Source organism: Mus caroli, unplaced genomic scaffold (assembly GCF_978045245.1).
Source record: "Mus caroli unplaced genomic scaffold, Mus_caroli_1 scaffold_2, whole genome shotgun sequence".
NCBI lineage: Eukaryota > Metazoa > Chordata > Mammalia > Rodentia > Muridae > Mus > Mus caroli.
Window position 1 is genome coordinate 137845039 of NW_028227257.1, and position 72089 is coordinate 137917127.

The following is a 72089-nucleotide window of genomic DNA, read 5'->3' on the forward strand; positions in this document are numbered from 1 at the left end:
CCAATAACCCAGTCTAATTGCCAGCTCTGTAGTATACCTGCTAAGGTTTCCTCTCTCAGTGTTTTGTTTCCATTTTCAGGAGACTAAATAAGCAGATAGTGTTGAAACATTCTGCCTGGAACACTTTCCTCCAGCCTGTGAACTTCCTTAGGCCTCTAGCCTATCCTTATTCCTAACTATCAGTTTGCAATACACAAAAGCACATTTACCTGTAACCCCCATTGGACAAAACTATCAGGTGCACAGAATATTTTCTATGAAGTAAAACTCATCCATCACACTATGCTAAGAACCAGAGAGGAAATAAAAACCAAGAAACAAAATACCCACATAACAATGACAAAAACCAAATAACAGCACCATGAGCTATAATCTTTCCAACCCCAAAAGCTTAAATCGGGTGTAAAAATACTCAATAACAGCAAGAACAAGATGTCTCCCCAGAATCCAGAAACCCTACCATATCAGTCCTTGAAATTCCAACAAGAAATTACAAGATCAAGAAAAAGATCATGAGACAGCCTATGTGAGTATGATAAAGGTCATTGTCTTAGTTAGGATTAATTACTGCTGTGAACAAACACCATGATCAAGGCAACTCATGTTAGGAGAACATTTAATTGGGGCTGCCTTACACATTCATCAAGGTGGGAGCTTGACAGTGTCCTGGCAGGATTGGTGCAGGAGGAGTTGAGAGTTCTACATCTTTATCTGAAGGTCCCTAGAAAAGGACTGACTTCTAGGCTGCTAGGACAAGGGTCTTAAAGCCCACACCCTACAAGGGGGTCAGAGCTACTCAAGCAAGACCACCCCTCATAATAGTGCCACTCCTTGGGCCAAGCATATTCAAACTACCACAGTCTTTAAAGAGGAAATTAATGAATTCCTTTCAAAATACAGAAAAACACAAAGACTAGAAGAAACTATATAAAATTGTTCAAGACTTGAAAAGGAAAATAGAATCAATAAAGAAAACCCAAATAGAGGAAATTATGGAAATTAAGTAAACATAAGAATGCAAGTGGGAGGCTGATAATGACTGGACTGTAAAAAAGATTAATAATAATAATAATAATAATAATAAATGCAAACAGGAACTACAGAGGCAATGTTCACCAACAGACTATAAGAGAGGGAAAAGAGACTCTCAGGTATTGAAGGTACTATAAAGAAATGGATGCATCAGTCAGTTGAAATATTAAAACTAAAATACTCCTGGTACAAAACACTCAAAAAAAAAAAACTGGGATTCTATGAAAAGTCCAAGTCTAAAAATAATAGGAATGGAGGGAGGAGAAGAAACACAGATCAAGGCACAGAACATATTTTACAGAAAATGATAAGAGAAATTTTCCCTAACCTAAGCAAGGAGAGGCCTATAAGGTCAAAGAAGCATGCAGAAGAGCAAATAGTTTGGACTAGAACAGAAGTTCTCCACACATAGTAATCAAATCATTAACATACCAAAAATAAGAAAGACTATTAGAAGATCCAAGGGGGAAAACAAAAGAACATATAATGCCTATTAGAATTATACCTGACTTTTCAAGGGAGTCTCTAAAAGCCAGAAGATCATGGTCAGAAAAACTGCAGATCCTATACCATTCCAAACTTCTATAATTAGAAAAACTTTCAATCACCATAAAAGGAAAATAAGATTTTCCATGATGAAGCCAAATGTACATACATACTATCCATCTACAAACTTATCCTTACTGAGGGTACTAGAAGGAAAACTCCAACCTAAAGAAGATACATAAAACAAAAACAACAACAACAACAAACACATAGGGAACAAGTGATCTCAGATGAAAAGAGTCAAAAGAATCAAAGTACACATACACACATACATTACCACTACCTTCTCCACCACCACCACCACCAATAACAAAATACCAGGAATAAATAAACTTGGTAATCAATATCTTTCAATATAAATTTTCACAATTTCTCAATTTAAAAAAATGGATCTTCACCTATCCTAAATCAGATAAGGGACTAATATCCAATATATTTAAAGAACTCAAGAAGGTGGACTCCAGAAAGTCAAATAACCCCATTAAAAAATGGGGCTCAGAACTGAACAAAGAATTCTCACCTGAGGAATACCGAATGGCAGAGAAGCACCTGAAAAAATGTTCAACATCCTTAATAATCAGGGAAATGCAAATCAAAACAACCCTGAGATTCCACCTCACACCAGTCAGAATGGCTAAGATCAAAAATTCAGGTGACAGCAGATGCTGGCGAGGATGTGGAGAAAGAGGAACACTCCTCCATTGTTGGTGGGATTGCAAGCTTGTACAACCACTCTGGAAATCAGTCTGGCAGTTCCTCAGCAATACCTCTCCTGGGCATATATCCAGAAGATGTCCCAACCGGTAAAAAGGACACATGCTCCACTATGTTCATAGCAGCCCTATTTATAATAGCCAGAAGCTGGAAAGAACCCAGATGTCCCTCAACAGAGGAATGGATACAGAAATTATGGTACATTTACACAATGGAGTACTACTCAGCTATTAAAAAGAATGAATTTATGAAATTCCTAGCCAAATGGATGGACCTGGAGGGCATCATCTTGAGTGAAGTAACACAATCACAAAAGAACTCACACATTATGTATTCACTGATAAGTGGATATTAGCCCAAAACTTAGGATACCCAAGATATAAGATACAACTTACTAAACGCATGAAACTCAAGAAGAATGAAGACCAAAGTGTGGACACTGTGCCCCTTCTTAGAATTGGGAACAAAACACCCAGGGAAGGAGTTACAGAGACAAAGTTCGTAGCTGTGATGAAAGGATGGACCATTTAGAGACTGCCGTATCCAGGGATCCATCCCATAAGCAGCTTCTAAACACTGACACCATTGCATACACTAGCAAGATTTTGCTGAAAGGACCCAAATATAGCTGTCTCTTGTGAGATGATTCCGGGGCCTAGCAAACACAGGAGTGGATGTTCACAGTCAGCTATTGGATGTATCACAGGGCTCCCAATGGAGAAGCTAGAGAAAGTACCCAAGGAGCTAAAGGGATCTGCAACCCTATTGTTGGAACAACATGATGTACTAACCAGAACCCCGGAGCTCTTGTCTCTAGCTGCATATGTATCGAAAGATGGCCTAGTCGGCCATCACTGGAAAGAGAGGCCCATTGGATTTGCAAACTTTATATGCCCCAATATAGGGGAATGCCAGGGCCAAAAGAATGGGAATGGGTGGGTAGGGAAGTGGGGGGCGCTATGGGGGACTTTTGAGATAGCATTGGAAATGTAACTGAGGAAAATACGCAATAAAAATATTAAAAATTAAAAAAAAAACAAAAACAAACAAACAAACAAAAAAATGGATGAGAGAACTGGATCTATCCTTCTTTTGTATCCAAGAAAAACACTTCACACACTGATAGTGGGAGAATTCAGTAGCACAATCTTATCAATACACATGGCATCCAAACAAAAACTAGAGAGTTATTCTAGTAGCAACAGATGTTATAACCAAATTGATTTACTAGATATTTACAGAACATTTCACACAAACATAAAGCAATATACCTTCTTCTCTGAACCTCATGGAACATTCTCCAAAATTGGCCATATTCTTGGACCCAAAACAGTCTTAAGAGAAACAAAAAAGTTGAAACAGCTCCCTGAATCCTAACAAATCACCATAGTTTAAAGCTAGATATAAACAATACTAGAAACAACAGAGAGTTTAAAAACTCTAATGAATAAAAAACTGCTCAAGACAGTAATTTAGAAAGAAATTAAAGACTTTCTAGATTTTAAAGAAAATGAATACATAACACAGGGAAACTTGTAGGACACAATGAAAGCAGTTCTAAGAGACAAGCTCATAGCACTAAGTAGCTATATTAAAACAAACTAATAGATCCCATGCTAGCAACTTAACAACACACTGAAAACTATAGACCATAAAAGAAGAAATCGTAACTAAATGAAATACACAGCAATAAGTTATCAAAATCGTGGATCAAATCAATAAAAAAACTAACAAGAATATTATAAAGAATCAATGAAGCAAAGAATTGGTTCCATGAAAAAATTAGGAAGATTAGCAAACCTTAGAGTATATCATAAAAAATAGTCAAACTGTGGACAGAATTCAATAAGGTAGAAATAAAGAGAGCAATAAAAAGGATGAAATAAAGTATTGAGGATTTTTTTTTCAGAAAATCAATAAGATAAACAATTCTTTATCTAAATTAACTAAACGGCAGAGAGAGAATAACTAATTAGCAAAATCAGAAATGAAAAGGTGAACATTACGATAGACACTAAGGAAATACAAAGAAAAATAAGGACATAATTTTCAGAAAAACCATATACGTCACCAAATTAAAAATGTCCAAAGGAAATAGATATTTTTTTAAATATCTACTACTTAGCAAAATTAAGTCAATATCAGATAAGCAATAGAAACAGACTTATAACCCTTAGTAAGAGAGAAGCAGTCATTAAAATTTCCCAAAGAGAAACAACAACAACAAAGATAACAAGGCGGGATGATTGCAGTGCATAATTTTATCTGATGTACTAAGAAGAGTTAATGCTAATATTTCTCAAATTATTACACAAAATAGAAAGAGAAGGAACACTGCCTATTCATTTTATGAGTCCATAGTTTCCCTGATAAAGAAAGCACATAAAGACCCATCAAAGAAAGAATTGTAGACCAATTTCCTTTATAAACATAGATGAACTAAAATCTCTATAAAATATTTACAAACTGAATCTAAAAAGACATCAAAAAGATCATCCATCATGAGCTAGTAGTCTTTCATCCAAAGATGTAGGGAGAGTCCGACATATAAATCTGAAAATGTATTCTACCATATAAGCAAACCGAAAGAGAAAGAAAAAAAAAAAAACACAATCATCCTAGCAGATACACAAAATGCCTAAGATAATGTCTAGCATACCTTAATGATAAGTCCTGGGGAGACCAGGCATACAAGGTACACACTTTAACATGATAAAGGCAATTTCACCAAGCTCATAGCCAGCATGAAATTAAATGGAAACTCCGTGCCATTTCTTTAAAATTAGGGAAGGACCAGTAGGTCTATTCCTGCCATACCTATTCACTGTAGTACATGAAGTCTTAGCTAGAAAATAACACAGCTAAAGGAGATCACGCATATACAAATTACAAGGAAAAAATCCAAATATATTTATTTGAAAGTAATATGATAGCATATAAAAGTAACCCAGAAGAATCCTACCATGATAATCCTACAACTCATAAATACTTTACATAAAGTAGCTGGATACAAAACTAAATCACAAAAGTCAGTAACCTTTCTATATACAAATTACAGATGAACCAAGAAAGACATCCAGACAATATACCTTTCACAATACTATTTTTTTTAAAAAAATTAAAATATCTTGGGATTTCTACTCAAGCAAGTAAAAGACTTGAAAAAAGCTTCATGACACTGAAGAAATAAATTGAAGAAGGTATCAGAATATGGAAAGATGTCCCATGCTCATTTTCAGTAGGATTAGCACAGTAAAAATGGCCAGACTGTCAAAAGCAATCTACTGATTCATTGAAACACCTATCAAAATTCCAACATAGTTATTCATCAATCTTGAAAGACAATTTTTAGCTTTATATTGAAACACACACACACACACGATGCCCATGCCAACACATACACAGACACACACACACACACAAAGACAGACAGAGAGAAAGAGACAGAGAGAGACAGGCGGGGGGGGGGAGGGATACGGAGAGGGAGAGGGAGGGAGAGGGAGGAAGAAAGAGAGAAAGAGAGAGAGAGAGAGGGAGAGAGAGAGAAAGAGAGAGAATATAAAACAAGTGTACATAATAAAAGAACTGTTGGAGGTATCACTATGTTCAGTTTCAAGTTGTACTATGTAATTATAGAAATAAAAACATGGCATTAGTGTAAAAACAGACACATTATTCAATGGAGTTGAATTGAAAGCTCCAACATAAATCAATTCTCTTAAAAACCCTATTTATTTATTTATTTATTACAATACAGAAGCCAGAAATCCACACTGAAATAAAAGAACACTCCTTACAAATGGTGCTGAATAAACTGCAGGGCTGCATGTACAAGGAAAGCAAAGAGATCCTTAGTGACCCTGGGCAAAACCTAGTCCCAGATGGATCACAGACTTCTAAATAAAACCAGATATACTGAACCTGAGAAGAGAGACAGTGGAGAGATAATTTTTATCTCATTGGCACATGAGAATACTTTGTGAACAACACACCATTAGCACAGACACTGAGCTCAGACATTAGTATGTGAACCTCATGAAAGAGACAAGATTCTGCATAGGAAAGGACAAAGCTGCAGCATACAAAATGACAAAATATTTTTACCAGTTCCACATCACATAGAGAGCTAATATCTAAATTATATAAAGAACTCTAGAAACTATATCATTCAAAATCCCAAATAATTCAATTTAAAGTGGAGTAGAGATCTAAAGAGAGAATTCTCAATAAACGAAATTCAAATGCCTGAGAAACATGTAAAACAATGTGAAACTTCTTTATTTATCACAGGAATGCAAATCAAAACTACTTTGAGAATTCACCTTATGCCTGTAAGAATGACTAAGACCAGTAAGACAAGTCAAAGGTCATAATGGTGAGCATGTCAAATCATAAAACTCCTGCGTTGCTGGTGGGAGTGAAAACTTATACAGCCATTATGAAATCACTGTGGCCATACACCTGGTAGATGAGAGTCAGTTTTCCTTAAGATCTAGCTATACTACTCCTGGGCACATACCCCAAGGATGCTTTATCCTATCACAAAACACTTGTTGAAACATGTTCATTGCTATTGTATTCACGATAGGCTGAAACTGGTGACGACCCAGATGTTGCTTAACAGAAGAATGGATAAAGAAAATGTACTTTTCCAAAATTAAGGTTTATTCACCTGTTTAAAAAAACTGATTCCATGAATTCCTCACCCTAGTATTTTTTAGTATTAAACAAGAAAAATATCATCCTGAGTGAGGTAATCCTCATCCACCTAATAAAGAAAAGAGATACCTACACTGGGAATTATAATGTTCCTGATCCTAGATGCCTAGAAAAAGCATAAAACGCAATTAGTAACAGTCAGAACAATGTATCACCTGTAGAACCCAGCAATCCCACAACAGCAGGCCCTGAATATTCCAATACATTTCAAGCACAAGTAAAAGATCTTGGTACATAATAATCAAGACACTTAACACATAAAAAAAAAAAAAAAGGATAATAGCAAAAGGTTCAAGGGAAAAGAGCAAGTATACAAAGAACTGTTAGTATTACACCTGACTTTTCCATGGAGAGTCTAAAAGCCATAAGGGCCCTGCACTAATGTGCCACAGACTTTAAGAAACCACATATGCCATTCCAGATTAGTATAACCAGCAAATGTTTCAATCACCATAAATGAAGAAAATAAGACATTCCATGATAAAATAAAAGTTTAAGTGATCCAGTCTTACAGTTCTAGACGGAAAACTCCAACCAAGAAGTTAACTACAGATAAGAGAATTCAGGGAACAAATAAATTCAGACCAACAAAGTCAAAAGGAGGAAAGCTTTCCCTCTATAACTCAGAGATACAGGCACACATATCACCACCACCACCACCACCACCACCAACAACAACAACAACAACAAACTAACAGGAGTCAAAAAGCATTTGTTACTGATATCTCTCAGCATTAATGGTCTCAGTTGCTCAATACAAAGACACAGCCTAACAAAATGGATGTGAAAGCATGATCCAGTTTCTGCATCCAAGAAGCACATCTCAACATCAAGGTAGACATTACTTTAGAAAAAAGGTATAGAAAACATGATTCTAAGAAAGTCAGCAAGCTGGTATAGACATTGTAATATGTAACAAAATAAATTTCAAACCACCCCTAATAAGAAACAATATAGAAAGGCACTGCATACTCATAAAAGTTAATATCCACCAAAAAGACATTTTAATTCTTAACATATAATCCCAAAACACAAGGACAACCAAAGCATTCAAATATGCAAACAAACAAACCCAGTAGAAAACAAAACAAGAAGTACTAGGAATAGAATTGTCCAGGGTCTTTACAAAGTCAGTGAAGGCACTTATGAATTTCTTACCTGGAAAATTCTCCTTAAACTTCTTAAACTATAAGGAAGAATCTTCTAAAAGAAGATCCTGTCCTCCTGCCTAACAAGCTCTACACCCTTGCAAGATCGCAGGGGATGCCTGCTGTGATGCCCAGGTCCAGCTTGGGTCTCCTGAAGCCTGTGCAGGACTCCTTTCCACAAACCCTCTGACCTTTACTCTCAATTCTCAACAATCAAATTCCACCTTCCATATTAGTGCGTTCTTTATTTTCCTTTCTTTTTATTCTTATATAATTCTGATCCATTCATAATCCATACCATCTATAGTCCAGGACCTGCTTTATAATATCAAACATTGAGTTAATGAATTAGAGGTCCAAGCTTCTGGAATCTGGTTCAGAAAGAAAATATTTAGTCCAAACTGAAGCTTCCTTTCAGAATTTCTTTCTTTCACATGAACCTCAATTCTTGTAATTTCTCCTATGTGAGTAGAGAAGCGACAATAATTTATATGGAACATAAGTGAAACCTGTTTCATTGTGCCACCCAGCTTCGCGATGCAGGTCACTGCATTTTGAGTTTGACTCAGTCTTCCTGAACCTGCAGCAATTCATCCTTCTCTATTGCACACAGGGCAAAGATGACTCTTTGTTTGATCATAATCCTAAGGAAATCAGTGTGCATATGAATGATTTGTGTAATCACAGCAGTTGGTAATTAGTGTAAATAGAGATCATGTCACAACTAAAAAGGATAATTAAATCTCATAAGACTAGAAACAGGTACTGTTTTGTTTGATTATTTGTGGGTTCCTTTTTATTCTTCAAAATTGAATTAGATAAATTACAAAATTGTATTTTGGAATAACTTTTACATGAAAACATGCTGTGCTTTATCACTTGATAAAAACAAAATCTTATCTCTGTGTAAAAAAAATGGAAAAAAAACAATGCAATGTTTCTTAGAATTATTTTGAATAGGGAATTTTAGCAATTTTAAACCAAGAAAATTAAATGCTAAGATGTAAATAACTTCTGCTTTCTATGTGGTTTATCTGCAAAGAAAAATAAAGAAGACATATCAGAATGACTAAGGGTTCTATATCCAGCATAGCTTCATTGAAAGAGTTCATTTTGGTTTTAGGATTAAAGGGTTTCAATCTTTCAAATACCTTAATGGAAGTGGTTTAATGAATTGGTTTTTGGTCTGTGTGTTAGTTTCTGTGTGTCTGTAGGTCTATGTGTTTGTGTGTCTGCATGTTTCATGTCTGAATGTGTGGTTTACTATTTTTAATATTTTAATGGCAGGTACATCTAAGTAAATACTGAAATAAAAGCCTTATGCTTTTTTTGTATTTGTCTTGGAGCCACATATGTAATGATTTACAAATAATTCATAGTTTGCCTTCAATGATGTTTAAATGTCAGTGTAATGTTCAAAGTAGTAGCATTAACTTTAATTTATCTCAACAGATAACTTATCTCAATGCATGAGATGCTAAATTTCAGAGTTTATAAAATGTGCCCTTCACAGTAGCTCCCTTGGTTCTGACAAGAACTGCATGAAGCAATTATTTTCCTAGATGAGGGCATCACTTCAAAATGTCGGAGTCTAATTTGCAGCAAAAGCATGTTATTTGGAATTCAACTGGTAGAACCACAGATTAAATTCAGAGTCTTCAGCTTTTGAATACCTAAATATCCAAATCCATTTAATGGCAAGGTGACCATATGTTCTCAAATGGCATAAAATTACAGTTATGCAAAAGCAGTGAACACAAATATTCTTTTTGTTTCCTTGGATCCTGAGACAGTCTTTCTATGTCACTTTGGCTGACCTTGAACTCCTGATATTTTCTTTGGCATCCATTTCTATGACTGTCTGACACTTATTTAGAGTAACAATATGCTTTTGAAATATATACATATTTAATTCCCATTAGCCATGCTAATTATGTTTTATAAAATCATTTTACACTGAAGTAGCAAATCTTGAATTGCTGCTCCTGAGTATGGTAGATTCCTGCAAGTCCTAGCCACAGCATTTTCCTTAGCTGATCCACATAACACTTTGTTTAATATGCATTTTCTCTACAAAGATGTCCTAGTTGATAGGCATATTTTGGATTCGTTAATATTAAGACCTCAGCCAACAACACTATAAGTCATGTCTCAGCATAGCTTATGGATCATTTGCCTAATTCTGTAAGGCTCATGACAACTTTATTGCACCTAGAGACATTAGACAAGAATTCAGCACTCTGAGTAGGAGACATTTAACATAGAACACACACACACAAACACACACACACACTAAAACCAAACCAACCCCCCCCAAAAAATACACCCCCTAAAATCGAGAATTGTAAAAGTAGAGCATAAATGGTTACAAAAGGAAACATAGAGCTCTGGTTTGAAAGCCGCAGTAAGTAGGCTAACCATCTTCTAGGTTTTGGTTCTAGAGAAGAGAGTGTTGAGTTGCACACATATTCTACCTCTGTATACACATGCTTGTCTTCCCATTAACATGAAGTCACTGTGAATAATGATGCAGGAATTGCACATAAGCTGAGTTCAGAAGCAAATCCGCCAAAACAAAAACTTCACAACTAATGAGTATTAACTGTATTACATCTTAAATGCAAAATACTGTGGTATGTATTGAAAATAAGGTGACTAATACATTATTTCTCATTTGATTAAATCAAAGTCTATCCAGGAAGACAATATTCACAGATAACCTGGCTCAGGAAAATAAGAAATCATTATTAGTTTCCTTGCCTTACAGTATTACACACCAAGAATTTCATGGTCCATATCTTCCCCAATTTTGACCATTAGTAGTTTTCAGAAGAATTCCTTGGTGGTGCGAAAGAAACCATAGATTTCTATTGATCTTGCTAATACTCTTCAGTGAACATATACTGACAAACATAGAAAACTGAAACATTTCTCCTATATTAGTATTATATTCACTGCTATTACAGTTGATGTTAAATTAGTAGGTTTATAAACTTTACCAGGTATACTGGCTTGTTTTGTGTCAAAATGACCCAGCTGGAGTTATCACAGAGAAAGGAGCTTCAGTTGAGGAAATGCCTCCATGAGATCCAACTGTAAGGCATTTTCTCAATTAGTGATCAAGGGGGAAAGACCCCTTGTGGGTGGTGCCATCTCTGGACTGGTAGTCTTGGGTTCTATAAGAGAGCAGGCTGAGCAAGTCAGGGGAAGCAAGCCAGTAAAGAACATCCCTCCATGGCCTCTGCATCAGGTCCTGCTTCCTGACCTGCTTGAGTTCCAGTCCTGACTTCTTTCAATGATGAACAGCAATGTGGAAATATAAGATGAATAAACCCTTTCCTCCCCAACTGCTTCTTGGTCATGATGTTTGTGCAGGAATAGAAACCCTGACTAAGACACCAGGTAAAATCCGTCACTAATACCTTTCTGCAAGGAGGCAGCCAGACAACATCATGTCAGTATATCTCTATCAGTCCTCTAGGTTCTGAGTCATGAGCAGGTACTTTCTGTCTCGCTAAAGTATACCATTCTCTATCAACTTCAACTTCCCATTTATGTCTGGCAATCTAAATCCCTAATCATGTTTCTCAGTTTTCTTACATGGAGATAAACCCTGAAAATTATGAACAATTAAACTCATCACTTTAAGATCTCACAGTTCTATTTCTCCGAAAAGAAGGGTTGTTTATTTCTAATCTGCTTCCTTTTATGAACAGCCATCTTATCAAAATACTGCCATTGACACTCTTTATTGAAAACAGTCTTTGTTATCTTCAGGAGAGATGTGTCTTCAAACAGGCACTTTATGGTTTTGTCGCCATGTGTAGGGAATAAATACAGCTTCAATTCACAGTGGAAGTTAATTCCTTAAACATTGATTTGTTTCTTTATGTGGTCAATTTCCTAGAAATTTAGTTTAAATTCCTTAGTCAACTATAAGTCCTTTCCATCTCTTAGACTATTTACCGTCTTTTCACTGTTTGTATGACACAGGGTGTCAATATAGGGACTAGTTACACCTAGAACTTGCACGCATTAAACTAGAGCTAGAACTTTGTACAAGTTTGGGATTCAGGTATCGCACACTCTGCTGTGCCTATTTATTTTAATTTTTATTTATTATTTTGTTATGAATTTATGTTCATGATTCTTTTATCTTTTCCCAGCAGTGGTTCTTTATTTTTCTTTCATAGTTTTTCCTCATCTGTATTTGTCCTTTGAGAATATTTTGTAATGTATTTTGGTCATTTTCATTCCCTCAGCTTCTCCCAGTTTTTTGCCCCATCCCTAAACAACTCAATTTTTCATGCAATTCTCTCTTCTTTCCCTTCAACTAACCCTCTTCTTCTGGCTCATGAAAGTTTCACTCATGCAAAAGTAACAGAATCTCAGTTGAACTGCATAGCACCTGTGTGGGTTAATCTCAGGATCCATACGTTCAGCAACCAGAAAATCTGTAGCAAACATTCATTTCAGACTTTCTGTACCTTTATAAACATGCGTTACAAAAACGGCATTTTTTTTTTGAGGGTGCAGGTGTGTGGCTTGTCCTAATAAAACCAACTGGTTTCTTGTCAACACCCTAGGAAAACCCACATTGCTTCTCTAAGATGACATCTTTCAATTACTGCCTGCCTCTTCAGACTTTTGTGTCTTCTTGGTCTGAGAGATTTCACAGGTACTCTTAAAATGAATGAACTCAAATGGGGAAAAATTTGTTTCATTACCTGTTGATTTTCTATATAAAGTACATAATGATCTATTTTCATTGACCACACCCAGCTCTCTCACACAAAGAACGGCTCCACTGTAAATTGGCCCTGATGAATTATAGTATAAATTTCCTATCTTTACCAAATATACAGCTGTTTCCATTTTCATTAAAATTAGCTCTTTATTCTCAGTACACTAATATAAACTCCCTGGCTTTATGTCCTCTCAACAGAATTAATTTTAGGTATTTTAAGAAAAATTTACATGAGCTGGGCATGTATATTTCACTTCTACCCTGGAATATTGGCTCCAGAGACAAACTGGCCACCTTAGCCCTAGCTGTCAACCATCACATGTCAAATGCTCTTTTCCTTACCCACCTAAGGACACTGCTCTTTCTATCCTCTTGTGGAAATGAACTAAATGTTCATTTACATTTATGTTTACATATATTTTTGATTCAATGTGATCTCTCACAATTACTATTGTGCCTCAGAAAATGCCTGGAGTGTCAGTTTCCTGTAAAGTCCCACAGTATATTTATCAGTAATCATGTGTTTCAAACCTGCAAATTGTTCTGGGACATGTGAGTTGTAAAATAGGTCAATATTTTATGGTTATGTGTCATTAGATGGAATGGAGGTCTTTGAAATATCATCTTGTTAATCAGTTGATCTTCCTCCTTAATAATTAGATCTTTAAATGTACTTCTAAAATTACTGGTACTGGCATTTTCAGATGATATAAAATAAAAATCATTTAATGAAAAAAATGACATTTGAAAATAATAGATTTTTTCTGTATTGAATTTAATTCTCTCTTCATTTTTTTTCTGTCTAATTCATTGCTTAGTACCATTTGAATTTTGATCTTCTAATTTTTACTGGTTTAAAATTGAGATAATTTTAAAGTACATGGTAATGACTAATTAGAGTATGAGCAGCACTGTGCCTGAAGCACAAATAATAAGTGGGAAATTTGTTTAATTTTTTTAATGGTTGAAATTATATCGGTATTTGAAAAATGCAATTATCATTGTCAATTGCAATTTTGTGCATATAAAGACATTTTAGAGCAGAATTGTAACTTCTATATCCTAAATTATTTGAAAAATTAAAAAAATACTCATCGTGTCCTTTTAGATTATTACTACATTAAATTAACTATATGCGTATATATAAATAGTATATATTATGTATAACAAGTTTGGGCTGAGATTTCATCTATAAAATAGAAAATTTAGGGTTATGTTAAAACATGTATCTTATCTACTTTCTAAAGTCTGTTAGGCAGCTGCCTAGTTCACACTGGGCTAGTTGGCCTTTGGAGAGCATCTGAATGAGCCTTCTCAAAGATGGGTAACTAAATTTACATTCTGACTTTTCACTTACTCTGTCACCAGATGACTGTGTCTCAAAGACTTGGTTATAGCAATCACCACAAACATTTCTGTAGATGAATATTTTTGACAAATTCTAATACTAAAATATGGTCAATTTTAAATGTAGATACACTTGTATTAATAAGGATAGTATGAAAATCATGGGTAAGTTATGATTATTGCTTTTCTAACTATCTCTTCACACACATCTCAACACATTGTTAATTAGGCTATTTTAGTTTCTCCTTTTCTTTGAAAAAAAAAAAAGTTCTTATTCCAAGCTGGCTTGACCAGTTGTCCTGACTGTTTATTTGCCAGAAAAATAGGGTTATCACGTGCTTGTCCGGCATGCTGGCTAAGGAAGGCTTCTACTATCTTTGGATACTAAGACCTAACATTTCAGAAACAGCACTATACACTATGTGTGCTGTCTCTGTCTTTCTAATTCCAGTCAAATCATTATGCACAGCTGGAAATAGTTTTGTTCTGGAAGAAGCTGAGACTCCAAATGCCATTACACACAAAAATAGATTTTATCAAAACCAATAGTTAGATTTTTGCAATAAACCAAGAGAACATGTATTTGCTTTTAATGAAAGAAAAAGGCACATGAATACACACACATACGCATATATATATATACATATATATATATATATATATATATATATATAATCATATAGGAATTGCTGCTTTCTGATTTGAACCATTCTAAGAGTTATGACAAGTTTCACTGGGGGAGGGGTGTACTGCAGATTATACTAACATATACATTGGGTTCATATAAAGTTCCTTCTGAGTCACAAAAAATTGACATAATCATATTTAGTAATAAATGAGAGCATCCAAATCAAATGTAACTTGTATGTCACAGCTGTTTCATCCAGCCTCAGTATTGTGATAAACAAAGGAAATTAGATTGATGACCTAAATATCCTCTTGCCCAGAAAAAAAAGTGAATAAATGATATAGGGTAAATAAAAAAATAAATAAATAAAGGCAGTGCTGGGAAAAGATAAGGGGCCAGTGGAAAAGAAAAGATGGTATTCCCATCAATAGGATTTCAGAATAAACTTAAATAGTTCAAAGAAAGAATGTAAGTGTTCTGTATTAAAGAACAAAGTTAAAATGTTATTAAAATAACCACAGAAAAGATCTTCTAGATTTACTACAAAATACATATTAGTCCCAAAATTATGTGGTTGATACTCAAACACTTTGAAAAAACAGATAACGTTCATGTTCTGTGATAATTTAAAATCAAAGCACAATGTGGATGAATATACTCACACTGTCTTTAAATTAAAATAGCCATTGCTTAACATTGTACTCATTTATCACTTTTTTTTAAAAAAAGATTTATTTATTTCGTGTATGTGAGTACACTTGTCTTCAGACTCACCAGAAGAGGGCATCAGATCTCATTACAGATGGTTGTGAGCCACCACGTGGTTGCTGGGAATTGAACTCAGGGCCGCTGGAAGAGCAACTGATGCCCTTACCCACTGAGCCATCTCTCCAGCCCTCATTTATCACTTTTAAAGGATAAAAATTATATTGTTTTTGTATTTAAATTTGTATTTCTAAGTTTACTAGGCATATTTAGCAGGTTTTCAGGTTTACTAGTTATTACTTTTGTAAACATGGGTAAATTTTTCAAATAATGGTGAATATGACTTGAAGATCTATTTACTGTTATTTGATGAGAACAAAAAACAAACAGCAGTATTATTTGTATTGTATTGTAGTATTCTTTAAATATTATATTGTGTTATTTTGTGTTAGGATTCTGTTACTATCAAATGTAAAAGCAAAAGGGTTTATTTGGACTCACAGTTAGGGGTTGCAGGATATTTCACGTGGACCACCCTGCTTTCAGTGCTGGGTAGGGGACACAGTTGGCAGTGACTGGACTGTGTGCTTAAGAGTTCATCTGTTTATCTGTTCTGTTCATCTGAGGCTGGAGAAACAATATATAGTTTACAGAAATGAGCCACCTTCTCACCATCCCCCTCAAGTGAGTACCTAAATAATCTAAATCTCTCATTTGTCCTTGTCTTGAAAGGTTCCATGCACTCCAATATTACCATTCAAGGATGAAGCGTTCAATACAAGGTCCTTTGACAAACCCTATCATGCATCGTAATTACATCTCAAATCACAAACTCTAGTATGAGATTTAGCTAAAACTTATTAAATTTGTTAATTTCCCCCTCAAATTGACGAAACCAGGAAATTCATCATCTCATTAATTTTGAAATAGGGCAGGAGTTTGGTATAAACTATAGAATGTGGGTGGAAGTGAAGTTATTCAACCTTATGAGAAACCATGTGTTTCTATTCACTGCTCTGGTAGCTTCCATTTTCTCTATGAGAAGTCAATTTTCCAAGTGTCTCCTGCCATTTTCTGTTGCAAACTTCATACAAGAATGAGAGTCCAATATTAGCTGCAGCCTTTAGCAGAGCTCAGCCCAGCATTTCTTAGATGAATGAGTAAAAAAATAATTTCCTGCAAATGTTTCTAGAAGTAAATGGAAAAAATGAGCAATATCAAACAGCATATCACAGAATGAAAAAAAAATAATTAACTGCCACAAATTATTTAAATTTGTTGGGAATATAAAGAAAACATAAAATAAATTATAAGTAAATAGTATATGAAGGATCATTTTTCTTTTGCCAGATTATTTGGTCAAAAATAGTATCAATGAAGTTATACACATCTGCATATAAGTTTATTTAAAATGCTAAACTAATAACACTTTGATAACAGAAGTTTCAGAATCTATACACACAAATATATAAATCTTAGAGAGCTTTAGAATTTCCACTTGCTAATTATTTTTTGAGCCTCTTGAATTAAGCTGATGGTTTCTTTTCTAACCATCATACAGTAGCCTAGCCTTGAATGAGAGAGATGCAGGGTTTTGTAAAAGGTCTTGGGCATGCCTAATATGTACTATCTCCAAATATAATCCATTAGTCACATTACAAAACAACTCAGTGTTCTATTTTCTAATTTTAACCTGATTGCAGATTATGAGGAACTCAGAATTTTTCTATGCATGCATAGCATTTCTCCAGAGTGGGTTATCACAGAGTATTGCAAATTTCAAACAATAATCATTTCATGACAAAATACAATGCTAATATACAGGTCTAACCAAGATGCAGAGTAGAGATACAATTTTAGGAAGCTGGCACATGGGCAAGAGACCTTGAACAGGGTTCTAGATGGAGTTAATGACTGACATCCTGAGGAGTGGACTCTGTGTAGGAGTGTTCTGTGGTCTCCATGCACACTCACTCAAAGGATCATCATACCAGGCTTAATAGGCAACCTTATTACTTCTGACAATTCACATGTAATCGTACCTTTCTGTTACCTGCTCAAGATTATATGGCTAATTAGTGGGAAAGTACATGTGGGGTTCAAATAGACTGGACTTAAGATGGTCTGGATGATTTCCCTGTTTTGGGAAACACAGGCATTGTTTCCACTGTTATTTCACCAGGCTGAGTTCATGTGGGTTCTGGAAACTTCCATGATATATTTAGAATCCTTCAAAGTCACTAGAATTTTTTGCCTCTAAAGAAACTTTTATTATTTCATTGTGTAATAGTTTCTAATGTAACACATGTGAAAACAGTATGTATTTATATCTACATAGCACTACACATGTAGTTTTTGATAATATTAGTATAAATTACATATGGTGTGGGGAGCAGGTGTGGCATCAGTCCCAAGAAGGCACCAGGGACTGCAGCTAAATCATATGACTTGCACCTGACTTCCTCATACATCTGAATATAAGCCACAAACATTGTGAGAGCTGTGCAGGTGTACCAGGTTACTGGTGAAGCCATTTTGGTGGAGATATGCCCCTGCTGCCCTGATTAGCTGAAGCTGCATACCTGGTGAGGTGATGTGGCCTGCTGTGAGTGGATGGGAACTGATAGTATATAAGAGTGAGAGGCCCAGGGCTCGGGGTCTTTCGCCTACACAGTCAATGCGCAGCCCAATAAACGTGTGCAGAAGGATCCTATTTTGGTGTCTTTCTTGCTGGCGAGACGGGCCCTCACAAATGGTGCCGAAACCCGGGAGAAGTAACATCTTCAGGCATGAGCAAAGACCCCCTGTTACAGGGAGGATTCAGAACTGCATCACGGGGAAGGAGCAGTTAATGAAGTGTTCCCGCAATACAGACTGTTGAGAAGGATTCAACTGCATGGATTCAGAACTCTTCAGCTGGGGAACAGTGGTATCGGTAAGTAAAAAGAAATTAATGTGAGTCTCTGAGAGGTATGCTTTCTTACGCAGTAGGTCTGGTAATTGTCGCTTGCCTTGATAAGGGTAGCAATTTTTGCAGGAGCACCAGGGAAGCATATCAGAAACAGAGAGAAATGAAAAAGAAGGCATGCGCAGAAATATAAGTAAAATAAGAAATATAAGAAGAGAAAAATGAAAAGCTATTTCAGAGCTCTCCTAGGGACAGAAGGAAAACGGGAGACGTCCTGTTTCCTCTCTGGCAGTAACGATAGAGTTTACGGTTTTGAAACAAATTAAGGTTCACGGCTTTGGGACAAGTTAAGGTTCCCAGCTTTGGGACAAGTTAAGGTTCACGGTTTTGGGACAAATTAAGATTCATGGTTTGGGGACAAGTTAAGGAACTATGATAACCTCAGTGTAGTGATCAATAGATCCTCACTGTGTAGTTATGCTTTTTTCTCCCATTGACCCTTTGTTGGTAGGTCTGATAATTTTGGTCTTGTTTGTTCTGATATATGGACTCTGTTACTGTTTGAATTGTCAGGCAGTCAAGACAGGTCAGAAAATCCTTACAGAGCAACAAGAAGTATGTCGGAAGAGGAGAAGGGCTTAAAAAGAAAAAAGAAAAAGAAAGGAGACACAGTGTTATCAGGTGGACAGAAAGGACAAAACAACAGAGTTGAGGCAGAGGAGGAAGGTGAATTAGCTTCTGCTCCCCCTCCTTATGCCTCCTCGGCAGCCACCTATAAGCAGACCTTCTGTCTGGAGGTTTGGAGAGAGATTAGATTCTCCTTGCTGGGATGTTCTATTTTCACCGACCAAGCAGGGCAGAGATATCACGAGCCTCTAGATTTCAAAGTAATCAGGAATTTGGCTGAGTCCATGCCGATGTATGGCTTAACTGCCTCCTATAATGTGGCTCAAGTAGAGGCCTTGAATAGACACTGCATGATGCATTGGGCAGGCTTGGTAAAGGGATGCCTTTCACCTGGGCAGTATTTAGATTGGAAAGCCTTCCTTATTGAATTTACAAATGAATAGGCAGTGGCAACGTTGCTGCAGGAAATCCAGCATGGGATAGGGATATGCTGCTTGGTCAAGGTCGCTTTGCACAACAACAGACAGGATATCCAGTGCAGGTGTTTGAGCAGGTGAATCAGATTGCCATAATGGTGTGGAAATCATTGCCCACCGGTGTTGAACATCTTGTAGAACTCCAGAGAGTCAATGAGGTGCTGAATCAGGTAAGAGGAGCGCTCTCAATTGGTTTGGGAGAGAGGGTCTGTTTGTGTTTCCTCAGGATCATCGACAACAGCTGCAGGTCCCGGAGTGGCTGACCAGAGCAATTCAGGGCAGGTGGAGCTGTGAGGATGTGGATGTTCCTGTGGCTGGGAATGCTCCGGCTAGTGAGAACTGAAGAGCTACGTTGGGGCTGTGTTCCTGAAACCCATGTCATTGACGCATTCAAGTGTTTGCTCAATTCTTTACATCTATGCTTCAATACAATTGCCTTTTTTCTATGCTGCTTCAGCTAAAGGGGTTGTTGTATTTTCAGATGATTCAAAATATTTCACAGATGAGTGATTGTGTTCAGCTGTATCTACTAAAGTTAATGTTACCTGGATTCGAGGGGTGTGGCCTGCCAGTATATCCAAGGGCAATGGCACTATACCCTCCCAACCTAGATGGGCCCCCCTTTCCTTTTTGTAGGAGTGTTCCTGATTCCCTTCCACCTTGGGCAGTGCTCCTTATATGTATGGTTGTTATGTGGGGTGAATTGTAGTTGCACTGATCTTTCCCCCTTAAGCCAGGTGGCGGGAGGGGCCTGGGGTAATGCAAATTTTATTGGAATGGTTCTAATGTGTTTGAAACTTCTGTATTTCAATTTGCTGGAGGAAGGAATGTTTCTTTTCTGACTATGCCTGTTTGTATGTGATCTCCTTTTGTGTTTATTGTTTATAAGAATGTTAATTGTAGTAGTGATATTCGTTATATCATTTGGCTGTTATGACTAGGATGCCTTGCTTTTTATCTTTGCCTTTTCAAGTCACTTTGTTTACAAACTGTCTATCCCTTGCTTCAGGGCTGATAAGCGGGGATGGGAGCCCTGGGATGTATGCTTGTAATAGTGTGTGTGTTGTGTGTTTGGCATATGTGTTAGGTGCAGCGTGTGCAGGCCCGCACTTTCGCCATGGTGGCTTAGGCTTTTGCTGCAGTGGAGGCGGGACAATCTCCTCAGATTCGGTTTGCCACTCTAAAAGAAATTATGCTGCATTATGCCATGGGTTGTGAGGCTAAGCACTGCACAGAGGATAGCTTGCTGTTGGCATCCTGTGGAAGGCATGTCTGATTGCATGAAGGTTCAGTGTCCTAGTTTCCTTCCCCCAGGAAAAACAAGGGAGCTGGCCAAGACCTCTCTGCGTGATGAGCCCAAGGGATGGTTTTGTGTAAGGCCCCTATGCTTGCACACTGGGGATCAGACCTCTACCTTCACCCATGAGGCTTGCTTGCAGCAATTAAGATCTGGCCATAGGTTAATCAACATCCTGGCCTTTTGATGCACCTGCCGCAAGCAAAACACAATCTCCCCAAGTGTGGCTTGGCATGATAGAGAGGTAGTCAGTGATAAGACTCCCTGGGCATGTCACCAACCTAAGACAGGGATCAAACCAATGCTGTTTGTCTCCCAAGGACGGGTAAGGGACATTGCTGCAGGGGGCAATCTAAGACAGACATTCTCTCTGCCAAAAAAGAAAAAAGGGGGAAATGTGGGGAGCAGGTGTGGCATCAGTCCCAAGAAGGCGCCAGGGATTGCAGCTAAGTTGTATGACTTGCACCTGACTTCCTCATACATCTGAATATAAGCCACAAACATTGTGAGAGCTGCGCAGGTGTACCAGGTTACTGGCGAAGCCATTTTGGTGGAGATATGCCCCTGCTGCCCAGATTAGCTGAAGCTGCGTACCTGGTGAGGTGATGTGGCCTGCTGTGAGTGGATGGGAACTGATAGTATATAAGAGTGAGAGGCCCAGGGCTCGGGGGTCTTTCGCCTACACAGTCAATGCGCAGCCCAATAAACGTGTGCAGAAGGATCCTATTGTGGTGTCTTTCTTGCTGGCGGGTCAGGCGTCCCACAATATGGTACCTATGTATTACATTTATTTTCAATAGATTATGTTCTGTGTGTTGAACAAGTAAGTGTTTGTGTATAAGCACATGATTCTGGCTAGAAACCAGAGTGAACTGCCTTTAATCATTTCATTTTTAATTTAATTTTTCTATAGATGTCATACATGAGTACATATTTACATAGTTTCTACACTCCTTTCTTCCCCTACAACTCCTCTTGTGCACCTCACTCCCTTCAAGTATATAACATCTTTACTTAATTTAGAATGAATCTTAGATAAAACATTTGTGCTCACCCAAAGGGAGTACTACACAATTGTATTGTAGCACTATTTTTGAGAACTAAACAAATTTTCCTGACCTTTATTAAATGGAATCACATAAAAGCAAACTGGCTCCTTACATCAAAAGTATATGACTTGATAACAAAGTACAATATTTCATTTAAAAAGCATGACTTCTGATCAAATCTTTTCCAAGATCCTAATTTCTTTGTGAAAAATGTAGTGAATTTTATTTCACTCAGGTCCTCACTGTGTGAGGCGATGGAAAATGACCCAGTGTAGGCCTTAAATTATGAATATCTTTTTGTACAATCTCTAAGAGGTTGTAAGCTTGATATTCTGCTATGCTTACAAAATCGCAATTTATTATCCATTGCTAAACACTTCTGAAAGCAAGTGAACAATGATGTAGCTCACTAATGAATGAGTTAAATGAGTTAAATGAATTGTTCTGGAGTCAAATTTTCTTAGGTGGAATCTGAAATTTTTAGTTTCTGGTGAGGTAACCCAGAAAAAAAATCATTTCACCTTGTTTTGGTCTTAACTGTGAAGTATGGATAATGTAACTTATTTAGAGAAATCATTTGTGCATGGTTGAATCCCAAAATTATTGTTATAATACCTGATTTAGATTGTTTATGATACTGTAGTGGAAAATTGTAGGCTAGGTTATTTATAAAACATAAGTATATATTTTACAGTTCAAAGGTTGAGAAGACTAAGCTAAAGGAAAACAGGTTTGTGTCTTGTGACAGCTGCTCAGTGCCTACCAGAAGATGCCCTGTTGGTGCTTGCTTCAGAGCATGGAGTGCTACGGTCACAAATAAAGTAGAAAAGAATAAATCCACTCTCATGAACTTTAATAAAACTGTAATCCTCATAAGTTCCCAAGACACCATGAAGACTACTAGAAACCCTATATCTTCTAATGCAATGCTGGTAAGGCACTAACTAGGCTTTAGGATATAAATCCCCTATTGTTGAAATTAATATATAAAAATTAAAATATTTAATTCACCTTTGACTGTGACTTGGAGGAATATCGCCATCACCAAGGGAAAAAGGGCACCCTCACCATAAACTAGATGGCCTTAATGGCCTAGTGCTCTCTACCCTCCTGAGATGTAGAAAGTGGGAGTTTGTTGTTTAAAACAACCAGTAACATTCTGTTAAGTGTGAGGTGACTAGTACTCTGTAAGAAGAAACTTAGATAATTTGTTTAAGCTATATTAATTTGGAATGAATAAGTTAAGGGTAGGATAAGTTGAGTATTTTTATAAATACCTATTGTATAACACATCCTGGAGAAGAGTCAAGCCTCTTTAGCTCATAAAGGACACTAAAGACCGTAACCTCTTCTATCCAACTCCATGGTGGATCAAAGAAATGATTGGAGGATGCTTACAGGAGCTTGCCCACTTACACTCTGATGTTGCATTACTCCAGTATGCCACCCCATCACAGATCACTCACAACCCTGTTGAATTCTGGATTCCAGACGATCTCCTACCTCCCAGGTATTAAAGCGTCCTCTAAAAGCATGTGTGCTCGTGGGAGGATGCTGGACAGCTGCCAGGAGTGGATGGAGTGATTGGCTGAATATCAGGTGATGGTCCAATGGCCTAAATTCTCACTTCTAGAAGGAAGCAGTAGTCCTGAAATTGTGAAGGGCTCCTTCAGTTAACCACAGATGCTCTAATTATGAGAAGGCAGTAAATATATGACAGAATAGCATGCCTTTGATGACAGAATGCATGAAGAACAGTATGCAGTAATAGAAATAATAATATAGGTCACAGACAGTGTCCGGACACAGAATTGCAGTTACAGTGAATTGTAAAACAATGAAAATAATAGCCATGTATAACACAACTAAGTAAACATGTCAGCCATTCATCTTACATAAAATTTCCACATCAAAAACTATAATTTTTGTTGAGCTTGAGTTTCTTTTTGTAGGTCAGGCTAGCCTTGAACTTGCCCACCTCCTGCCAAAATCTTTCAGAGAGGTAAGATTTGTGTTCTTTGGATTTCTCAAAAAAAAAAAAAAAAAAAAAAAAAAAAAAAAAAAAAAAGCAAAACATAGTATTTATTACTAAACTAATGAGTAACATGGTGGGCAACTGAAGTTGATTCTGTCTTACTTTATTGAGAGAACAAGCTGAAAAGATAATTATACATATTTTATAAAGAACATAAGTCTTTCATACCTTTAACATTGAACTAGGATGACATTATGAAGCACATGATACTTTAAACAAATATCTAAAATACCTGTCTTTTATCCAAACTGTCAATAAATGTACAAATGAGGATGTAGAGAAATAGCTCAGTAGTTAAGAGCACTTGCTGTTCCTGCAGAGGACCCAGGATCAGTTTTAACACACTTGGCTGGACACAGATATTTTATAATTTCACTTCTGAGGGATCTGATACATTCCTCTGGTCTTGGACACCAGGAATGATTGTGGCACATACATAATATATAAAGAAAACACTAATATACACACAAATAAAAATCAATAGATAAGTTTTATGAAGAAACTTTGAAATGAAAACACAAAGTATATACAAATCTTGCTGTACTTATAGTTTTTAAGTACACACTTTAAGACGCAAACCCAGCAGCTGTTTTTATTGAAGCACTAAGTAACTTAATTACAGTGTGAAGAATATTTCCTTAGCTAGTGAAAATGTCAAGATGGTTTGGTTTTGCAAAACATCTTTCTGCCCAGTGGTTACATTGCATGTTGCCTCATTTAATTTTTGGCAAGTTGATCCATATTGATGAAATGAATATATTTCTTGAAAACATAGAATATTTTTCTTTCAATTGACAGGCAATACATTTTTCAATAAAACTAAGCTGCATATTTTATCTGATCTTTGCAATTTACTAGTAGAAGAAAATCACCCAACCCTTGACCAATGGAGAATTTTCTTTATTACCTCTGTATGTCGCAGGAATATTATCTTATACCGCTTATGGATGAGATATTCAAAGAAAATTAATTGATTTCTGGTCTGTTTGAGGAAGAGGTGATGGACTGTATATTGAAATAAGAGACTCCTGTGCAGTAGGTAAGCAGAATTATCATTAAACCATACATCTAGCCCACAATTTTGTTATTTAGAGATAAATTGCTTATTGGATTCAAATTTACATTTCTTCTCATCCACTGGATTATTTGACCTGTGGCTCATTCAATTTTGTGGAAACTCATTTACAAAGCTTATGTAATATAGCATCAGTTATTACCAGCATTTGAATGTAGGTGCCCTGTCATTTAACAAATATTGTGATAAATATATGTGTCCACATGCTTGTGTTCAGACATGACTCCTGTAAGTACATTACTGGAGGTTAAAAGTGTGGCTCAAAGATCATATATCTTTAAGCAAGTGTGTTCAACATGTTCTTTTAAAAAGCAATTTACATTCTTGCCAGAAGTCTCTTTCCCTGTAGCCTTTCAAATAATGAGTGTTTTGTTGGTGGTGTTTTTTTTTTTCCTGACAAGCTAGAATAATATCTCACTGTTTAATTTGCATACCTTTGATTACTTGAGGGGTAAGTTGAGCATTTCCATGCTTACTCTAAGTTTCCTGTTCTGTAAGTTTTCTGTTTTGAAATGTTTGTGGTTTTCTGTTTGATTGGAAAATACTCCAGAGCTTTTCTGTGCAGGCAAAATACAAGATAACCAACTAGAATTAGTTATCTACGATAGAAAGCCATAGAGGATGTCGAGAAATTCTAAATGCGTGAAGAACTGGAACACAACAAGAATCCATGTGAAAGTAGAAATGTACACAAATATTTGATGGAAAAGTCACAGCTAAGCAAACTTCCAGAAAGCAAATCGCAATGAAGTTAAAGTATAAACTCTTGGTGATTTCCAAGGCTCCAACCGAATGAAACAGTAAAATTAAGAATCTCTGTCTGTGAGCATTAAGAGAAATATTTGAATTTAGAAGTGTATGTGAGAATAAACAACAAGATGTAAAGAAATATAATTAAACATCAACAGAGACCAAAGACTGATGGTGACAGTTCGGATACTGTATATCTACCAGAGTATGAATTCTGCAAATTTCAGGCACCTAGTTCCAGAGAAACTCAGTGGACCTTCCCACAGATTCTGCATGCTTTCTTTCTTTCTTTTTAATTTAATTTAATTTTTTATTTTATTTATTTTACACTTAATATTCTATTCTATCCCCCACTCCTGGTCCACCATACTTCTGCTCCCCATCCCACACCTCCTCTCCACACACCTGTCTCCACATGGATGCCCCTACCCCCACCCACCTGACCTCTAAACTCCCTGGGGTCTCCAGTGTCTTGAGGGTTAGGTGCATCATCTCTCAATGAACACAGACCTAGAAGTCCTCTGATGTATGAGTGTTGGGAGTTTCCTACCAGCTGGTGTATGCTTCCTGTTTGGTGGTCCAGTGTTTGAGAAATCTCAGGGGTCCAGATTAATTGGGACTGATGGTCCTACAGGATCACCCTTGTCAGCTTCTTTCAGCTTTCTGTAATTCAACAACAGGGGTCAGCTGCTTCTGTCCATTTGTTGGGTGCAAATACCTGCATCTGACTCTTTCAGCTGTTTGTTGGTCTTTTGGAGAGCAGTCATGCTAGGTTCCTTTTTGTGAGATCTCCTTAGCCTCCATAAAAGTGCCAGGCATCATGGTTGTTTTGATTTGCATTTCCCTGATGATTAAGGATGTTGAACATTTTTCAGGTGCTTCTCAGCCATTCAGTATTCCTCAGTTGAGAATTCTTTGTTTAGTTTGGTACCCCATTATTGAATAGGGTTATTTGGTTTTCTGGAATCCAGCTTCTTGAGTTCTTTTTAAATATTGTATACTAGTCTCCTATCAGACTTGGGATAGATAAAAATCCTTTCCCAATCTGTTGGTGGCCTTTTTGCCTTATTGAGAGTGTAGTTTGCCTTACAGAAGCTTTGTAATTTTAGAAGGTCCCATTTATGAGATTCCACCTCACACCAGTCAGAATGGCTAAAATCAAAAATTCAGGTGATAGTAGATGCTGGTGAGGATGTGGAGAAAGAAGAAAACTCCTCCATTGCTGATGGGATTGCAAGCTGGTACAACCACTCTGGAAATCAGTTTGGCAGGTCCTCAGAAAATTGGACAGAGTACTACTGGAAGATCCAGCAATACAACTCCTGGGCATATACCCAGAAGATGTTCCAACTTGTAATAAGGACACATGCTCCACCATGTTCATAGCAACTTTATTTATAATAGCCAGAACCTGTTAAGAACCCAGATGTCCCTGAACAGAGGAATGGACACAGAAAATGTGGTACTTTACATAATAGAGTACTACTCAGCAATTAAAAACAATGAATTTATGAAATTCTTAGGCAAATGGATGGATCTTGAGGATATCATCCTGAGTGAGGTAACCCAATCACAAAAGAACACTGATGATACGCACTCACTGATAAGTGGATGTTAGCCCAGAAACTTATAATACCCAAGATACAATTTGCAAAACTCATGAAACTCAAGAAGAAGGAAGGGCAAAGTGTGGATATTTCATTCCTCCTTAGAATGGGGAACAAAATGCTCATGGAAGGATTTACAGAGACAAAGTTTGTAGCTGAGACTGAGAGAAGGATCATCCAGAGACCAGGGGATCCATCCCATAAACAACCACCAAATCCAGACATTATTGCATATACCAACAAGATTTTGCTGACAGGACCCTGATATAGCTGTCTCCTGTGGGGCTATGCCAGTGCCTGGCAAATACAGAAGTGGATGCTCACAGTCATCTATTGGATGGAACACAGGGTCCCCAATGAAGGAGGTAGAGAAAGTACCCAAGGAACTGAAGGGGTCTGCAGCCCTATAGGAGAAACAACAATATGAACTAACCAGTACCCCCAGAGCTCATGTCCATAGCTGCATATGTAGCACAGGATGGCCTAATTGATCATCAATGGGAGGAAAGGCCCTTGATATTGCAAAGTTTCTATGCCCCAGTGTAGGTGAATGTCAGGGACAAGAAGTGGGAGGGGGTGGTTTGGAGAGCAGGGTATGGGGAGGGTATAGGGGATTTTTAGAGAGGAAACTAGGAAAGGGGTTAGCATTTGAAATATAAATGAAGAAAACATCTAATAAAAAATAATAAAAGAAAGTATCAAGCCTTGGGACCTCCCCAATGTGATTAAAGCAATATAGTAAAATATAGCATAGATAGTTGAATAATCACTATCACAATTAAATAAATAAATGAGAATCTTCTGACAGCAATTATTGATGTTGTTGTTTTAGATTGTAGGGTCAGGGAAATGTTAGTAATTCCCCCAAACAAAGACATGAGCCAATCTGATGCAACTCACAGGGTCTGTATTTTATTCAAGCTAGCTCCTCAACTTTTACCACACACCCTCCGGAGTGTACAGCAGTCACACAGGATGGTTTGGGTGTTGGGGAGCACCAATATATATCTGGTCAAGGCTTGATAGTATGCAGCAAAGGGATGGGGGAGGGTAAGTATGCAAACATCTATTTGGAAAGGTACTACAGCCCTTAACATAATTGGCTGGTTCTGGGATTCATATCATAAACTTAATTTCTGCTCCCCTCTGCATTGGTAGTCATTAGGCAGCAGGTAGGCTTGTAACCTGGGGTGCAGATTTGTTGGGGAAATAACCAGGAGAAGCTGTTCTTGTTGAGGGTGTAACCTGGAGACACTGGTCTTGTTGGAAATTACCCTAGAGATTAGAGCTAGGCTTGTGTTTTGTTGTGAGACAACTTGGAAACTAATGCCAAGTACCAGCCTATTAGTTTACTTGAATTCAAACATAGGTCAGGTTCTCTAAAAATAAAGTCTGAACTTAAAAGACTTGACCTCTCTAAATTATTATAGGTTAATTGGCCCTTATAAAATTAGGAATTATAAAGAATTCACTTTTATTTTAGTTTGTAATATTGTATCTGACTATGTTTCCTTCTTACTAATTTTTTTGAGATTACATTCATGTATCTGCTTATATCATTAGTATGAGGAATTAGTATTAAATTAAATAGCTATAGCATTCTCTTTTCTTTTTTTTGGGGGGGGGGGGTTGTGTTTTGTTTTGGTTTGGTTTGGTTTTGGTTTTCGAGACAGGATTTCTCTGTATAGCCCTGGCTGTCCTGGAACTCACTCTGTAGGCCAGGCTGGCCTCAAACTCAGATATTCATCTGCCTCTGCCTCCCAAGTGCTGGGATTAAAGGTGTGTGCCACTACGCCCAGTGCTACAGCATTCTCTATAGTATTGATATATCACAAAAAATATTCATCTAAAGATGTGAATTTCCATTTTTTTAAATTTGAGGCTACAATCAATAAAGTGACTAGCTACTGACACTGAATTTGCCTGTATTCTTTTAGCTTAGTCATTCCAGTATTTATATAGTGGTTTAAGGGTATAGCTGCCTGATGTTTGATGTTGTTAAATTCATTTCAGAATTCAAGTGATTAGTTGTCTATTTCTTTATTATTAAATATTTTATGTATTATTAAATTATTATTAAATATTTTCTGAGGATTCCCAGTAGTTGTATTATTTTTAATTGGTTTTATTGTCCTATTATTCTTTATACCATATAGACTCAAGCCATTTTTTTCCAATATACATATTGCAATATTTTCTCCTATTTTGTGGCTTCTCTTTTCATTTTCATAATAGCATTTATCAAACAAGAATAAAGATAATATTATAGTATGCTTTGTATCATTTATTTTAACTATGTATAAAAGCTTAACTTTCCACAGAGTTGAAAATGTCTATTTATTTGACATTTTATAGTTCTACATGCAGACATATGACTAGTTTAGAGTTAAATATAGTGCATTGCAAGATAAAAGTTCATTTAGTTGCTGCTTGCTTTTCTTGCTTGCATGCATACTTACTTATTTAGAAGCAAAACAAGGTCTCATGTTGTCAAGGTCATTTTCAAATTTGATATATATCTATTTATGAAAGGATAACCTTGAACTTTTAATCCATCTGCCTCCATGGCTTCAGTGACAGAATTGCAAACAAGTATCATCCCTAGTTTTTAATGTACTACAAGTGTACCACTTCAGGAGTTAGGGGATATATATATATAGTTGAGTGATGAAGTTGAGATATGAATCTGATAATAGTTGGTGAAGAGAGGGAGTATATGATCGAAACAGATTCTCAAATAACTACAAATAAAAGAAAGTTTAGTTTACATGAGATAAGCTGTTAAAAAAACTATGCAAATAAACAAAACTCAACTATCCAAAAAGATTTAAACTAATTCAGAAAACTATCATTTATAGCACTTTGTTAATGTTTTGTAAAACAAAATTCAGGAGAATAAAAGTGTATAAAAAAGAGAAACCTTTCAAGATATGAAAAGTAGGTACCATGGTTCATTGACATGCCAACTGCAGATAATTGCTACCAGGATCAAGATCTAGGTATCTGGTTCCAGTCAGCACCAGCCCCACACCATCTTGGGCAAGAATTCAGCGGACAGTTCCACCATCCCCAAAGGACTCTCCACAGCACAAGAACTCTAGCATACTCAGGATCTTGGGATCACTGGTGAGTGGAGCACAACATCTGTTCCAAAACAACCAGGAGGGGCCTGTGCCAGAAGGAACAGGGACACAGAAAATCCACTGACCAGCAGCTGGGGTGCATTCTGGTCTTCACCAGCCCTGCACAACCATTGGTGCAAACTTGGCAGACAGTTTCATGATCCCCAGAGGACTGTCCACATTGCAGTCACACTAGCACACCCAGGATCGTACGATCACTGAGGAGAATCCACTTCCAGAGATATCTCTGACCCCGAGACTCAGGTGAGAGCACCATCTTGTATCCTGGGTCTCTCAGAGACCAGTCTGCACAGGAGAGCACACAGACCACAGAAGCAATAGAGTTTCTTGGACAGGGTCCCTTCAGGCCTTCATCCTGGCCAGGAGGCTGAGTTGAAACCCAGACCTCTGAGCACCTTCCCTTCAAGAGGAGAGCTTGCCTGCAGAGAGGGCTCTGACTCAAGAGAGAGTTGGACACCCAGGAGTGCTGAGAGATGCTAACAGATTCACAGGAGGAACAAGCTCCAGCCACAAACAGCAAGAACATATAACACCAGAGATTACAAGATGGCAAAAGGCAAATGTAAAAACCTTACTTACAGAAACCAAGAACATTCAACATCATCAGAACCCAGTACCCTCATCACAGCATGTCCTGGGTACCCCCAACACACCTGAAAAGCAAGACTGAGATTTAAAATCATATAATGCTGGTAGAGGATTTTAAGAAGGGCATTAATAACTCACTTAATGAAATACAGGGGAATACTGCTAAACAGGTAGAAGTCCTAAAAGAGGAAGCACAAAAATCACTCAAAGAATTACAGGGAAACACTGCTAAACAGGTAGAAGTCCTTAAAGGGGAATCACAAAAATCCCTTAAAGAATTATAGGAAAACACAACCAAACAGGAGATAAAATTCAACAAAACCATCCAATATCTAAAAATTGAAATAGAAACAATAAAGAAAATCCAAAGGGAGACAACTCTGGAGTTGTAAGTCCTAGGAAAGAAGTCAGGAACCATAGATGCAAGCATCAGCAACAGAATACAAGAGATGGAAGAAAGAATCTGAGGTGCTGAAGATTCCATAGAAAACATGGACAAAACAATCAAATAAAATGCAAAATTAAAAAAAAAATCCTAACTCAAAACATACAGGAAATGCAGGACACAATGAGAAAACCAAAACTAGGGATAATAGGTATAGATGAGAATGAAGACATTCAACCTAAAGGGCCAGCAAATATCTTCCACAAAAATATAGAAGAAGCCGGGCGTGGTGGCGCACGCCTTTAATCCCAGCACTCGGGAGGCAGAGGCAGGCGGATTTCTGAGTTCGAGGCCAGCCTGGTCTACAAAGTGAGTTCCAGGACAGCCAGAGCTACACAGAGAAACCCTGTCTCGAAAAACCACCAAAAAAAAAAATATATATATATAGAAGAAAACTTCCCTAACCTAAACAAAGAGATGCCCATGAACATACAAAAAGCCTACAGAACTCCAAGTAGACTGCACCAGAAAAGAAAATCCTCCTGACACATAATAATCAGAACAATAAATGCACTAAATAAAGATGGAATATTAAAAACAGTAAGGGAAAAAAGGTCAAGTAACAAATAAAGGCAGACATATTAGAATTACACCAGACGTCTCACCATAGGCTATGAAAGCAAGAAGAACCTAGAAAGATGTTATACAGACCCTAAGAGAACACAAATGCCAGCCCAGGCTACTTTCCCCAGCAAAACTCTAACTTAACATAGATGGAGAAACAAAAGTATTCCATGACAAAACCAAATGCACAATATCTTTCCATGAATCCAGCACTTCAAAGGATCATAATGGGAAAATTCCAACACAAGGAGGGAAATTATGCCCTAAAAAAAGCATGAAAGTATTATTTCAACAAACCTAAAGAAGACAGATACAAGAACAGAATCCCAACTCTAACAACAAAGATAACAGGAATCTACAATTGCTTTTCCTTAATATCTCTTAATATCAATAGACTCAATTCCCAAATAAAAAGACATAGACTAACAGACTGGCTACATAAACGGGACCCAACATTTTACAAACAGGAAACCCACCTGAGGGACAAAGACAGACACTACCTCAGAGTACAAAGCTGGAAAACAATTTTCAAAGCAAATGGTCCAAAGAAACAAGCTGGAGTAGTCATTCTAATATCAAAAATTGACTTCCAACCCAAAGTTATCTAAAAAGACAAGGAGGGGAACTTCATACTCATCAAAGGTAAAATCTTCCAAATGAACTCTCAATTCTGAACATCTATGCTCCAAATGCAAGGGCAGCCACACTCCTTAAAGAAACTTTAGTAAAGCTCAAAGCACACATTGAACTTACACAATAAATGTGGGAGACTTCAACACACCACTGGCAGATAGATCCTAGAAACAGAAACTAAACAAAGACACATGGACACTTACAGAAGTTACGAAACAAATGCATTTAACAGATATCTACAGAACATTGTATCCTAAAACAAAAGGATATACCTTCTTCTCAGCACCTCATGGTACCTTCTACAAATTTGACCAAAAAATTGGTCACAAAACAGGCATTAACAGATACAAAAATATTGAAATTATCCCATGTATCCTATCAGATCACCACAGACATGGGCTTATCTTCAATAACAACATAAGTAATAGAAAACCAACATTCACTTGAAGCTGAACAATAATCTACTCAGTGATAACTTGGTCAAGGAAGAAATAAAGAAAGAAATTAAAGACTTTTTGGAGTTTAATGAAAATGAAGGCACAACAAAACCAAACTTATGGGACACAATGAAAGCAGTCCTAAGAGGAAAACTCATAGCTCTGAGTGCCATCAAAAAGATTCTAGATAGAGGATACACTAGCAGCTTGACAGCATACCTAAAGGCTCTAGAACAAAATGAAACAAATTCACCAAAGACTAATAGACGACAGGAAATAATCAAACTCAGGGCTAAAATCAACCAAGTGGAAACAAAAAGAACTATACAAAGAATCAACCAAACCAGGAGCTGGTTCTTTGAGAAATATCAACAAAATAGATAAACCCTTAGCCAGACTAACTAGAGGGCACAGGGACAGTATCCTAATTAACAAAATCAGAAATGAAAAGGGAGACATAATAACAGAACCTGAGGAAATCCAAAACATCATCAGATCCTACTACAAAAGACTATACTCACCAAAACTGGAAAACCTGGATGAAATGGACAATTTCCTAGGCAGACATCAAGTACCGAAGTCAAATGAGGATCAGATTAATGATCTAAACAATCCCATTTCATCTAAAGAAATAGAAGCAGTCATTAATAGTCACCCAACAAAAAACAGCCCAGGACCAGATGGGTTTAGTGCAGAGTTCTATCGGACCTTCAAAGAAGACCTAATTCCAATTCTACTCAAATTATTCCACAAAATAGAAACAGAAGGTACTATACCCAAATAATTCTCTGAAACCACTATTACTCTGATACCTAAACCACATAAAAACCCAACCAAAGAAAGAGAACTTCAAAACAATTTCCCTTATAAATATCGATGCAAAAATACTCAATAAAATTCTTGCAAACAGAACCTAGGAACACATCAAAATGTTCATCCATCATGATCTCGTAGACTTCATGCCAGGGATGCAGAGGTGGTTCAATATACAGAAAATTATCAATGTAATCCACTATATAAACAAATTCAAAGACAAAAACCACATGATCATTTCATAGATGCTGAGAAAGCATTTGAAAAAACAACACCCATTCATGATAAAAGTCTTGGAAAGATCAGGAATTCAAGGCCCATACCTATACAGCAAACCAGTAGCCAACATCAAACTAAATGGAGAGAAATTTGAAGCAATCCCACTAAAATTAGGAACTAGACAAGGCTGCCTACTTTCTCCCTACCTATTCAGTATAGTACTTGAAGTCCTAGCCAGGGCAACTAGAAAACAAAAGGAATTCAAGGGGTTACAAATTGGAAAGGAAAAAGTCAAAATATCACTATGTGCAGATGATATCATAGTATGTATAAGTAACCCAAAGAATTCCACCAGAGAACTCCTAAACCTGATAACAGCTTCAGTGTAGTAGTTGAATATAAAATTAACTCAAACAAATCAGTGGCCTTTCTCTAAGGAAAGAAAAAAGCAGACTGAGAAAGAAATTAGGGAAACAACACCCTTCACAAAATTCACAAATAATATAAAATACCTTAGTGTGACTCTAACTAAAGAAGTGAAAAATCTGTATAAAAAGAACATCAAGTCTCTGAACAAAAAATCAAAGAAGATATCTGAAGATGGAAAGATATCCCATGCTCATGGGTTGGCAGGATTAATGTAGTCAAAATGACCATCTTGCCGAAAACAATCTACAGTTTCAGTGCAAACCCCATAAAAATTCCAACTCAATTCTACACTGAGTTAGAAAGAGCAATTTGCAAATTCCTCTGGAATAATACAAACCTGAGGATAGCAAAAACTCTTCTCAACAATAAAAGAACCTGTGGTGGAATCACCATGCCTGACCTCAATCTGTACTTTAGAGCAATTGTGATAAAAACTGCTTGGTATTTGTATAGAGACAGACTGGTAGATCAATGGAATAGAACTTAAGACCCAGGAATGAATCCACACACCTATGGTCACTTGCTGGTGGGATTGCAAGCTGGTACAACCTCTCTGATAATCAACCTGTCACTTCCTCAGAAAATTGGACAAACTACTACCAGCAGACAAAGCAATCCCTCTCCTGGGCATATACCCAGATGATATTCCAACTTGCAATAAGGACACATTCTCCACTATGTTCATAGAAGCTTTATTTATAATAGCCAGAACCTGGAAAGAACCCAGAAGTCTCTCAACAGAGGAATGGATAAAGAATATGTGGTACATTTACACAATACTCAGCTATTAAAAATGATGAATTTATGAAATTCTCAGGCAAATGAATGGATCTGGAAGATATCATCCTGAGTGAGGTAACCCAATCACAAAATAACTCACATGATATGCACTCACTGATAAGTGAATATTAGCCCAGAAATGTAGAATACCCAACATACAATTAGCAAAACTCATGAAACTCAAGAAGAAGAAAGAGCAAAGTGTGGATACTTTTTTTTCCTTAGAATGGGGAACAAAATACACATGGAAGGAGTTACACAGACAACGTTCAGAGATGAGATGGAAGGAAAGACCATCCAGAGACTGTCCTATCCAGGGATCCATCCCATAAACATCCACCAAACCCAGACACTATTGCATATGCCAACAAGATTTTGCTGACAGGACCTTGAAATAGTGGTCTCTTGTGAGGCTATCCCATTGCCTGGCAAATACAGAAGTGGATGTTCACAGTCATCTGTTGGATGGAACACAGAGCCCCCAATGGAGGAGCTAGAGAAAGTACCCAAGGAGCTGAAGGGGTCTCCAATCCTATAGGAGGAACAACAATATAAACTAACCAGTACCCCCAAAGTTTGTGTTTTAGCTGCATATGTAGCAGAAGATGACCTAGTCAGCCATCAATGGGAGGAGAGGCCCTTGGTCTTTCGAAGATTATATGCCCTAGGACAGGCGAATGCCAGGGCCGACAGGCAGGAGTGGGTGGGTTGAGGAGCAGGGTGGAGGGAGGGTATAGGGGACTTTTGGGATAGAATTTGAAATGTACATGAAGAAAATATATAAAAAAAAAATTGTTTTTGAAAAAAAATCTATATATCCCAACTGGCAAAATCTAAAGAGCTGATAAGATCTCCCCAGATGTATTATAGAGACAGTTGATTTAATGATTAAGCCAAATATTTACTAATAATTACAATAAAATTTTCATATGTAACATATAGTTTACAAATATTTTGAGTGAGTTGAGCAAAGAAAATGCAAGATTAATGTTGTATAGACAAAAGAAATATGATTGGTCAAAATGAAAGATAGGATAACTTGAATAGTTACCTTGACTGCAAATGAGTAGTAGAATACTAAATAACCTGGAAAAAGTGAAGAGAGTTACCAAAAAATACCTGAGCACAGGTGTGAACTAGCCTATAAATACATTAAACATTAGTCAACAGGCCTACTTCAGAGAGAATGATTCTTCAGAAAATATTTTTGTTTCCAAAACTAAAGTGTGGTAATGACATTTTTTTAAAAAACATAACTTAATTGTTTCCAAGAACAACTCTCCATCTTTGTAATAATATTTTAAATGCCATCTTTAAAGTTATCCCATCCTGAGTGAGGTAACCCAATCACAAAAGAATTCATTTGATATGTACTCACTGATAAGTGGATATTAGCCCAGAAACTTTGAACACCCAAGATACAATTTGCAAAACACAAGAAAATCAAGAAGAAGGAAGACCAATGTATGGATACTTCATTCCTCCTTAGAATAGGGAACAAAATACCCTTGGAAGGTATTACATTCTGTTTCATTAAGTAGAAAAATTAAGTATTTATGAAAGATATTAAGTCATTTTGAGCTGGAATATTTCTGTTGTTTCACTGTGAAAAATTTTGCCATGGGATTAGTTTTGGGGGGTGAATGTCAACCCTGCACAGGCTGCCTAACTCTTTCCTACAAAGCAAGAGGATGGACTTAGCACAATAAAGTGAATATCACTGACCCTGGATGCCCTGAAGCTTAGGCAACATCCATGCTTACACAGTGTTATAGCTGATTCGTTGGAACATGACAAAGATACACAGAAAATGTGTCACACTTTATGTTCATGTCTAGGCAATTGTGGTGAAAGTGCTATGGAAAAGAGAAAATTCAAGATGGAAAGAAGAGCCAGATGTGGAAAGGTAATGTACAGAGGAAAAAGAGATAGAAGAAGAGTGGAAAGAACACACATTGAAGCCTCAGTCTCTGAGGGCTCCCAGGGGTCCAGGTTATTTGACTCTAGTGGTCTTCCTGTAGAGTTCTTATCACCTTCAGAGACTTCAATCTTCCTCCCAACTCTTCCATAAGAGTCCTCAAGCTCCATCCAATGTTTGGCTGTGTGTCTCAGCCTCTGTTTCAGCTGCTGGGTGAAGCCTTTTCAGAGAACAGTTATGCTATGCTCCTGTTTGCAAGCAAAACAGACTATCATTAAGAATGTCAGGGACTGGTGCTTACCTATAGGATGGATAAGTTGGGTCAGTTACATGTTGGCTATTCCTTTGGTCTCTGCTCCATTTTTGTTTCTGCATTTTTTTTTAGACAGGACAAATTTTGGGTTAAATAATTTATGGGTGGATTGAAGTGCCTTTATCACTCTACTGGGGGATCTACCTCGCTATAAGAGGTAGCCTTTTCAGTTTCCATGTCCCCACTTTTAAGCATCTAAGCTGAGGTCACCTGAGTTGGCTCCTGGGATCCTCCCCAAATCAGGTCTCTGGGATTTCCTAGAGATCCCCTCAAACCCTGGCTCCCTTACACCCAGGAACTACAGATTTCAATTCATTCTCCTAGTCCTCTCACCTTTTCTCCTGTCTCTTCCCACACCTGAACCTCCAAACAAAGAGCATACATGGGCTAGTCCAAGGCCCCTGGCACATATTTAGCAGACCTGTAACTCAGTCTTCATGTGGGTCCCCCAACAACTGGTTGTCCCTAAAGCTGTAGCCTGACTATGAAATGCATTCCCAATAGGACTGCTTTGTATATCCACAATGGAAGAGACTGTCTAATCCTACAATGAAATTGATGAGGCAGGAAGGGGGAGATACCCAGGGAGGGACCCACTCTCTCAGAGAGCATCCTTTCAGAGAAGAAGGGGAGTGGGCTGAGAGGATGGGTGGTTGGAAGGAACAGGAAGGGAGGCACAATATGGGATGGAATGAAAGAAAGATAAATTATATATGTACATCGATAGTCACCAGGGCAGAGTGACTTAAGGAAGTAGCACTTCAATGTGTTGAAATGGAAGAAAACATTGAACAACTTTGAGATGAGACAGCCCATGTTTCCATAAAGGCTGGGTTAGGAGACACAGTTCTCCTTGAAGGACATAGGACATGGGCAGGGAAGAGGTCAAGAAATGTCGTCTATTGAATGTGGTCAAGCATGGCTTTTGGACAGAGTAACTACAATGGATGAGAACCATGACAAACTATAACTACAATGAAAAATAATCCAAAAGGATGAAGAAAGACATGTGAATTTTAATTTGTGAATAAGAACTCTTAGTGATCCTACATGCAAAAAGAAATGCCAAGATAAATCATATACACATAAATAAAACAAAGCAAGAAAATTAAAGAGGTAAAAGGAAATAAACTTTTGCATACTGCTATTCAATTTTAAGAAAGTGATATTCAATTTTGGTAGAAAGTTTGTGAGCCTGGCTCTTGGGAGTTGGACTGTAAATATGTATAATATGTAAATAACTTTTAATATATTTGAAGGCTTTAAGAATGTGGATAATAAATATAAAAGTGCTTTAGAGTGAATATCATTACAGACACAGGGGATGTTGAAAGGAATACCCAAAGAACATCTTCAATTCTTGTCTCATATCTTTTATATGTATTTAATTTCCCACATAGGGTTGCTTATGAAACATAAGCCCCTCCTTATTGAATTTGTTTTCTTTCAACTTATCTTCTTTTACAGCTTTACCTCTCAGGATCCTGTATATGAGCTGCATGTGTCTGCTTCTCTCTGTTTATTCTTATTGCCTGTGTCATCCGTTTTCGGTCCAAAGACTCTAAAAGGCAGGAAGCCTATCCATTTACTCTGGCTGCTCCGGAAAAGAAGATGTGATATGATAATGGATGTCACAGTTTAATTCACTAGGCAACAGTTAAAATAGTCCCATCTTAGAAAATCAGTTTCTTATGTAGTTTTATTTTCTAGTAAAATTTATCATAAAATTGGGCATCTTTAAAAGTACACAGTTAGCTTTTGGTCACCAGGGAAATCTTGCTTGCAAATACTTCCTCTTCTTTTAAAATATATCATAGTGAAGAACCATCAACAGCTCACAGTTATACACCAAACTGGAATCTAAGATCTAAGAATCTTCTTGTGATGACACAGACCACTGTTTTATTTTTTGCTTTGATTCAATTGTACCAAAAATATGTACTCGGTCTTATGCACATTGTAACTTTTAATGCTCATTGTTAACATCCTGACTTTTCCTGCTCTGGTTAATAGAGTGCTGATAGCCATCTAGTAGATCACAAATTTTGTTGCCTGGCAAGGATAAAGAATTGAAGAACCAGGAAAATGGAAGATTGAGCATCAGAGAAAGAGAAAGTACATTTTTTTTCTCTTCAGACAGAGAGCTCTAAGCCTGGAAATGTGGCAAAGAGACCTTGGCTTAGGTATTTTATAAGAAGTAGGGATCATGACCTTTACACTGTTTAGTTGCCCACACCTGTACTGTCCTACTATTTGTATGCTAACAGGAAGCTGCCATCTCAGTTGGTGGGGGAACATTTGTTTTCCTTGTCTTTCTGTGTTCCTTAATAAGAAGGAACACTATGTAAACAGAGGAAGGCAAATCTCCAAAAACTCAAGGTCAGTTTAGTCTACATAGTGAGTTCTACACTAGACAAGGCTTCATACTGAAACCCTATGTAGAAACAAACAACAATAAAAATGAAAGAGAATGAAAGAGATGTGAGGGAAGGCAACACACACACACACACACAGAGAGAGAGAGAGAGAGAGAGAGAGAGAGAGAGAGAGAGAGAGAGAGAAAGAGAGAAAGAGAGAAATAAAACAATAATATATAAGCAAAAGACCAACTAAAAAAAACATACCCAAACAGGGAAGTGTAAGATTTTAAAAAGTCTACAAAAGTTACCATTAAGTTCCTTTTGTGTTGAGCATCTGTTGCTGGGCATTGTGCCTACCCACAAGTGTGGTTTTTATTCCCAGAGGGACTCCATTGGAGAAAATGAAGATAACTTCTTAGTTAGGGATGTTAATATGTGTCCACTTCCTCCTCTCAGCACTAGGAGACTATCTGCCTTGAACCTGTTCAAGCCCTATTCCTGTCCCCATAGTGTCTGAGACAGGCATGTTTGCATCTGAAATGGGAGAGTCAAATCCCAGTTTTAGAGCCAGCTCTTTAGTGAACTTAAACAGCATATGAGAAGTTCATGTGTACACAAAAGGCATTTGCTTCTCTATAAATCCAAATCAATGATTTATAGTGAGCAGGGAACTTGTAATTGAGTTCAGAGATAACTGACTCCATTCAAAGCACCTGTCCATCTTATGATGTGCACAGATTGGTTGATGAGACCTATCATCTATAGGATAACATATTGGGAATAGAGACTGACAAACAAAACTTAACCTAAAACTAATAAAATCAGAAAACAGTCTTCAAAGTTTACATGAACATGGGTAAATGGCAGTGAGCATCCATGACCAAGTAGGAGCAAACCAATAGAAATATCTGCACTTATCAATGACATGTCACCTTTTCTGGCTAGACTTGGGGTGACAAACTTTAAGGTGTTTTTCTTTTGCTTCAGCTGTATTACAACTTTCATGGCTTGTTGTATGTAGGATAGCTCAATTATACTCAGGATATTGTCTTGGCTGTTTTTCATTGTGTTCTTATGTTGGTATCTTAGCATTTGGACTTGGGGTCATTGTAGGCCTTAGTCCCAATTTCTGAGTTGGTATTTGTTGCATGGGTGTTCTGTTCCTTGGTATCCTTTTGGTCTTTTGTGTATCCTACAGTTCTGGCAGTCAGCATGGCCTCTGGTCCTGAAAGTCCAATTTGGGGGCCAGACTTTTCAAAGCAGTTTGATATTGCTGGGTATCTCTGCCTGAGTTGGGGTCTGATGCACAGTGGGGAGGAGGATATGGAAGTTTGGGGATAATGTGGGGACCCTCAGGGAGGAGGAGATTCTGTGAGAAGGAGGTTTCTGTCTGACATGGCATCCACATGAATAGGGAATATCTTCCCAGGTTGAGGGCAGTGACATAGAAGCAGGGCAGGAGGTAGTTTGGGAAGGGGTGGCAGCAGATTGGGCCTTTAGGAACCAAACCTAGGAACTGGAAGAGTTTGGCAGGCGGGTTGTAAAAGCTACTTTTTATGTAATGATGCTCTGACAAAGGACACAGTCTCACTTACTGACTTAAATGAGAAAATGTTATTTGATAGTCATGTTGAGTTCCATCCCTGCATGATTATACAACCCTAAGTTAGACATTTTCAGAGATCAGTAAGTCAACTTTCTGGGAAATGCCTGGGAGCCAAGGTTCATCTTGAATAATGTGGTAAGTTGAATTGAGATTGTCCTACTATCTCACACCTTTAAGTACTTGGCCTCCATTGATGGAACTGTTTGTGAAGGATTAGGAGTTATGGCCTAGCTGGAGGAGGTGTGTCTCTAAGGGCAGGTTTCAAAAAGGCTTATGTCAGTCCACAGTTGTTCTCTCTGCTTCCTGTTTGTGGATTGGGGGATGAGCTCCCAGCTGCTTCTCCAGTGCCATTCCTGCTGCCATGTTCTTCAGCATCATGGTGAACCCAAATAAAATCTTTCTTTTATAAGTTGTTATGATTATGGTATTTTATCACAGCGATAGAAAAGTAGCTAACAAAACTAGCTACGCTATAAGAACTATAGAATTTAGAGTCTGCATCAGTCTAAGATCAATCCATCTTTTAATTCAGACATTCTCCAAGTATTAGCCATTTGTAAAAATAGCAGAAACACAGGATCACACACTTTCTTTTTCCAGAAGGTAAAACCCAGGGCATAATTACAAGTAAAATGAAGCAAAGATAATGCCCAAACATATAAATAAATCAGTTCCTTTTGGGTTTTACTCATGAATTTTGTTTTCTAAAGGCTTTGGAAAATTGTATCTAGTTCTGATACATATTACGCTTAGCTTGTCTTTTAAGTTTGGGAAAATGCCACTTCATACCTGTGGTTTTTCTTGGTGGTCATGTCCAAAATCTTGGCCTTTTCTACACCTTTCATTTTGCTAAAAATAGTGCTATGTGGGAAGCACTTGAACATTATTATGTATATCTGCAAACTTGAGATTTACACTTGGTCTCAACAATGTCTCTAAATGACACTGTAGAAATATTTCCTACAAGATTTTACCTCAATTATGTTGGCCTGCTGTTAATCACAGCAGATTTTTCAGCCCCAGCTAACCAATATCAGTTGTTCTAGTAATACAAAAGTTTCACTTCAGTGGTGCCGCTCATCCGTTAATCACCATTGATTCTTCAGTCCTCACCAGAAACCACACAGTCTTAATTCAAACCATCACACTAATGACCCTGATAGAAACTTTAATGACCTCTCAAAAGTCCACTCTGTTACTTTACAAGTCTGGCAGAAAGAACAGGCAATAAGAACCAGTGGAGTCCTCATCAGCCTTTCACTAGAGCTGGCTTACTTCTTTGCCTCTAGATATTACCCAGAACAGGTTGTATAGAACATTGCCCTGGGCTGCGAAAAATTAAGTGCTGGGTGTGGAAGCCAGAGTATCAGTTCTGTTTAGGCAAGCTGTCTACCACTAAGCCCCAGGCACAGTCTCACAGCCAGAACTGTTGCTGTTTTCTTTCCCACTCAGTCATCAGATTAGGGACCTCCAGAACTCAGAGGTTGGTACAGATAACATTGAAATGATGTGGCTTAGGTTAAAAGAAGGAACATATATATGGATGGGCCTCCCACTGCAGCAACAGCCAGGTGGGTTTTGAACAAACAGCTAAAGGCTCTCGTGGGAATCAGCATCCAATGAAACTTTCATATATAGAGATTCCACTTACCCTCCTAGATCGCTCATAGCCACTTCCATTTCAGATTCAAAGCAAACTTAATAATACTTTCTGTACATTGCAAAACTTAAGGGTCCCTTGTATTTGACCTACACACCAGAATGCTCAAGAATCAGTAGAGAAATTCCTCCCAGGGGGAGACTAGCTGCAGGTCCGTACACTTGAGCTATTTGGGGCCCAAGAACTAGGTGTGAGGTAAGGAAGCTATCATGTAGAACCTTTCCTATGCACCCATATTAGGTGTACTGAGTGATAAGTCAGAGATTTCCAGTTTTTCCTTCCCAAGTGATGACCAATGCCTTGTAGTCCCATTTGCCTCCTCTCTTGCCTTAAGAGTGACCCATAAGCCTCAGCTCTGGTGCTTTCAGCAATATCCTGATTGAAATTTAACATCAAAATATACTCTTGCTTCTCACTGTGGAGTGGGAGCTACTTGGGAATCCCCACCATGATAGTCACTCAGAAATGTGGGGCAGGTCATAGACATTGCTAAGTCCTTCACCTCAATTTTCAGTCAGGTATATGACCTTTTAGTAGAGGTCTTCCCAAATTGTGAAAGAACTTCTAAGAATTTCAATAGGATGGTTAGCAGACATGTCATTTCCTGGCACAAAGAATTTAAAACCCAGAAAATATGAAAGACCAGAAAACAAAGTTTTAAGGAAAGTGAAAGTAGCAACTTTTTCCTTTTGACATAAATGGAACTCTAAGGATGGATGAGAATCATATAAATTGTTTCTGGACTGGATATTTTATAGGGTCCTTAGAACCTTTTTGTTTTTAAAGGTTGGCCCTGTTCAGATACCCATCTGAATCTTTCTACATTTTCTTCACAATATTTTGTCTTCCTAAAATAAGAACTAGCATCTCTGGGAAGCTTGCATTCACTTGGCTTGTCTGCCTATGCCCCTTATACTGTCCTTTACTTCCAGCTTAAGTGTTTGCTATTAAAATATTTTGATCCACTCTTATATGCCATCCATAATCCAAAATTCTCAACAGAATAAGGGTAAGTTCTGAATATATATGCACATTCTATATCTATTTTAATAGTAATTAAAATTAAAGATCAAGATTATTTTTTAAATCCTTCAAAAAGCCATGTTTAGGGAAAAGAGAAGATAACTATGCTGAAATAAAGCATGAATATTAATGTAATAACTTTATTCTTTGGTTTTCCTACTTCTCTTTCTTACTTATTTCTCCAGACATCAGATATTCATCCCTCATTACAGTTCACCATCAGCTTATATCTGGTTTTGTATGGAACATTCCACACTGATTTTTCAATTTTAATATTGTATTTTCTACAAGCAGAACAGTAAGTTTTCAAAGCATAACTGAATTAGGTATATTGGCATTTAAAAACTTAATGGCTCAGAATTTTTTTGAGCATAATGGGTGGCATCTTTTATTCCTATTTCTGATATACTTAAAGATCCTTGGCACCTGATATTGGTCTGCACTCAATAGTTTCTTTGCACTCTCTGTTTAAATCTATTAAGACTCTAAGGAGGTGTGGAAGTAATCTCTTTCCATCATTTGTGGTCCTGATGCATACTTTTTCTAACATGTCCATCTTCTTACACCAGTCTACCATTTTTCACTGCTACTCTTTCAGGTTTGGTTTAATAACAACTTTTCTCAAGATGTCATATGTTTATTTCATAGAGCTGTTGCAGCAATAATGCAGCCTCAGGCTCCCTTCTAAATATATGTGTATGCCATGGACAAATGCTTCCGGCAACTGTAGGTTGAGAAACCCCTCTTTCCAGTTAACAGTGATGTGAAGATACCAATAGTTGCATAACTTGCTGAAGACTAGTTACAGATGAGTTATTCAACTTTGAACTAGATCTTCTCAAAGACTTAGGGAACATCACAAATCAGAGGCCAGAAAGAATGAACAATAAAGGAAAAGGGCTGTGAAATACCATGTGGGCAGGACATGACCATTGATATCATGAACAGCAGCTATGGACGTGTATACTAGGACATCATAATGATAGTTCTATGAGCAACGAAACATGATGCACAGACATTGTAGTGATGAACTATTTACTATTAATAGATTCAGGAAAAGGGAAATTGTGACCATACCAGGCTTCAGTGGGTAATCACTGCAACAGTCACACAATTGGATAAACTAAATGGACCATGAAGTAAAATGAAGGTATTGACCCTGGAGACGGAAGTGTCAGGAAAGGATAAGCAAATTGATAGGTACGGGAGGGAGATAAAGAGGGAACAGTAACTCACTGATAAGTGGATATTAGCCCAGAAACTTAGGATACCCAAGATATAAGATACAATTTGCTAAACACTTTAAACTCAAGAGAACGAAGACCAAAATGTGGACACTTTGCCCCTTCTTAGAATAGGGAACAAAACACCCATGGAAGGAGTTACAGAGACAAAGTTTGGAAGTGTGACGAAAGGATGGACCATCTAGTGATTGCCATATGCAGGGATCCATCCCATAATCAGCTTCCAAACGCTGACACCATTGCATACACTAGCAAGATTTTGCTGAAAGGACCCAGATATAGCTGTCTCTTGTGAGACTATGCCATGGCCTAGCAAACACAGAAGTGGATGCTCACAGTCAGCTATTGAATGGATCACAGGGCCCCCAATGGAGGAGCTAGAGAAAGCACCCAAGGAACTAAAGGGAACTGCAACCCTATAGGTGGAACAACAATATGAACTAACCAGTACCCCGGAGCTCTTGTCTCTAGCTGCATATGTATCAAAAAATGGCCTAATAGGCCATCACTGGAAAGAGAGGCCCATTGGACTTGCAAACTTTATATGCCCCAGTACAGGGGAATGCCAGGGCCAAAAAGGGGGAGTGGGTGGGTAGGGGATTGGGGGTGTGGGTATGGGTGAATTTTGGTACAGCATTGGAAATGTAAATGAGCTAAATACCTAATTAAAAAATGGAAAAAAAAGAGGAAACAGTAAGAGAATAATCAGAATGCATTATATACTGTAACAAAATCAATCAATAAGGAAAACAAAAACAAAACCAATAGGACTTTATTGTCTCCTAGCTGGGAATAGAGAGGGCAGGCCTTTGGACCCTGAGGTGGTATTGACTTTGTCCTGTCCCAGAGTTTCTAGTGTTTTGATGCTAATTTTTGAAATTTATGATTTTTAGATGGATCTCTCTGATCTTAGCTTTCATCTACACTTTATATTCCACATGACCAAATTTGGTATTTTACAAGGACATTAGTCTTCCTGAATTAAAGTCTACCCTAAGGACCTCATTTTAACTTGATGGCTCCTGTTAAGACATCTGTGTGCAATTAAGGTCACATTCTCAATTACTCGGTGGAGGTTAGGGCAACAGCATTACCTTTGGAGGGATAGAAATTATCACAATAAATGTAATATGCTTTCTAGTAGCTCTGCTAGCTCAGAGTTTTAATTTCAAGGCCCCTTTGTATTATTGTGGCTGTAATTTTGGATTGAAATTCTCTGTTTATGTATTTATCTCCAGAGATTTGAGAAGAGCTACTGCAAGACTTTTTGAGTTTGGGTACAATCGATGCAGACAAAAAAATATGTTAATTTCATAATGATGGGTTCCTTGGTGTTCTAAATAGATTTGAATTTTAGTTTGATAACGGTCTCACAAGCTACAGTAACATTCTTTCCAGGCTGGTGCTGGCCCTCCTATCACCAAATTAGCCTGATCTTAGAATGAGTCAGGTTTAAGATGAAGTCCTTGAAGATTTCTGGGTTTCAGTTATTGCTCAGTAAATTTTTCCTGACCAACTGAGTCCCAATGCACTCTTAGGCTAGGGGTTTTCTATTCAAGTCCTGGTTTTCTTTGTGGGTGAACATATTTTCCCTGCCTTTGAATCTTTTCTTTTTTCTTTTCTTTTTTTTTTTCAATTTTTTATTAGATACTTTCTTTATTTGCATTTCAAATGATATCCTGAAAGTTCCCTATACACTCTCCCCCACCCTGCTCCCCTACCCACCCACTCCCACTTCTTGGCCCTGGTGTTCCCCTGTACTGGGGCATATAAAGTTTGCAAGACCAAGGGGCCTCTCTTCCCAATGATGGCCGACTAGGCCATCTTCTGCTGCATATGCAGCTAGAGACATGAGCTCTGGGGGTACTGGTTAGTTCATATTGTTGTTCCACCTATCGGGTTGCAGACCACTCTAGCTTCTTGGGTACTTTCTCTAGCTCCTCCATTGGGGGTACCTGTGTTCCATCCAATAGATGACTATGATCATCCACTTCTGTATTTGCCAGGCACTGGCATAGCCTCACAGGAGACAGCAATATCAGGGTCCTTTCAGCAAAATCTTGCTGTCATATGTAGTAGTGTCTGATTATGGGATGGATCCCTGGGTGGGGTAGTCTCTTACCTATGTCCAAGAAGCCTAAATCCTTCTGTATCTAATGAAGACATGTTCAGATCCTGGATTAATTTGAATTCTCTGTAAATTCAGTTATACTTTGTACATAATTCATTATGCAAACTCTGATATTTTTGAAAAAAGATGTATACTAGTAACAGTCTAGTAAAATTGCATACATTAAAGGAGTATTTCTCAAAAAAATACAGATAGTCTGGTTAGAATTTAATTTGCATTTTTATTGCTCCTATTAACAGAGCTATTCACAGTTTCTTTAAAGAGGGCTTGGATGTTTACAATGTTAACAAATCAGTTTTGAGACCTGGTGAAGAGTTAAATTTTTACAAGAATTTAAAGGTTGTGATAAGCTAATCTAGTCTGTATACTGTAATACAATTTGTTATAAATAAAATTTACAAGATATTCTGAAGAATTATGAAGATTATTAAGCTTGATAAGTATGTAGGACAAGTAAGAATCCAGTGAGCTGGTGAGTTGCAAATTTTGAACTACTTTGTCACAAGATACATGGTAATCCATGAATATTTGATCCTTAAATGCATACACAAGGTTCTAGCAGGTTATACCAGTTGATCACACCAAACCAGGTACATCATGCAGGACCTGCATTCTAACTATCTAGCTGCTCCCCTGTGTATAAGCAAATATATTGACTGAGGACCTACATCTTTCTCTCTGTGTTTGCTCTCTATCAGTTTTGAATTGTTGACATTAATAAAAAATTCATTCTCACTTAAGATCAGGAAATAATTTTATCCGTAGTCCTTGTATTGTTAGAAAGCCTTAAAGCTGACCCATGTGTTATAAAAATAATAGAACCCTAGCCCTAGCCTTCCAAATGTTTTGTCAGTGATGAAAATTTGAGACATTTTGCTTTTTGGCACTACCCCTTCCTCTACCATGCTCCAACTCTCTTCCTCCCAGCTCTATTTCAATATCTTTACACTTTATAATAAATTCTGCTCTCACTAATTTATATGTGTTCTCAGTTTCTTGTTGTCTAATGAATACCTAACAAGATACTTGCTAAAAAATAATAATACTGCTTAGCAACAGAAAGAGCAGGCAGAGACCCAGAATCTCAGTAACACTGCAGTATTGAAAAAGTAGTAGAATTATCAACAACCTTTTTCCTGAGGATTACAAGCCTAAATTTTGTTTTCTTATTGTAGTGGCTATACTTTCCCAAAACGCAAATGTCAATCAATAAGATTAATTCCTTATTGAGATCTCTTAACAGAATTGGATTCTGTTCCTCACCTACTTCCAAATTCCACTTAGAACTCTGTTTGACATAATATCCTGTACCAATCCAGCAGGCAGGTGTTCTAATCTCTTCACAAGAAATCATAGAGGAAACTACATGAGGTAGAGGGTGGTGTGATACTAGAAAGGCAAAAAAAAGGATTTAGCAGAGGACATTAGTAAAATAATTTATTTTAGATGACAAGAGAACAGGACAGAAAAGGAAGAAAAAGAAGGGGAATGAAATTTCTGGGAATCTCAGCAAACTGTAGAGGACAGCAAGAGGAGAGAAAACTCCAGTCACTATTGTGTCTTATTTTACATTTTATATTTTACATTTATTTATTTATTTATTTACTTACTTACTTACTTACTTACCTACTTACTTACTTGAATGTGCAGATGCATTAGTTTATTATACCACATGCATGCAAGTGTCGGAAGAGGCCAGCGTGTATTGGATTCCCTGAAATTACTAAAGGCTTTTGCATCGTACCTGATGTGTGTGTTGAGAACTAAATCTGAGTCCTCTCCAAGAATTACCAATGCTCTTATCTGCTGTGCCCTCTCACCAGCTCCTCACTTTTGTTCTTAATAGTCACATGCAAAGCTAACAATACTAATACTGCGAAGGAAAATCTATTGGAACTTAGGAACAGTCAATAGCTTGGCTTACAGTGAAAATATAAATCTGATAAGCCATCAACATTTAGGTTACATTTAAGAATACAGGCTTGAATGTTAAGAACTGCACCTGCCCCCAGAAAGAAGTTGCTGGAAAGGAGATGTAAAGAATGGACATGAGAAACAAATACTGCAAAGAGTAGGAAAAAGAGAGTAAAGGGAAATGTAATATGTGTAGGAAGGTATTCCAGAAATATGAGAGTGATCACTAGCTTCTGTAGTCATGGAGACTGAGTCCAGCCTTGCATTCTAGCCATTAGAACAGTATTATTAAAGACCCATACATTTTATAAGGAATTGGAATGAGAGTAGTAACACATTCTTATAGATGTGACTGAAGGAATTAAAGATTGAAAACTGGAGTTTACACTCATTTCCTAAGAACATTTCCTGTGGAAGAAAGACAACCAGCAATCATGGTGAGGACAGGAAACCCCAGGTGTCTCTTAAAGAACTGGGCTTTTTAAGTTTAGTCTAGGAATTTTCCCTAGTGGAGTATCTTCTTCTCCTGTATGCTATAACAGATTTATATTCTTTCCTTATGCACATGCATATATATGTATATATAATATGTTTATACATATTATCATATGTCTGTATGTATATAGTATACATATATGTATATATGCACATAAATGTATATATGTATATAATGTATGTTATGTGAGATGCATTTTTATTATCATCAGTTGAAGGAAAATTAAATTGTTTGCGTTTTATATATAATGTGAATAGAGCAGTAATGAATGTGGCTGAGCAAGCATCTCTGTAGAAGGTTTGCTAGAACCTTCTAAGGTTCTAGCTATGCTAAGAAGTATATGCTAAGAAGTGATATATTTGAGTTATATGATAAATCTACATTTAGCTATTGTAGGTTTCTTTGTACTGAGTTCCACGGTGGCTGTACTATTTCCTCAACAGTGAGGAAAGGTTCTTCTTTTCCTACATCCTTGCCAGCATTTCTTGGCTGGAGGGATTGTTCAGTGGTTAAGTGCCCTGGCTGATGTGCCAAATGACCTGAATTAGATTAGAAGTGCCTAAATTGCAGCACTTAGTCATTTTCAACTTTAGTTGCAGAGTTTCTGATAATCTCTTCTTTTCTCCATAGGCACCAGTCACACATGTGGGCTCAGACATACATGCATGCAAAATATTTATATGCATAACATGTCTTAATTTGTTTTTCCATATTCCACTCCATATTCGATTCCCCACACCCACAATCCACCCTCCATCTGCTCCACATCTCACACCTCCTACCCACTCCACCCCTTCTCCACATGAATGACCTCACCACCCACCCCAACTGAGCTCTAAACTCCCTGGAGTCTCCAGTCTCTTGAGGGTTGGTTGCATCATTTCTGAATGAACACAGACCTGGAAGCCCTCTGTTCTATGTGTGTTGCGGGCCTCATATCAGCTGATGTAAGCTGTCTGTTTGGTGGTCTAGTGTTGAGAGATCTCGGGGTTCAAGATTAATTGAGACTGCTGGTCCTCCTACAGGATTGCCCTTCTCCTCAGCATCTTTCAGCATTCCCTAATTCAACAACAGGAATCAGCAGCATCTGTCCATTGGTTGGATGCAAATTATCTGCATCTGACAATTTCAGCTGCTTGTTGGGTCTTTGGAGGGCAGTCATGATAGATACCTTTTTGTGACTACTCCATAGTCTTAGTAATAGTATCAGGCCTTGGAACCTACCCTTGAGCTGGATCCCACTTTGGGTCTGTCCCTGGACCTTCTTTTCCTCAGGCTCCTCTCCATTTCCATAGCTGTAATTATTTCAGACAGGTATAATTATAGATCAGAAATGTGACCGTGGGTTGGCAACCCCATCCCTCACTTGAGGTCTTGTCTTCCTGCTGGAGGTGGGATCTATAAGTTCACTCTCACCTCCCTAGTCTCTGGTGCATTCTGGGGGTTCCTTCCAGCTTCCTATTTCCTGAGGTTGCCTGCCATTCATTCTGCTGGCCCTCAGGTCTTCAATCCTTTTCCCTCACCCAGTACTAGATCAGGATTCACTCTCCCCACAACTCCCATCCCCACCCTCCTTTCTCTCCCAGGTCCCTCCCTTCCTCTCTCCCTCCCCTCTTCATTTTTAATGCAAAAATAAAAATTAAAACAAAATGATTTTACTTACATATTTTTCCATGCTACATGTATTTCTTTAAAAAAAACTATTAAATGATGTTTCTTTATGGTTTATCAAAACATCTTACTTTTATTTATATCTGCTTCCTCTATATCCTCCTGGCTTGTGCAGTTACCTCATGTGATGTTATCAAACTTAAAGTTTCAGAGTTAGAAAACCACAAAGAAGAGAGATTTGAGACAATAGTCTTTCAGGGGCTTGGTTTTCTCAGTCAGCATATGTTCAAGTTTCATTCATTTCCCTGAAGAATTACTTATTTTATTTTTCTTTATAGCTGAATGGAATTTCATTGTGCACAGTTGAAGGAAACCCAGCATGTTTACATTTCTCAGTTCTCTCATGAATAGTGAATAAAGAAGCAAGGAATGAACCTGTTTGAGCTTACATCTCTGTAGGAGATCATCTAGTCCTTTGAGCATATGCTAAGGAGTGCTATAGCTGGCCTACATGGTAGGTCTGTTTTTACCTTTTTGAGAATTTGAGTAGCTTTGCCAGATTTCAATACCTTTTCTAACAGCCTCATTAGCATTTGGGTCCAATTTTTACTTAATCTTAGCCACCCTGATTGTGGCAAAATGAAATCTCAAGATAGTTTTAATTGTTTTTCTTCAGACAGCTAAGGATGTCAAACACTTTAAAAATATTTCTTAGCCATTATTTATTTCTTTGAGAAATATCTATTCAGATCCACAACAAATGTTTTGATTAGGGCACTTGTTTTCATAATTCTTTGAGTTCTCCATATGCTCATGGTTTTTTTCTTCTGTATATCTTTGAATAATGTTCCAAAATTAGAAAGGACAGAAGTCTACTAAATTAAGTTGAGACTATGTGCAGTCCCTGCAATCATACTCTCTGAGTAGCTCAGCCAGCAAGTGGCTTAAACAAGGCCTTTTTGGGTTACAGAATATATTCAAGACATCAAGGCCAGCCTGAGAAACTTGAATGAATGCGTGCCTATATTAAAGAAGATGAAAAAGAAAAAGGAGAAGAAGAAGAGAAAAGAAAAGAAGAAAAGAAAAGAGGAGAAGGAGAAGGAGGAGGAAGAGGAAGAAGAAGAGGAAGAGGAGGAGAACTAGGACAAGGAGCAGGAGGAGGGGGAGGAAGAGGAGGATTGTGAATGTAGTTCAGAAGAATACCCCTGGTATGCACAAGGTTCTAGGTTCAATTCTTAGCAGTGAAAAGGGAATACTCAAAATGTGAGAGTTACCTCAATAATTGTTCTCCCTTCCTTATTGTGATGGGAGACCTACACATTTGAGCTTAGCCAATTATACATATTTTATGGATCCTCCAAATCCCTCCTACTCTTCTCCCCAGGGGTTCAGATCACCCCTTTCAGCAAGAGTTCTATATAGCTTTGTATGCTTCAGGCATGGATAACAGGCTAGAGTCTAATTACAACACATTGCAGTTGACCTCTAAGTGCAAAAGCAGTGATCTTGGCCGGTCAAATATGGCAAAGGGAAGCAATAAAGGTGCTTTCTAAGGGTGAAAAGGCAAAAAGTTTCTACTTAGGTAAAGGAAATTGAATGCCAGGGTTGCTGCTATTTTCTGTAAGAGCAAACCTTTCTCTGATTATGCAGAGGGAAAATGTTCTAGTTTTACTATGTAATGCTTAAAATCTGCTGAGGTTATCATGACAGCTCACTGTAATCTGAATTAAGATATAGAAGTAGGACTGCATTTGTGGGTGGTAGGTGGATACAGAAAGTGGGTTTCAATTGATGGCAATATGCTATACCAGAAAGTACTGAGCTAATAGGAAGACACCTGTGAAGGATGTCCCAAAACAGGTGACAACAGGTCATAATTGTGAGTGGGAGGTATTGACAGAGAGCATGTTTGCGCTGGAAAATATGAGCTAGAGAGATTGTTGTTATGGCTATTCTTTTCCTTATTAATAGACATTTTACCCATATGACTACACAGAGAAAAGAGGTACAAGTATGTGAAGGGTGTCTTACAGTCTACAGGAGCATTTGGATTGTGTCTTCCAAAGACTGAGGACAGTGATGGTACTTCAGGACACTGAGGACACTGAGATTAATCTATGGCATTTAAAAATATTAAACAGCATTTCTTTGATAGATATATGACTTTCTCTATCTACACACATTTACATTTGTCATCTCTCTCTTGATTGCATAGGCTACAGTACTCCAATGTCAAGTGACTGAGAACCTCATTCAGGTGAGGATGTAGCTATGCTTTGGACAGAGTACTCTGTAACACTTCCTACTCTTTGGGAGCTAATTTCATAATTAATGAGTAAAAAATAACCGCAGCAATGGAAGAAAAAGGGAATATGGTGACTCCAGCAGCTCAGCCTCAGATGGGGATGAGGGTGACAGACCATAGGGATCAGAGAATAGTCATCAGTTTGTCAAAGTCAATTGACAACCTGTATTAGATTTCCATAGAAATCATAAGCTTTTTTTAATTCTGTAAATGAAATGCCAACATAATTTTACATTTGTTGTATAGTAAAAGAAGGCAATTTTCCCCTTACTTTTGTCTATAAAATTCAGTTATTGTCCAATATTTCATGAGGTTTTGCATTTATAGTTTGAAGAAAACAGTTTAATTTACCTGCTTTATACATATTTTATGCAATCTAATGTAACCATATCTCAGTTTATCAAAATATGCAATTCATGAATTATTGGAATATAAAGCAAGACTTAAGACATAAAGCTTAGAATTCTATTACAAAGCTGCAAGAATGCATAATAGAATAAGAGGTAATGGGGTACAGCCAATTGCTTGATCTTATGACTCATTTCTTATGTCCATTAACTTACACTAAGAAATATTTTCAACAATTATTCAACAAATTTGAGTAAACTTTTTAGAGCAAAATGGTTAAGATCCTTTTCTAGATTCATAAATTTAAATACCTGGGTCTTCTAATTAGTTATAGCAAGACTTACAAGATCCAAATTTTTTTATAAGGACACTGTAGAAGTAAATAACATACCATTTGCTCAATTGTCTGGGACCAGGGAGCTGAGGTGATGGGGGCTCCCAGAGGAAAGCTGTTGGTGAGATGGTAACACGGAGTTTTAAAGAGGACCAGGCTAACCAGAGCAGTGTGAGAGGGAGGGTGACAGCAGATCTTAGGTGCACACAGAGTGGGTGGGAATCAGAATCACAGAGACAGGTATGGGAAAGGATGAGGCCAGAGAACACATGCTCTCCACCGAGGGGCTGCACCAGCAATAATCAGAACTCCATTTTCCTTATACAGGATACTTGCTACTTTAATTCTTATAATGAATTGAGAAATTGATGCTTCTTTCCAATTTGACAATTAAGAAAATGTACACAGTTTGTGTTCAAGCCAGGTTACTAAATATATAGAGCTAATAAACCTTAGAGTTCAGTCCTAAATCTGAGCATTTCCATTGGTAATTCTGCAGACTGACCTTCCTGCAAAGATGAAGGTGATGAATTAAAGTGAGCCTGCAATGGATGCAAACAGAGAGTTGTAGAGTAATAGGAAGACAGTTAGTGAATTTGAGAATAAGAGCAAGAGGACTGGAAACAAGATTTAAACAAAGGTTTATTTGCATGACTTCCTTCCATTGTTTTCTTTACAATAAATAACACATAATATTTAATTGACACATAATAATTATCATATTACTGGGATTACAGTAGAATATCAGAACTGATGAGTGCAATATACAGCAATCAGTCATCATTGGTCTGTCTATCACTTCAGTTATATCTTTTTGTGTGCTTGTGTGTGCATGGGTGTGTGTGTGTATGTATGTATGTACGTATGTATATGTATGCATCAGTGTATGGGCATGTATGCTTATGTGTATGGATTTGTTCAAATGTTTGTATATGTGTGTGCATATGCATGTGTGTTTAGCAAACAAAACTCTCAATTTAATATCTAAAAATAAGTTATTAACTAGTGATTTCTGTTATCCAGTCACAACCATCTATCCACTAATCTTTCTATCTCCATCCTTTTCTCTCTTTCACTCTCTATGCTGTGGGGAGCAATGTTCTAGTCTTTGCTTCTTTGGGACTTGCTACAGTCCTATATATATATGAAATTCCAGACATATGTAGTACTAGTTTTTGTACTAATTTTGCATACTATCCTCCGGCTCCATTCATATTTGTACAAATGAAAGAACTTCAATTTAATGACAGAAGAGTACTCTATGATGCATTCCCATAATCTTTCCATTATCCATTCATCCATCAACAGGTTAGTAGAGATTGATGCCATTACTATAATAAACCTACTGATCAGATGTCTTTTTGCTCTATTGGTACTGAAGTCATTTTCCTAGATCTATAGTCAGAAGTGTAGTTACAGAATCATATGGCATTGCTTGTTCTAGCTTATTGAGAAATACTCCCACTTTTATTCATAATGGCTAGAATATCTAATATGTACTTCAATCAGCAGGGAATTGTTCTTTCTCCAACACTTTTTAAATCTGGAACTTCTTACTTTTAAGTTTATTTATTTCATTTTTGAGATAATATAACATGTCTCCCTTGCCTTTCTTCCCTCCAAATTCTTCCATATGCCTCTCTGTGTTCTCTTTAAACTTCATGGCCTCTTTTTATTATTGGTTTACACACACCTGTGTGCATGCACGCGCGCGCGCACACACACACACATCCTCCTCAGTCTATAGGTTTGTATGTTTTCAGGGCTGGTTATTTGGTATTAGATAGCTCACTGGGATGCTTTTCCATGAAGAAGACTCGTTTCCCCACTGTGGGCATTCTTAGATGTCTGTAGTTCTCTGTGTAGGGCTGAGTAGGCCTATCAAGGGTTTCTCTATCCACCCTAGTATGTCTGTTGTTGTCCTTGTTCTGCTCATGTTTAAGTAGTTACATTGGTGAGACTTTATGCACAAAATTCCCAGTGACACGTGGAGACAAAATCTCAGAGAAAACTCCATGATTCTCTGGTAGTTAAATGTTTTCTGTCTCCTCTTCCTCAATGTTCTCCAAGTCTTTTAGGTTGTTTTTAATAATACCGATTCATAGATGGATTCATGGGAGCATATTCTTATTTTTAAATTGAAATTAATATCAGTCTTGGTTTAAGACACAGACACAGAGAGAGAGAGAGAGAGGGAGAGAGAGAGGGAGAGAGAGAGAGAGAGAGAGAGAGAGAGAGAGAAAGAAAGAGACAGAGACAGAGAGAGAGAGAGAAATGCACACACTACATACACTAAACCGCAACTCAAAAGAAAATCTTCTTGATTGATAATGCTTATTATTTTAGCTCTGTTATTATGCACATTTATAATAATCTACAATTTTGAGCTGGCTTTTGAGTCTTCTTAGCAAAGGCTTAATCATTAGTGTTATCTACAATGTAAAGGAACAAAAGCAATTTACATGAAGTATACTGTACTGAGCATAAATAGTGCTTATCTCTTTCAAAATACTTAAAAGTGTAAGTAGAGATTTATATTTTTATAGCAAGTGCTCTGGATGGTACATAAGAAAATTGAAGTTTTCCCTTTGATAATTAAATGATTATATTCAATTCTCTCATTTAAGTGTCTAATGGCTTCAGAAAGAAACTCTTTGCATGGCCCTCTAATCATGTAATGAATAAGTCAGCTGTGAATGTTATTTTAAAAGAAAGCACTTTTTTATCCTCTTCAAATATGTTTAATGTAATGTATTCATCCTTTTATTAATCAACCTCTAGATTATAAAATAATTACTCTTTTTCAAAACCATGTTCTCCTTTTAGCATAAAAATTGAAAAACATACTTAGTTAGAATGGAGGAAAACTGCTAGATCTTAAGATGAATTTAGTTATGAAGCAACACAGAAAAGAAGATTTCATTTCATTTTTCTGTACCTATCAACATTATATGATGAACCTGACAATATTTGGCCTTAAACTTGATTATCATAAAAACAAGTATATTCTGTTTTGCAAAATAGGACAGAGAGCAGAAAAGGAAACTGAAGGAAATTAAGTGTTGATTTCATATTACAAAAATGACTGGTGATATTGGAAACTGAAACTTTATTGAGAATTTTACCTTCACAGTATCAAATCAAAAGAGAGGGGAAATGAAATAAACTATAGAAAATTCTAAAACAATACTTTATAAATAGTAATGATCAAAAATACCCTCTACCCTGGCCGGGTAGAACATGCTTTAATCACATGATGTGAGAGCATTAAGGAGGCCAAGGCATTTATGAGTTTTAGTCTAGCCTGATCAATATAGAGAGCCTCAGGCCAGACAAGGCTTCATAGGAAGACTCTGTCAGGAACAAAACAGAACAGACAAAACAAAACAACAAAATCTATGTATTTTCAAGTTAGGAAATAATCAACATTTTGCACTAACGGGATGTAGATAATGGCTCATTGGTTAAGAGTATTTGATGTTCTTCATGGAGGACTCAGATTTCTGTCTGAGCACCTGTCACTGGCAACACCCACACCCACAGTGACACACCTACTTTAACCAGGCCATGCTTTCTAATATGCTCTGAGCATATGCAAACCATCAAATCCTGGTTAGTTTTTTGTTTTTTTGTTTTTTGTTTTTTTAGATAATTTCTTTGTTTACATTTCAAATGTTGTCCCCTTTCCTGGTTTCCCCTCCAAAACTCTATATCCCCTTTCCCCTCCCCCAGCTCACCAACCCAACCACTCCTGCTTCCTGGCCTATACTGGGGCATAGAGCCTTCACAGGACCAAGGGCCTCTCCTCTATATTGAAGACTGATTAGGCCACCTTCTACTACATATGCAGCTGGAGCCATGAGTCCCACCATGTGTTTTCTTTGGTTGAATGGTTTAGTCCCAGGGAGCTCTTGGGATACTGGATAGTTCATATTGTTGTTCTTCCTATGAGGCTGCAAACCCCTTCAACTCCTTAGGTACTTTCTCTAACTTCTTCATTAAGGACCCTGTGCTGCATCCAGTAGACAACTGTGAGCATCTGCTTCTGTATTTGTCAGGCACTGGCAGAGCCTCACAGGAGACAGCTATATCAGACTACTATCATCAAAATATTGTTGGCATCTGCGATATGTCTGAGTTTGTTGGTTGTTTATGGGATGGATCCCCAGGTGGGACAGTCTCTGGATGGTCAGTCCTTCAGTCTCTGCTCCAATCTTTTGTCTCTGTAGCTCCTTCCATGGGTATTTTGTTCACGCTTCTAAAAAGGATGAAATGTCCACAGTTTGGTCTTCATTCTTCTTGAGTTTCATGTGTTTTGCAAATTGTATCTTGAGTATTCTGAGCTTCTGGGCTAATATCCAATTATCAGTGAGTGTATATCATGTGTGTTATTTTGTGATTGGGTTACCTCACTCAGGATGATATCTTCCAGATCCATCCATTTGCCTAAGACTTTCATAAATTCATTGTTTTTAATAACTATATAGTACTCCATTGTGTAAATGTATCACATTTTCTGTATCCATTCCTCTGTTTAGGGACATCTGGGTTCTTCCCAGCTCCTGACTATTATAAATAAGGCTACTATGAACATAGTAGAGCATGTGTCCTTATTACATGTCGGAGCATCTTCTGGGTGTTATTGCGGGATCCTCCAGTAAGTAGTATTAAGTCCAATTTTCTGAGGAACCACCAAATTGATTTCAAGAGTAGTTGTACCAGCTTGCAATCCCACCAGCAATGGAATAGTGTTCCTCTTTCGCCCCAGGAAAGCAACGTAAAATATCTATCTATTACTGAGACTAAGGGACATGGCCTACATAGCCCAAGAATCTATTTAACTCTGAAGAGAGAAACTCTACTATTTGAGCATTATATTATACAAACCAGGCACAGAAAGGAAATATTATACAAGCCTCATTTATAGGAGGAATATAAAAATGCTAATCTCACAGAAGTAGAGAGCTGAATGGTAATTATCAGTGACTGGGGGAATAAATATGGATGGAGGTATAGAGAAAGGGTGATCAGTGAATGCTATGATCAAGCTAAAAAGGAGCTACATGTTTTGCAGGATGTTGCCTGAAGTAATTATTTATGGTGAGCATACACTGTATAATTCAGAAATCAGGGTGAGGATCTTGAGTGTTTTTGCCACACAGAAGTGAGAAATACTTGAGGTGATAGATGCAATTACCATGCTTAACTTAGAACAGTATATATTAAGGCTCCACAAGGTACCCCACAAGTATATGGTTCTTATGTTTTGTGTAAGTTAAAAATAAATTTAACCGAAGAGAATAATTAAAATTTAAAATATACCTCATAAATTCAAACAATAAAACCCCCTATATGGAAGATGTCCATGATGGCAGGTCGGAACCATGTGAGAGAGTAAGGGAAAGCTGGTGCTTGATGCTTTGCTTTAATTGCAGAATAAAAAAAAGTGCTGAGAATTCAAACTGTCGCTTCCTAGGAAGCACTCATAGCTATTAGTTTTAATACTGTTATATAGCAATGGATTTGCTGTATGTGTGAGCTGCTCAGTGGGAACATTGGAGACGGTGTTCAGGGTACTGAATTCTAATGGCAAAGAAACCGGCGACCAGAGAGGGGAGAATTCCAGGGGAGCAAAGTCAGTGTGAGAATATTTAGCTGTTAAAAAACATTCAGAGCTGGCCCTCAAGTATTGCTTGACAGATAAGCTGTCTTTGTTATTTAGCTCTAGACTGGTTTCTAACTGTATTATCAATAATTTGTGGGACCAGCAAAGGTGTTTTAAAAAAAAAGAAACCTTTTAATGTGGAGAATTACTTGGAGAATTAATGTTAGTAATACCTTCTAAGCTAGGCTTGGCTTCATATTCTGTGCAGAAGGTACTGCTGAGGGTTACAAGACTGTTTTCTTTCTGTTTTTCCCAGTCAGCAAAATTCTCATGAATGTTGGGCTTTGTAAGTCATAGAAACTTAAAATAATGTTTCTCTTCTCCACACACTCACATTAGAGGTAAAATAAATTGTGTGGTTAAATAGCTATGAGAATTGGTTATTGGAGAATAAAACCTGGAAGGAGGTAAAGTATGCTATAGAGATTAGATCCAGCTTTTAGACAGATGAGCAAAGGTGGCCCAGGGAACAGGAAAATTTAAATAAGGCCTTGACTACAAGGCCTAGTTTCCCTGAGGGAACAGTAAGAATGCAGAATATAATGCACTTCTGGGACTGAATCTGGTGTCAAACTTCTGGTTCTCCATCTCCCACCTCCAAAGTGTATGGATTACAAACATGTGCCAATATGACCAACTAATCAATTGGCCACAGCATCATAAAATTACCATGATTGAAATTAATCCCAACCTAATTATCCATGTCTTCTGGCTGCAATTCATTACATGTATTATTTTAAAGTGGAGACTCCAAATATCGTAGTAATAATATATGCATAATGTATAAAAATGTTTCTTTGAATCACGTGAACTGAAAATTATTAGTGTATGAGTTGTACATCTCTTACATGAAATGGTTGGGACTAGAAAACTTTTGAGAAATTTCTGAGGTTTGGAATCTTTCCACATACGTAATTATGGACAAGACATACATCTAAACACAGAATCCAATTATATTTCATAATATATATTAATCATAAACCTGGAAGGTGGTTCCATATCATAATTTTATTATATGTGTGGATGAATAATCAGATGATATGGAATTTTTTACATATAGCATGACATGTTTTGGAAGTTGTATCATTTACATTTTGTAAACTTGCATTGTGAATGGTCAAATTATTTAAATTTACACACTTATTAATACTATCCATTCTTATAAAATGGCACAATCTAAGTGATATATTAAGTAAATGGAATGTATTTATAGATTCCCATAGATAGTCTATGAAAAATGTTTGCAAATCTCCCTAAAATTGTCATCTTCAAATAAGTCTTTCTTTGCTAAATGTTAGCTTTATTGTTGACGCTGACATGACACATCTAGGCTGAGAAGTACAGTTTCAAAATGTACTGCTGTCTTATTACTTTTCATTGTTTAATGATAGTGGAGTGATGGATGAGATATACAGACGAGATAGGAGCACAGGATATTTACTCTTAGAAAATCCTGAAATGACAAAGATCCAGAATGTGATTATACAATGAATGTCACTAAAATGTGGGAACAGACAGTATCAGAGGGAGAGAGTCCTGGAAGTGCCAGCCAAGAGTGCCAGGTATCAGGCATCTCTTTGCTCTGACATGAAAGTGCCAGCCAAGAATGGCAGGTATCAGGGATCTCGCTCTAACAGCAGCTCTTATATCTTATAAACTAAGTTTTATACTTAATATTTTTGGGAGCCTTCTTTCTTCTTTTCAAATATGTTTCAAAATTGTAAATAGTAAACACTTCATTAGTTAGAGACAGGTATTGAAATATTAACCTAAAAGGGATCTGTTCAAACGTAATTACTTTACCTTTACATTTGTTTCTAAAAATATGCAACCAATGTTTATAAATGGATCATCTAAGACTTAGAATTATATTTATACTTATGAGTATCTGCACATTCACTTAGTCACTTGACTTATAATTTATATGACTTATAATTTATAATTTTAGAAAACATAAATACAACACATGTATAGTTGTGGTTTATATTTAATTGTTTTCTATTTTGACCGTATTACACATATACAATCCACTGTGGTCATATTCACCTCATTTCCCTTGGTCATGCCACCCCTCATACCACCAACCCACTCTTTATGTCTTATCACTCTCCTAACATCATGATTTTGATATTCTATTTTCTATGCTCTTTGGAAGCAACCATAGAGTATTTGATTGAAATGATTATGTCATTATCAGGTGACCAAACCCCAACACATTCCTTCCTATGGGTTAATTCCTAGAGTCCTTCTATCACCTCTACTGCAATGTCCCTTGGGCCTAAGGAATAGTGATGCAGATATTCCATTTAGTATTTAGCATTGCAATCATTAATTCTTGGCACAATGATCAGTCATGGGTCCATGCTTTAAGTTGCTCCTTTAAGCACAAGATGGCGGTATACATTCATGTCCATTTGACACACCACCAGCAACTGAATTCCTAGTAGGCCCTGTAATGTCTCTAGCCATAGGCTTCTGACCAGTTGTAAAGTACTCAGCATGGTTTCCTTTCAAATCCAGTATAGAAAATTTATATCACTAGTATACCAGTGGCTATGCCTTGACAGTTAGGTCAGTACTGTAACATGCAGAATCTACAATTGTGTGAGATCACTGATGAAGTTTCTTCCAGGTAAACCTTAATAGAGCCTTTAAATCTATAAATTCTAACACCAGGGAGAGAGATTCCAGGAAATTTCATCTTTATTTTTCTGTGTCTTGTATCTGAAATGTGAGATATCTTTGGCACCAGAAAGCAATGTAATTGCCTGTAATCATTTTGGAGACTTTCTAGTGTAAAATATAATTTATTAAATGTATGTCTTTCTATCTTCAAGTAAATTAAACTCAAACTATGATATTTATTAGCCTCTGCAAAATTACTAGAAGATTACCCCTAATCTAAATCTCTAATGTTAGTCTGGCTTTTACCCCAAGTGTGCTCCTTAAATACTTGCTGTGTGAAATTCTCTGAGTTCTTTTTGCTCCAATGATCTGGTGTCCTGGGGAAGCATTTCACTTTGGCACAAGCTGTTGTTTCCTCATGACTGATGGAGATCTCCTCTGCCTCTGTCTCTATTTCTGTCTTCATCTCTTTCTCTGTCCCTCCCTCACTAGCTTCCTCCCTTTCTTCCTCTCTTCATCTCTCTGTGTCCTCTCTCGTTCTGCTGATGGACCCTACCTCTGAAGCCCAACACAGTAACTCTAACTCAAATTCTCTCTATTCTTCCCAGTATTTGTTTGTAGCCTGTTTTATTTAATAAATAGTTTTAAATTGGGGAGCAAAGTTTACACAGCAAAGGATGGTGTATATGAGAGCCCACTTTTCTAGGAGCAACCAGATCTTGGAGTACAGCATTTTTCATTTTAATACAAGCTGTACCTGATCAACCCCATACACTATAGGCCCCCTTTCACTAAACCCTTGGTAAATACCTCTCCTTTAGCACTGGGCTTTCATTTTGAAAGCCTGTGATTTCTGGGAGCAGTGGTGACTACTTACTCAGGGTACTCTGATTCGGGGTACTTGTAAACAAACATGGTATAGAATTTGCTTTTATAGTTGTGAGATTTCATATGGTTTACTCCTATATTCTTAGTTTGATAGGGACAAACTCCCCATCATCTCAACATTTTCTTTATGTTACTGTCCCTTTCTCCTCTAAACCTTTTATCCATAAGTATTGCTTTGTCTACTTCATAATCTCATGGGTTCTAATTTCTCCCTCTCTTTCTTCCACCCCACAGCTAATGCCTCTTTGCTTGCTACCTGCACCCTACTGACTCACTACAATGGATGATAAATACTTACGAGTTTGAATTTAACATAAATATATATCATAAATATATGGTGTTTGTATTTCTAGACTTGGTTTTCTTTCTTCCGTTACTTGGTATTTTTATTGTTTGTTGTTTATTTTTGTTTGTTTGTTTTTAGTTCCATGTATTTTACTACAAATTTCAATACATCATCTTTCTTTAAAGTTAAACAGTATAACATGCTTATGTATGTATTTCCATTGTTCTGTTTCATAACCATGGTGAATATAGAAGCATTGGACAGGCATGTGTGACTATCTCTATTTAGGGTAGAGAGTCCTTTGGGTTTATACCCAGATGCGTTGTAACTGTCATAGGCAGATTTATTTCAGGTTTTTTGGCAAAAACTGAATGCCTATTCAATGCTTTTATATTCACCGTGGTTATGAAACAGAACAATGAAAATACATACATAAACATGTTATACTGTTTAATTTTAAAGAAAGATGATGTATTGAAATTTGCAGTAAAATAAATGGAATTTAAAACAAACAAACAAACAAACAAAAAACAACAAGCAACAAAATACCAAGAAAGGGAAGAAAGAAAGCCAATCCTAAAAATACAAACATTCTCTACCATGGTTTCCATAGTGTCTTATAAATGGTATAATGGGATTTTTTTTCTCCATATTCTTTCCAGAACTTGTTATCATTGGTTTTCTGGATAAAGACCATTCTGAACTAAGATGAGGTAGAATTTCAAAATTATTTTGATTTACTTTTTGTGGGTAGTTTGGGAATGTTGAAATAATTTTTAAAATCTTATTGATTGTTTATATTAAGTACTCTCTCCTCTGAGTGAAAGAAGGAAACATAGTCATGCCACTAGCCAAAAACAATATGTCTGCAAGCACATCCTCTTGAGAAAGAAAAATCAGTTTCTCAATTTTTTTTTTACTGGGTTTACTAACAATACTTCAAGGAGGGCTCTATTCTGAGCAGTTGATGGCCAACACAGAGCAAACTTAGTGGTCCTTGTGTAGACTTTTTTTTTTATCTCCTTTTACTTCATTGCTACCTCTTTTGCTTGTGTAATAAGGTTTCTGGTTTAGTGTTTTTGTAGAGGCTCTATAGTTGTTTTAGTGAGTGTGTTTGATTGAGTGCATGCACATTTTTGAGTTTCTTATGTTTGTATTTGTTTTTGTTCCCCTGTTTGGTTTTTTAAAGAGAGTAACAAAAGGCTTGGGGATGTGCATGGAGTGGTAGGGAGAATCTAAGAGCAGCTAGGATAGGGGAACAGTCTGATCAAATACATGGTGTGAATATTTCAATAAAAATATAAATAAAAATAAAATAGTTAAGCAAGGATAGTTTCAATTACATAGCTTGCTCATTGGATTGTTTATTTTTTCATGGTTTCTCTGTCGTTCTGCAGAATGCCTCTTTGTTTGATTGCTCAGATCTTTTCCTGTGCAGAAGTCTTTTAATTTTACAATGTCCCATTTGTAGATGTTAGCCATCTGTCCTGAGAAACTGGGGACCAATTCAGAAAATACTTACCTGTGTTTCTATCTTGTGGTATGCACTCTATTTCGTTCTCTAGCAATTTCAGAGTTTCAGAACTTACACTGAGCTCCTTGATTGATTTGGGTTTTTCTTTTTGAGCATGGTGAGAGGCACATATATAATTTCAATCTGCAATGTGAAGATATCTAGTTTTCCTGATTTGACAATGCTGTCTGTTATGCAACTTATTTTTGGCAGTGTTGTCAAAAAAAGAGATGGTTGTAACTGCATACGCTGTCTTCTGGACCGTCTACTCCATTGATCTAGAGATCTAGAGCATTATTTATGCTAAATAATGTATCTATTTTTACTTCTCTCTCATATATATATTATTTTACATATATATATGTATATATATACACATATAAACATATGCTTTTATATGTATGTAAGAATATATGGTTGTATATACACATTTTTACATGTGTATATGAAAGCCCAAACTGATGTAAAAATTATCCTTAATACTTCATTGAAATTTGGGGTGGCAGTGTCTCTCAGTCAGACATAGAATTCCCTGATATAACTAGGCTTTCTCTGGAGCTGGGATTATATGCCATCACCAGTCATGTCCACGTGGCATTTATGTGATATGTAGATGTCTGAACTCCCATCATGAGGCAAGTGCATTGGTCATTGAGTTATCTTTCCAGCCACATGCCTCTTGAGTCACTATGGATGTGAGATGTGATTCGAAGACACATAGTAGTAATGACAGCATTGTTCTTTTGGTTGCAGACTGCTTTGGTTATATTATGTCTTTTGTGTTTTCATTTGTATTTTAAGATTATTTTCTGTTTCTATGAAGAATGGTATGGGCATTTTAGTTGTAATTTCATTGAGTCTATGGATTACTTTCAGTAGATCAATCAATTTTACACTAGTAATTCTTCTAACTCATAAGCATGGAGGTCTTCCCTTTTTCTAGTGTCTTCCATAATTACATTCTTTAGAGTTTTAAAGTTTTCATTGAAGGGGTCTTTGACTTCCTCAGTTAGATTTTTCAAATGTAGTGTATCTCTTTCGAGGCTATGGTGAATAATATTGCTTTCCTGTTTTTATTTGAATATATTAGTCACTGGTGTACAGAAAGGACATTAATGTAGTAATTTTTGTATCCTGCCAAATTGCTGAATGTGTTTGTCAGAGCTGGGAATTTTCTAGCAAAATTTTAAGTTCTCTTAGGTAAAATAGAACCTCCAAATATGGATGCTGTAAATTCTGCTCCTACATGAATTCCAGTTTCTTTTCTGGTCTCAGTGCCCCTCAGTGCCCCTCATCCAGTAGCATTGTACTGGATGAAAATGACAGAATGGACAGCTCTGTGTTTTCTTGATTTTAATGAATAAGACACATCTTTTTCTTATCTATTTATTGATTTTTCCAACTGGTTATTGATTTATCATATTTACCTTTGTTGTGTTAAGATGTGTTCTCTGTAACAATGTCTTCTCCATAACTTTTATCTTGAATGGTGGTTGTGTTTTTGCAAAGGCCTTTAATATACTTAGAATGGGGTGATATCTGTTAGCAACAAGTAAAATATGTTAGTTTATTACTTACACAAAGTTCTTTTTTGTGCTTTTTATATGGTGGTATGTTTATAATCTCAGACCTTAGGAGGGTGAAAAAAGAAGATTTTAAGTTTGACACCATCTTGGACCCTGTAGCAATACTCTATCTCAAAAATAAAAGACAGACTTTGTTTACAGCAATTAATTTCAGGTTCTCTTTGATGCTCATTTACATTTTATGTTGCTGGTTGCAATAAATTTACTTTAGGAAATGGAGAGATATCTTAGTTAAGAGCTTCTGTTGCTTTCAGAGGACTCAAGTTTGGTGCACAGCAATTGTGTTCACTTGCTCACAATCACCATTAATTCCAGTTCCAGGGGAATCCTAATCAGGGCTCTATAGGCATATACGTTCATGTACATATATGCACACACACACACATAAACATAATTAAAAATAAAAAATAAGGTAAATGTTAAAAGTTAATAGACCTACAATAGCAGTACAGTATTTCTATTACTTAGTTTTAAGGCTAATCTTCTACATTTTATAATGTTAAGATGCATTTATATAACTATATATATTAATTTTAATAAAGCCTAATTATATAACTTGTTTAGTTCTATATTCTGTAAGTTCATTTTATTATGATTTTCTTGATGAGCTACAGTGCGTTTTAAGCAGTAACTCAAACACTGACTTTATCAAGTTGGATAACTACTAAGCTAGTTGAGAACTATGTTTTCGTTCTCTCTTTTCTTTCTTTTCAAATGCTTCTTTGGTATTTTCTAATAAGTGGCATGGTAGATGTTTTACAGCATTCTTGAGACTTCTTGATTCAATCTTTGACATGTTTCCTAGCAACAGACTCAATTTGCTCAAAGAATGCTTTGTGGGTAGGTGGGAGGGAAATGCTTTTGGAAAGCAATCAAACATAGAATGGGCTTCTGACTGAGGGTCTGCATATGTCTATAACCATCTTCTTATTAAAAAGTGGGAATTTAGACTACAGTTGGTGTGTTTACTCCTTTCTAGGGTTCTAAGTGTCACAATTTATGTAAAGCACTTCAGAAGATACAAAGTGATAGCTTAAAAAGGTTCATAAGCAAGACAAGATAGCTTTGCACCTCTAAAGTTGAAATTATAAAGGTGAACTCACTCATTTAAATGTTAATTATTTGTATTAAAATTCCATTAAGTAAAATGTAGTTTTGGAAATATTCACAGAATATTGTTTCATTTTCCAAAACCAGACATCAGCCAAACAAAAGAAAAGTGACCGCAGCCACTCCAATAGAAAACTCTGTAAATACATAAATTACAGTTTGCATTTCAGAAGTACATATTAATTGTTCCTCTAGTTGAAGAAGTATAAATGTGGATCCTGTCTTTCTAGGAGAGTTCTCTCTCATTGGTATACTGAAGGACCTTTGAAAGTTAAGAACAGAAGTACAAATATTTAAGACAAAGAAAAAATGTGCAGGTAATTGCAGACTCTATTAAAGCTTTAATTAAAGGGCAGTAGGAAAGCGAATTAGTGCTTCTGAGATTTTAATCAAACTGCTATTTCAACCAATTTATTAATTGACTCCAGGATTAGACTATAATGTGCACTGTTAAGATGTACGCATGTGATCGGAAAATCCTATGAGTGAATCAAATTCTTCTTATTTTAGGAACAGCAAAGGGGAAATGTGTATTTGAAAGTGGTCTTCTGGTTTCAGAGGGGTAATTGCAGATCCTGTAATGAGAATTGATCATTTGATGCCTATTAAAGCCAAGCCTAAAATAATAAAGTTTGATATTCAATAGGCACTTGTTGAACAGACAAGAAGTTACAGATAGTTTTTGATTCTTTTAAAGTCAAAGATTCCTAACTGGCAAAAGTCTCAGTGTAAAATGCAGTGTTGCCTGAGGAATACTTACTAGTGATTAACACTTGAAAATCAGAAACAAGTTAGATTTTTCAAATGTTTCAACAGTATTTTTAGTAAAATCAGATGGTGCTGTCAAAAAATCCAGAACAATCCTATTAAAGCCCAATCTAAACATTGAATAGGAGTCCTTTCTCCTATCTTACACAGAAAGCCTCAGTCCTCAGTCACTCAATAAGTTGCCCAATATTTTGGAATACTGATATGAAAAGGAGAAACATCTATGGCAAAGATGTTCTCTGTCACTGTATGTGTCTCTGTTTCTGTGTCTATCTCTTTCTTTTTTTTTTTTTTTTAATATTTTTATTACATAATTTCCTCAATTACATTTCCAATACTATCCCAAAAGTCCCCCATAGCGCCCCCCACTTCCCTACCCACCCATTCCCATTCTTTTGGCCCTGGCATTCCCCTATATTGGGGCATATAAAGTTTGCAAGTCCAATGGGCCTCTCTTTCCATTGATGGCCGACTAGGCCATCTTTCGATACATATGCAGCTAGAGACAAGAGCTCCAGGGTTCCGGTTAGTACATCATGTTGTTCCAACAATAGGGTTGCAGATCCCTTTAGCTCCTTGGGTACTTTCTCTAGCTTCTCCATTGGGAGCCCTGTGATACATCCAATAGCTGACTGTGAACATCCACTCCTGTGTTTGCTAGGCCCCGGCATCCTCTCACAAGAGACAGCTATATTTGGGTCCTTTCAGCAAGATCTTGCTAGTGTATGCAATGGTGTCAGCGTTTAGAAGCTGATTATGGGACGGATCCCTGGATACAGCAGTCTCTAAATGGTCCATCCTTTCATCACAGCTACGAACTTTATCTCTGTAGCTCCTTCCCTGGGTGTTTTGTTCCCAATTCTAAGAAGGTGCACAGTGTCCACACTTTGGTCTTCATTCTTCTTGAGTTTCATGCGTTTATCAAATTGTATCTTATATCTTGGGTATCCTAAGTTTTGGGCTAATATCCACTTATCAATGAATACATATTGTGTGAGTTCTTTTGTGATTGTGTTACTTCACTCAAGATGATGCCCTCCAGGTCCATCCATTTGGCTAGGAATTTCATAAATTCATTCTTTTTAATAGCTGAGTAGTACTCCATTGTGTAAATGTACCATAATTTCTGTATCCATTCCTCTGTTGAGGGACATCTGGGTTCTTTCCAGCTTCTGGCTATTATAAATAGGGCTGCTATGAACATAGTGGAGCATGTGTCCTTTTTACCGGTTGGGACATCTTCTGGATATATGCCCAGGAGAGGTATTGCTGGATCCTCCGGTAGTACTATGTCCAATTTTCTGAGGAACCGCCAGACTGATTTCCAGAGTGGTTGTACAAGCTTGCAATCCCACCAACAATGGAGGAGTGTTCCTCTTTCTCCACATCCTCGCCAGCATCTGCTGTCACCTGAATTTTTGATCTTAGCCATTCTGACTGGTGTGAGGTGGAATCTCAGGGTTGTTTTGATTTGCATTTCCCTGATGATTAAGGATGTTGAACATTTTTTCAGGTGCTTCTCTGCCATTCGGTATTCCTCAGGTGAGAATTCTTTGTTCAGTTCTGAGCCCCATTTTTTAATGGGGTTATTTGACTTTCTGGAGTCCACCTTCTTGAGTTCTTTATATATATTGGATATTAGTCCCTTATCTGATTTAGGATAGGTGAAGATCCTTTCCCAATCTGTTGGTGGTTTTTTTGTCTTATTGATGGTGTCTTTAGCCTTGCAGAAGCTTTGTAGTTTCATGAGGTCCCACTTGTCAATTCTCGATCTTACAGCACAAGCCATTACTGTTCTATTCAGGAATTTTTCCCCTGTGCCCATATCTTCAAGGCTTTTCCCCACTTTCTCCTCTATAAGTTTCAGTGTCTCTGGTTTTATGTGAAGTTCCTTGATCCACTTAGACTTGACCTTAGTACAAGGAGATAGGAATGGATCGATTCGCATTCTTCTACATGTTAACAACCAGTTGTGCCAGCACCATTTGTTGAAAATGCTGTCTTTCTTCCACTGGATGTTTTTAGCTCCCTTGTCGAAGATCAAGTGACCATAGGTGTGTGGGTTCATTTCTGGGTCTTCAATTCTATTCCATTGGTCTATTTGTCTGTCACTATACCAGTACCATGCAGTTTTTATCACAATTGCTCTGTAGTAGAGCTTTAGGTCCGGCATGGTGATTCCACCAGAGGTTCTTTTATCCTTGAGAAGAGTTTTTGCTATCCTAGGTTTTTTGTTATTCCAGATGAATTTGCAGATTGCACTTTCTAATTCGTTGAAGAATTGATTTGGAATTTTGATGGGGATTGCATTGAATCTGTAGATTGCTTTTGGCAAGATAGCCATTTTTACAATGTTGATCCTGCCAATCCATGAGCATGGGAGATCTTTCCATCTTCTGAGATCTTCTATAATTTCTTTCTTCAGAGACTTGAAGTTTTTATTATACAGATCTTTCACTTCCTTAGTTAGAGTCACGCCAAGATATTTTATATTATTTGTGACTATTGAGAAGGGTGTTGTTTCCCTAATTTCTTTCTCAGCCTGTTTATTCTTTGTGTAGAGAAAGGCCATTGATTTGTTTGAGTTAATTTTATATCCAGCTACTTCACCGAAGCTGTTTATCAGGCTTAGGAGTTCTCTGGTGGAATTTTTAGGGTCACTTATATATACTATCATATCATCTGCAAAAAGTGATATTTTGACTTCATCTTTTCCAATTTGTATCCCTTTGATCTCCTTTTGTTGTCGAATTGCTCTGGCTAGGACTTCAAGTACAATGTTGAATAGGTATGGAGAAAGTGGACAGCCTTGTCTAGTCCCTGATTTTAGAGGGATTGCTTCAAGCTTCTGACCATTTACTTTGATGTTGGCTACTGGTTTGCTGTAGATTGCTTTTATCATGTTTAGGTATGGGCCTTGAATT